This window comes from Delphinapterus leucas, chromosome X (assembly GCF_059928025.1).
Source record: "Delphinapterus leucas isolate spDelLeu-1000000601 "Yukka" chromosome X, BTC_Dleu_Yukka2, whole genome shotgun sequence".
In the NCBI taxonomy this organism is placed as follows: Eukaryota; Metazoa; Chordata; class Mammalia; order Artiodactyla; family Monodontidae; genus Delphinapterus; species Delphinapterus leucas.
The window spans coordinates 9,427,427-9,499,515 of record NC_143150.1 but is presented as its reverse complement, the minus strand read 5'-3'; positions in this window follow the sequence as shown (position 1 = coordinate 9,499,515).

The window sequence follows — 72,089 nt, the reverse complement described above, 5'->3', positions numbered from 1 at the left end:
CTGTTCAGAATCCATTCCCAGTCCAGCCTCTGCACAGTGAATACTCTAGATCTGAGAAGCTGTGGTATGCCACCCAACTCAAATTTGGTAAAAGCAAAGTAAACGGGTTGTATAAGGGAAAAATGGAATCAAAAACATTGGTATTTTGAAGGAGGAATTCACAGCTGGACAAAGCAAGCTGTGAAAATTCTGCTTCCTTGCTAAAAGAGCTGGCACAGCCTTTGGAATGGGCCCTCATGCTAAGGAGCTCAAAGGATGCAAAAGATTTAACAGAGTTCTTTGAAAATTATGCTATTTGAGGGGCACACTACTCTAGTTTGCTCAGTTTTGCTTTTATGCATAGGCTTTACTTTTAATGAATCTATACAATAGCTATTTTCCTTAACGGAGAAGAATTTTAGGAAAGTTCTTTGGATTCTTAGAATCTCCATACAACTTTACACTATTTCTGAATATAAACAATAAGCTGTATTTAGTTTTAAAATATAAGAGATGACGGGGGTATAAGAATTCAAGACCTCTTTGGAATTTAAGATGCGTTCAGTAATTCCAGAGTGGAAGAGTAACACTAAAAAAAAAAAAAAAGATCATTCTCATTCTTGGAAAGAACAATGATTTTAACACAGCTGCTAATACAGAGAGAACAAGGTAAGGAGGAAGACAATTTCAAAAAGAAAAATCTGCATCCAAATGTAATGTCATTTATTTACAGCTCACTAGCTACTCTGTTTCTTATAAGAACATGATTCTAAGTGGTCTAGATATCCTTTCTTGACTAACAAAAATGGATATGGCTACACATGAGTAGGCTTTGAAACTGGCTTCACTATTTGCTACTGCACAAGTTCAAGCTTTCTGAGACTCCAACATGGATTCTTAATATCGTAGGGATTTGGTACCTGTCTATGCATCCGCACATTGTTAAAATCTCCAAAAATGTGGCACAATGCTTTAGTGATAAATAGTAAAGCAAAATAAGTAAAATAACCCTTTTCCAAGGAAGAGGAACAACTGAGGTACTCCAATGCAGTGCTCAAGTGTTTCAGAATAAGTTATGTTTAAACCATTGTTTCCTTCATTTGTAAGTAGTCACTTCTCATTTATACATCATAAGAATGAGCAGTGGCAAAAAGGGAACAGATTGGATTATAAAGCCATGACTCAACAAAGGAGCTCACAAACTACAGACTCAGAAACTATCTAGTCTCCATTTCTTTTTCACTCATGTTTAACTGTATTACATTCAGTGATGTTTACATGTAATGTAAACGCTACATTCAGTTAATACATTAACTGAATCATCAGTTAATTCAAGGGCAGAGAAATGTCAGGTTATTATCACAAGTGTCAAATGCTCATGAATGTGGAAATCATTATGTTTTACTATCAGAGTGAGATTTAAAGAAAAAATTTCAGAGGTAGGTGTACAAACCCACTGGTCTGCAATAAGCCTGATGTGGAAAAAGGACTTCGGAGGAATGCATGACCAGCGCCTTACTCCCAGCTGTTCTTTGGACATTTTTTCCTTGATTTCTCTTCTCACCTTTCTCAAGTTCCTTTATTAATAATGTAGTAAAGACTGCTAGTTACTGACCCAATAGGCTTGTTTTTTCCTTCTTTAGTAATAGAACCCCAAACTTGTCTCTTGTGTCAATATGCTTGGCTAAATGACTGCATTTCTGAATCTCCTTGGCAGAGAAAACAAGTGAGAGAACTAAATTTTGGCCAATGTAATATAAGTGAAAATGTTGTGTGGGACATTCAGGAAGGCTCCTTAAAGGTAACTGACTCCATTGCCTAACCTCCCTCCTTCTTACGAATGCGTAGAACACAGATGCAATGGCTAGAGCTTCAGTAGCCATATTAGACCACATTAGGAGGGTGGAACAGGAAAAGAGAAGGAATTTCAATTCCTGGTGACTTTCTAATCGCACCACCAGCCCTGGATGTCCAGTCCTAGAATTACTTTAGATGAGAGGAAAATAAACTTCTCTATTGCTTGTCAGTACCAATTTAATTTTTGTGTTAGACGATTGAATCAAATTCTAATTGATGTAAAACACTAATAAGAATTGCTCAAAGTTAAAACAATGAAGGAGCTAGGGAAAAGCAGATGCAAGGGTATTTAAAAAAATGAGGTGGAGCACCATTTGTCACAGCAAAATATGTCTCTTTGGCACAAGGATTATTTTAGGCTGTTTGCTTTAAATAAAAAAACAAACAAAAAACAGACATGAGTGAAACTCTGAAAGCCAAGTAGACGTTAGTTACCTTTTTATAAGAGCAATTTATGTTTATAAGGGAAATCTCCATTTGTAGGAGTGTCTTCCTCTCTGTACCAGGAAGAGGAGGAACTACTAAATCTGGAACTCTTATCCATGGAGAAGGCATGGACTTAAATCTGCATAACCACCATACACTTGTTTACTGTGCTTTGTCTGAAAACCTGGCTCCACCCACCCCAACATCTTCATTTGTCTTCATTTATTTATTTTTAAAATTTATTTTATTTATTTATTTTTGGATTCTTAACCACTGCACCACTAGGGAAGCCCTTCATTTGTCTTTAGCTCAAGATGGTTTTTAAGGTGGTGACTTGGGCCATTTCAGGGAGTTATTCAGTTTTCCCAAGTCTCTCCCATGTGTACAGGAGGGATACATATTATTAAACTTCTGTTTGTATGGTTTCTCTGTCAGAGCCTCCAGAAAAGAACCAACACTGCTGACACCTTGATTTCAGGCTTTTGGCCTCCTGAACTATGAGAGAAAAAATTTCTGTTATTTTAAGCACCACATTTGTGATAATTTATTACAGCAGCCCTGGGAAACCAATACAGGGATCTAACATACATTTTCTCATTTAATCTTCACAACAGCACTGTCAGAGGTAAATCATTATACGTGTATTTTTAGATAAAGATTGTGAATCAGAAAGAAAAGCTAACTTACTTCATTCCCCTGACATGTATGCGGTGCCTATTCTATGCTAGACTCTGCGTATATACTGGGAAGCATAGAGGTAAAAAACTGTGCAAGGAGGGCTTCCCTGGTGGCGCAGTGGTTGAGAGTCCGCCTGCCGATGCAGGGGACGTGGGTTCGTGCCCCAGTCCGGGAAGATCCCACATGCCGCGGAGCGGCTGGGCCCGTGAGCCATGGCCGCTGAGCCTGCGCGTCCGGAGCCTGTGCTCCGCAACGGGAGAGGCCACAACAGTGAGAGGCCTGCATACCGCAAAAATAAATAAATAAAAATAAATAAATAAATAAATAAAAAAAGAAAGTGAAAGAATTGTCCAAGGAGGGACTTCCCTGGTGGTCCAATGGTTAGGACTCTGCGCTCTCACTGCTGGGGCCAGGGTTCAATCCCTGGTCGGGGAACTGAGATCCCACAAGCCCTGCGGCACGCCCCTCCCCACCCTCAAAAAATAAAAACCAACGCAAAAAATAAAAAATTGTGCTAGGAAGCAAAAATTACAAAAGGTCAACCCAGAATTTGGATCCACATTGCCTGCCTCCAAAGGCATTATGTCCTCATCACACTGCTCAGCAATGATCCTACAATTCTCCTCAACCGTGTGGTGCTGATTCAGTACTAATGCTGTCTACAAAGTCTTCATATGTGGAAATTATACTTCACTGATGGTCCCATCTGTGTCTCAGTGCTTTTTTCCCAATAAGACCAAGCAGGGCAACAGACCACATGATTTACTTTCTACAAACAAAATGCTAAGGGTGAAATTTCTCTCTTCAGAAAAGGAGCTGAAATAATGGCCTCTCTCCTTTGAAAGGGGAAATGTTGTCTTCTGTAATCCATTGCAAAGAGGGTTTTGTAACATCTGCTCATCACATCTGGGTCAAGGGCAGTATGTCTGAAGATGATTGATTTCACTGAAAACAAAAAAGGGTAAAAAAAAAGAAAAAAAAAAACCCCAAACAAAAAAGGGTTTGTTGGTTCCCAATTCTGAAATCATATGGGGCCAAGCTTGACTTAAGAGCCTTCAGGTACAAGTCTCAGCAGAACCTCATTTTGACTTATTCCCCCAATAGAATAAGGATTGTCCTGCTCTAGGCACAAAGACGCAAAGGGCAGAGTGAACTGTACTGGGTTTGAGGTCAAACAGAACTGGAGTCAAGCCTTGACTACGTTACAGTGACAAAGCTGTAGAATCATAACACGAGAGGATTAGAAAGTCATTCATTTTCACTTCTCTAGTTTACAGATGACGAAATTGAAACCAATAATGGGGAAGGGATTTGGCCACGGTTATGCAGAAAGGCTAGACGGCAGAGTCAGAAATAGCACAATTCACTCCTTTAGGACTAATGCCATTTCCACAAGTCATGTTCATTTTTGAACCTCAAAATCCTTGTCTGTAAATTAAGACTAAAGAGACCAGCTTGGCATACCTAATAGGGTTACTGTGATCATCAAATGAGAGAATCTATATGAAACAACTTGGGTCAAACACTTCCTATCTCTGGGCCTCAAGTTCAACTAACTTTCAAATGAGGAGCTTCCACTAGATGATACCTGTTATAACGTTTGTTGTTCCTATGTGTTTTATCAGTGCAAAGTGGTATATGTATGTATTCTACCTCCATATTTCCATAGTTCCTGAACTGAACAATTTGTCTCTTCTTGATTCAGTTTATTTTAGCAACAGTGAACAAAGTTTTTGAGGTCAGATAGAAACAAAACTGGCATCTCTATACCAAGGATACTATGCATTCCATAAAAGAATATAATTAGAAGGGACCTTCAAGATGGCAGAGGAGTAAGACGTGGAGATCACCTTCCTCCACACAAATACATCAGAAATACATCTACATGAGGAACAACTCCTACAGAACACCTACTGGATGCTGGCAGAAGACCTCAGACTTCCCAAAAGGCAAGAAACTCTCCGTGTACCTGAGTAGGGCAAAAGAAAAAAGAAAAAACAGAGACAGAAGAATAGGGATGGGACCTGCACCTCGGGGAGGGAGCTATGAAGGAGGAAAAGTTTCCACACACTAGGAAGCCCCTTTGCTGGCAGAGATGGGGGGTGGGGGGTGCGGGGGTGGGGGGTGGGGGGGTGGGGGGGGGTGGGCGGTGGTGGTGGTGACGGGGGTGGGGAAGCTCCGGAGCCATAGAGGAGAGTGCAGCATTCTAAAGTTTGCAGTTCCTTTAGCCTGAGCATGAGAGATGCTTGTAGTGTTAGTGTTTTACATGATATGCCTGAATATATATATATATATATATATATATATATTTAGCATTTATGTTAACAATGAAATTGATGAGTCAATGGCTATTTCTATTTCTATTTCATTGCCAGATGGCTAAATATATATTTGAGCCCAGTCATATTAGAATATGGTCAAACCTCATAAAGGAACAAAGAACAAAACCTGGTTAGCAGAAGCTTTCCGGTATTTTGTGACCCTTGTTAATCCATCCTTTCCCTACTTCCCTGTTTATATTTTGGAGTTACTGATATTCCCCTTCTTAAATATGCCAGTATTTCCAAATCTATATTAAAATGGTGCCCAGCCACTCAACTGAATGAAAGTGTATTGGATGTAAACCTCTTCACTTGTTATTCTCTCATTTTCACCTGTCACGTACACCTATGACTTTTTGGCACTGCATCTGATTTTAGCAGGAAAAAAACACCCACATATTAATATTGCTGCACATGTTTTCTCATTTGCGCTATGTTCTTGCAATCTTTACTTTCTAAGCCCTTCTCAGTTGTTTTCCCTTCAGTTACCCTGTATGGTCCCAGGGCACATATTTCAATATCTGGCCAATAAAAATACAAACTTGAACTAAGGCGGGAAAAAAAAATGCTAGGGGTATAACTCCTCTTAGATACTTTAAGGTACATTAGGATATTTGTAGAATAGAACGTTTTCCCCAAATTCCTTTTCTAAGATTTAAGAGTAAGTGAGGCAGATGCTCTAATTCATATTCCTGGGCCCACTTACAGACCTCTTAAGCTGGTATCTCAGTTGGATGGGGCCCAGAATTTGCAACTTAAACAAGTGTCCTAGCAGATTCTGATGCTGGTGGTCTGTGAACAATAGTTGAAGAAACACTGTCTTTCAGGAGTGAGAAAAATATTTCAAATATCTCAAAATGCAGACGAGTTTTAACCCTAGTTTTCCTATTTATTACTTGTATGACCTTGATTCAATTTGTAGAATGAGGATAATAATATTCGACTAGCCTAATTCACAGGATTATTATATTTATTTATTTATTTATTTATTTTGCGGTACGCGGGCCTCTCACTGCTGTGGCCCTTCCCGTTGGGGAGCACAGGCTCCGGACGCGCAGGCTCAGCGGCCATGGCTCACGGGCCCAGCTGCTCAGCGGCATGTGGGATCCTCCCGGATCGGGGCACGAACCCGTGTCCCCTGCATCGGCAGGCGGACTCTCAACCACTGCGCCACCAGGGAAGCCCCACAGGGTTATTATAAAATCAAACAAGAAAATATATATCAGTGGTTCCTAAGTCAGGCTTTGCATCAGAATCACCTAGTGCTTATTAAAAATAAAACGGTGTGGGCCTCACTCCCAATCCACTGGATCATAATTCTGGAGAATGGGTCTTGGTATTCCTTTTACCTCTCTCCTCTGTTGGAGCTTGTTTTCTGGATATTGCATTTCCTATTTTCTTGTTTTACGCCCTTGTTTTAATGGAATACATCAGTCAGCAGGTTCCTGAGAAAGAATGCAGGAGAAGAATTTAAAATATTTGAACCTGAGGTTATTCAAACCAAGGATAATCATTTCTTGGTTTGGCTAAATATATAATATTATGTAGGAAATTATCTCCCTTCAGAAGTTTTAAAGCATAATTCTAATGCCTCTTTCTTTTTTTGTATGCAATTTAGCCTTTTTCCCCAATATTTTTCTCTTTCAAGGTATTTTCGTCTTTATCCATTAGTTAACTATTTCTCATGTTCTATATTCCTTACTGTTGATCTGAGCTTCTACCAGGCATCATTTCCACTCTCTGAAGAAATCATTTAGCATTTCTTTTGAGTGCAGGTCTGCTGGTAACAGAGTCTTTCAGCTTTTGTTTATGCAAAAATGACTTTATTTCACTCTTTTGTGAAGGATACCATCATCTAATATAGAATTCTGGGTTGACTACTTTTCTTTTGGCTCTTTGAAGATGACATTCAATTGTCTTATGGTCTCAATTGTTGCTGAAGGGAAGTCAGCTCATTTGTATCTTTGTTCCTCTGTATTTAATGTCTTCCCCGCCCCCCCCCCCCCGACTAAAGATTTCTCTGTCTTTGGTATTTAGTAGTTTGGCTAGATAAAATTAGGGGTGCATGCATAAGTGTGCACCTGTGTGTTGATTTATCCTGTCCAGGATTCACTGAGCTTTTATATATAATCTTTAAATTGGCTACTTTGATCAAATTTGGGAAAATTTCAGGCATTAATTCTTCAAATGTTGTGCAATTCATTCTCACTCTTCTCCTTCTGGAACTCCAAATAGATGTTTATTGAATTTTCTTATTGTGGCACAAGACTGAAGCTCTATTCATTTTCTTTCAATCTCATACTTCCTTGGTTCTTCAGGTTAGATTGTTACTACTGATCTTTATTTAAATTCACTGAGTCTTTCTTCTTCTTGTTTTTAAAAAATTTTTACTGGAGTATAGTTGATGAGTCTTTCTTCTGCCATCTCCAAACTGCTGTCAAACACATCCAGTGGATTTTACAATACAGTATTGTACTATTCAGTTTTAGTTTATCCATTTGATCCTTTTCATAGATTTCTATTTTCTTCTTCAGAGATCCCCTATTTAAGGCATTTTCCTTCAAATATTCTGACATATTTTTCCTCTGAAACTTTGAAAATACTTAATATATCTACTTTAAAGACTTTGCTAAGTCTACCATCTGGGTCATTTGGAGTTTGGTTTCTATTGATTGCTTTTTTTCATGAACATGGACTGCATTTTCCCATTTCTCTTCATATCTAGTATTATTTTAAATGAACCTTGAAGTGTAAAATTAGATTACTTTTTACAAATATATGCATCCATGCAACCACCATCACAATCAAGATGTAGGACATTTTTATGTCCCACACCATAAAATGTACCTTTATGCTTCTTCCCAGTTAGTCTTCATTCATTCCCCTGTCCTCAGGCAACTACTAATCTATTAATACATTCTGTTTCTACAGAGTAGATTTCATTTTCCTAGAGTTTTACATAAATAAAGCTATACAGTATGTTCTCTTTATATCTGGCTTGTTTTATTCAACGTAATGTCTTTGTGATTCACGCACATTGTGTGTATCCATAGTTCTGTTTTTGTTTTGTTTTGTTTTGTTTTGTTTTGTTACTGAGTAGGGTTCTATTATATGGATATACCACATTTTATTTATCCATTCACCTACTGATGGAAATTTAAGTTATTTCCAGTTTTTGGTTATCATGACAAAAGTGTGCTATAAACATTTGTGCACAAGTCTTGATGTACACAAGAATTTTTATTCTTCTTGTGTAAATACCTAGAGGTGGGCTGGCTAAGTCATTTTGTAAGTGTATATTTAATTTTATAAGAATGCTTACCAAAGATGTTGAATGATTTGACATTCTTACCTGCAATGTATGAGAGATCTAGATATTCCATATCCTCGATGGCACTTCGTATTGACTTCTTTTTAATATTAGCCAATTTAGATTGTTATGGAAGTGATGATGTGGTCTTTCTGGCCTGGCTGGGCTGGAGCTCTAATGTCCCCTAGCACTATTGAACCTTTAGTATCTCTGTTCTGGTTTTAACCCCATTGAAGCTGCTCTTTGGTAAATTATGGATAGCCTCATTCTGCATATGTTAAACCCAAACCTCAGCAACTAACTCACGGGGGACCCCCTAACAGACTTCTAGAGCCACTTCTCTGCTCAGGTTTCTCCTCTCTGTTGTCTACTACCCCTGGGTCCTGACCACTTCAGCTGCTATGCCTGGTGGATCTCGCCTCATCAGCTCAGGGTGACTGTCTTGGCCTCCAGCATGCTGCACTGTGGTCTGCAATGTATCCATAGGCACAGAGCTATAGTAATCATGCGCTCACCTCAGGAATTTTGCCTCCCTCAGAGATTGCAGTTTGTGTTGCCTGTTGTCAAAAGCCTGAAAGCAGTAGCCTCATATAATTTGTCCACTTTTATTACTGTTACGGTGAGAGAGCTACTCTCAGACGTTTTACCGTCATAGCCAGAAGTAGCTCGGGAAGCTTTTCATTTTTCTCTTCATCCCTGGTGTTAAAAGTTTCATGATATCATGAGCTTCTTTTCATTCCTCATTGTGCTGGGCCCTTTCAATCTGGAAAATCACGCTCTTTAGTTTTATGAATTTATTTACTTCAAAAATTCCCTCTATCTTTTCTTTATTATTTCTCTTTGGAACTCTCGTTATTCAGATGTTAGACGTACTAAAATGATCTTCTACGTTTTTTCTTAAAAAAATCCTTTCCTATCTTATATTTCTTCTCTTTTTGTTTTAATTTCTGGGAAATTTCCTCAATTTTATATCCCACATTATGTATTGATTTTTTAAAATTTTATGCTCTCATATATTTAATTTCTAATATTTATTTATTATTCTCTGAATATTCCCTTTTTACAGAAAACTTTTATTTTAGTTGGTATGGACAGTATATCTTTTCTTATCTCTGAATATATAAAGGGTATTTTTGCATTAAGTGAACGTTTTCTAGTGTAACATTTTAATTCCTTAAATGATTCTTTTTCACATGTTTACTATTTTCCTAGTGATTGCTCCGGTTTACTACATTCATTTTAACTTATAATCTACTTCAAATTTATGCTAACTTAATGCTAGTGAAAAGTGTTAAAACTGTATAACTCTAATCTCTATAGATTATAAAGGTCTATTCTATTCCCCACTTTTTGTGCTATTATGATAGCTATTAATAGATCTATACATGTTACAAACCTAAGAATATATTATTTTAATTATTACTTTAAAAAATTTTATGTAATATAAAAAAGCTTAGAGAAGAAAAGAAAAAAAGTATACTTATATTTATAGGTCATATTATTAACCTTATTTACCATTTCTGGTTTTCTCATTTTTGCTACGGATCTGAGGTCTCATCTGGTCTCAATTCCTTACTCCAATACAACTTTGCACCTCCTGCCTCCTTTGTGCTGTTGTTGGCAAATATATTACACTTATATATGTTATAGGACCAATAATACACTTATATACATATTATTTTATGCAATCAAAACATCACTTAACAGAAGAAGAGGAAATATGCATTTATGATGTCTTTTACAATTATACAATGACCTTCACCAGTGCTCTCTGATATTTTGTGTGATTCAAATTTCTGTCTGGTGTCACCTGCTTTCAACCTTGAAGAAATTCCTTTAATATTTTTTGTAAGCTAGATCTGCTGGCAAAATCTTCCCTCAGTTTTTGTTTGTAAATGTTATTTCTCCCCCTCATTTTTGAAAGGTCTTTTTTCCCCGATATAAGATACTTGGTTGAAAGTATCTCTTGGCCTCTGCTGTAGCATGGGTCCTATGGAGCAGCAGCAAGCCACACAGGGTTTTTTGGTCTCAGAGGGCCCCGGGCATCGGGAGCACGCCAGTTCTCATCAGTACTTGAGACAGGTGACACAGGCGCGTCAGAAACCAGTCCCTCAGGAAGGCTCCCAGAAAAGCTGCAATGTCGGATGCGTGCTCCACTCCTTCCCCCCTGAAGGAGGGGCTGCCAAGCTGTATCAGCCTCTGTCAGCGGCAGCACAGGTCCTTTGGAGCAGCAGCACACTGCCTTGCTCTTTTTTGTTCTCAGTGGCCGCCAGGCATCTAGAGGATGCCATACCCCATCAGCATGCTGAGACAGGAGACACAGAAGCCAGTCCCTCAGGCAGCTCCCCTGAGAAGTCAGAATATTGGACTATGGTCTAATCTTTTTTCCTCCCCGGAGAGAATCTGGAAGCTGGGAGTTCCCTCCCAATGGTGTGGCAAAGTCCAGAGGGAGGGACTATGAAGAGAGGGTGCCAGTAATTTTCCGACTGGCTCTAATGTGGCTGATTTTACACTTACCTTGGGTGCAAGGGCCTCTTAAATGGTTTCTGGATTTCTCACAAAGGGAATTGGTCCATATATTGTTGTTAAATCGGTGTCTCCATGGGAAGACGGAGAGTCTCGGGCTTCCTATTCTGCCATCTTGCTGTTGGTGCACCAGGATCTCTCTGGCTTCTGTGTGGAAAATAGTTGAGGCAGGGAAGCAGCAGTTAGGTCAGTTAGGAGGCTATTTTCAGGTGTGATGTGATAGTGATTTGGACCAACATGGTAGCACTGGAGGGTGAGGTACGGTGGGATTCTAGAATTGTGAAGAAGATGTGACAATAATGACCCAATGATTTTGTTCTGAGCAACTGAATGGTTGGAATTGTTTTTATTTAAAATGGGGGGAGATTTCCAATGGAACAGGCTGGGTAGGTGGGGAGGGGAAAGATCAAGAGCTTGTTTTGGAGATGTTAATTTAGAGTTGCCTAAATGCAGTCAATTGGAGATGTCAAGCAGGTAGTTAAACATGAGTCAGGAGTTCAGGAGAGAGGGACTACTTGGGTTTTTACTTAAACAAAAACAAAAACAAAAAACAAACGAACGAAAAACTCCACCAGAATGAAAGCATCATGATGGTAAGTACTTTTGCCTGTTTGTTCAATTCTGTTTTGTTCTCTTTCTAGAATAATCCCTGGTTCATATAATAACTATAAATATTTATTAAATAGTATTTCATAGTTTCTATAAGGCTAAATAGATGAAAGAAACATGTTCAGTCAACCATTGGATGACCCATTGGCTGAATCAGAAGTTCATAGTGACAAGTCTCTATCTTCAATTGTGTATTTGGCTTCCAGGGAGTAAAACAGATATTTCAGCCACGTATGTTGAAAAGGGGTGATTATATTGTCTTAGGTTCAATTTATTATGAGGTTATAGAGTCCACTGGGTAATTTTATTATCATTGAAACTTGGCTATAAAAAACCTCCAGAAATGTCACTCTGATTATGTTTATTTATTTATTTTTACTCTATTGCCTTCTTTATTGTTTAGATATTTGACAGTGAATGTGGATTGCTATATTTAATTAAAATGAGCAATAATACATAAGAACAAAGAAAGACCTCCAGAGTGTAACTGCCATAAAGAGTACTGACTGCACTGAGAGGCTGTGTCCATACTCCAATCAGTCTGTTCAGAGTGTTTGCATTCTCCTGGGAACGGCATTCAGTGGCAGCTAACAGCATAAGAAATTTGTTCTTATTCTTGTCTTCATCCTTTTTTTTTTTTAGTTGGAGTATAATTGCTCCACAATGCTGTGTTAGTTTCTGCTGTACAACGAAGGGAATCAGCTATATGTATACCTATATCCCCTTCCTCTTGGATCTCCCCCACTGCATCCCCACTCCCACCCATCTAGGTTGTCACAGAGCACCGACTGCACTTCCTGTGTGCATGTTCCCACTAGCTATCTATTTTACACATGGTAGTGTATATATGTCAATCCTAATCTTCCAGTTCTTCCCACCCTCCCCTTCCCCCTCTGTGTTCACATGTCCATTCTCTACGTCTACATCTCTATTCCTGCCCTGCAAATAGGTTCATCTGTACCATTTTTCTAGATTCTACGTATATGCATTAATATATGATATTTGTTTTTCTCTTTCTGGCTTACTTCCCTCTGCATGACAGACACTAGGTCCATCCACATCTCTACAAATGACCCAATTTCATTCCTTTTTATGGCTGAGTAATATTCCATTGTATATATGTGCCACATCTTCTTTATCCATTCATCCGATGATGGACACTTAGGTTGTTTCCATCTCTGGGCTATTGTAAATAGAGCTGCAATGAACATTTTGGTACATGACTCTTTTTGAATTATGGTTTTCTCAGGGTATATGCCCAGTAGTGGGATTGCTGGGTCATATGGTAGTTCTATTTGTAGTTTTTTAAGGAACCTCCATAATGTTCTCCACAGTGGCTGTATCAATTTACATTCCCACCAACAGTGTAGGAGTGTTCCCTTTTCTCCACACCCTCTCCAGCATTTACTGTTTGTAGATTTTTTGATGATGGCCATGCTGACTGGTGTGAGGTGATACCTCATCGTAGTTTTGATTTGCATTTCTCTAATGATTAGTGATGTTGAGCATTCTTTCATGTGTTTGTTGGCAGTCTGTGTATCTTCTTTGGAGAAATGTCTATTTAGGTCTTCTCATTTTTAGACTGGGTTGTTAGTTTTTTGATATTGAGCTGCAGGAGATTTTGAATCTATATTCCTATGACAGATGATTGGTTTATAATATTTTTCTCTTTTTAGAATTTATCAAGTTTTCCTGTTGAGGTTATGACTGCATCATCAAAAGGACAGCATCCTTAGTATAGTTATAAGGCATCAAAGGTTACCAGTTTTAAAAGGCTCCTGAAACATACAACTGTTAGTAAGATATTTTTGAATGAGACTCTGCTCATTTAGAAACTATTCATTATATTATTTATAATTATTTTAAATAATTAGAGAGAAAGAGAGAGATAGATTGGCATATATATATGCTTGTGAATGCATAATTAGTATATCAATTAATTTATTTCATGTATTAGCTAATTGGTTAGTATTAACCTAATTAGTTAAATTAGTTAGTTAACAATTGAAGTTACTGAACCAATCCAGGGCTGGTCCCTCATATTGAAAACACTAAGATCAAAAGCTCCACTACAATCCTTCAACCTTTTTCATATCAAATCTGTAATAGAGGGGGTGCTAATCAGCATAATGAATTTTAGACATGAGTTTTCTTCAGTGAAGTGAATAACATTCCAGATATATGAAATGCCTGGAAATATTTTATAGGCCTCACTGCCTTTGCATAAATAGGGTAAAATAAAAAAGCAGGCCCAGTAGTTTATGTTCTTTGCAGTGGCTCCATCAGCCGAAGACTCCATCCCATTTTCATGAGATTCTGTTGCCTGATGCCACTAGAAGTATAGTTGAATTCTATACTACTTTGTGCTACATCTGGTCTGAAGCTGGTTTGAATGAACCTCTAATGTAAGATGCTTGTGGAGTATCCAAAGGGACACAGAGCTGGGGTTTCATCCAGCTTACAGAACAGGTTGAATGACTGTTGGGGCAATTGGCTCCTAAAAATGTATATGGTAAAATGCAGACGAAATTTTGCTTGCATTGTAACATACTACTCTGTAGTAAGGTTGTGGGGGAGGAGACCTATGACCCTTGCTTGGCAAAAGAACCTACTTGTAGTGAAAATCCAATTTGGTTTAGGTCTATTTGCAACTCTCTGTTTTTCGCACTGAGTTCTCATGGCACTTATTCATCTCCTGTGACAAGTTTGAAAAATTTAATTGTCTACTCTGCACCAGCCTGTGAACTCCTTAGGGGCAGGGAGAGTGTTTTATTTGTTCATTTTTATGCTGCCCTAGCCTTAGCCCCTGCCTCACACATAATAAACACTCGGTGAATCCTGATTGGGCAAAGTGAACTTGTGAGACTATTAGCCACGCTAAACTGAATTTGACTCTACACCTTGAATCTAAGAAAAGTAAATTCATAACTGTGATTAAAGCTGTCTGTATAATCTGTTCAAGAAAAATAAGCACCTTTGTCTTTAAAAGGTCTTACCTTTTCATTTTTAACATCTTTGTCACATTAATGAAAAATAAAAACTCACTTTTAAATAGTACCAATTTGCATCTAAATAATTAAAGAAGAACCCTAAGGAAAAAGTAACCTAAGATTCAATTGGCATTATGTGTATTGTAAAGTCTTATGAGATAATTTATTCCAAAGTGGTACATAATTCATAATTTTCAATGGTTTTAAAACTAATCTTCTCCTATACTTTCTATTAGCTTCACTGGATCCCATGTTATTTCTTTCTGAATGTTTAGAACATGAACAAGGCATCTGTTGAACCTTGCCCAGTATCTCATATATTTTATCACACCATCCTATGTATTGGGTTGGCCAAAAAGTTCGTTCTATTTTATGTAAAACTAAAAGATACACTTTTCATTTTCACCAAAAACTTTATTGAACAATGTATTCACTAACCAAATGAACTCCGAACGAACTTTTTGGCCAACCCAATATATATTTTTAATTTGGATACATATTTATTTTCTAGAAATCAAAACAAAAAGATAAGTTTTCCACTACAAAGTCAAAACAGTCCCTGTAAACAGTGGATCTAAACAGATACAGGTATAACAGACAGCTGTAGCACTCTTTTTTTGGCAGTAGAAACCTCAAATTAAGAATACTAGATGAGCATATATTTATGGGAGGCTTTGTAATTTGCTTTTGCAAATGCACTTCAGACTAAAATTGTTACTTATATTGCTCCTTAGGAAAGCAAACAAACAATACTATACAACACCTTAGATAATTTTCTCTTTGAAATGTAAAATCAGTATCTCCAAATTTTATATCCTATACAGCTTATTTCAAGCAATATTTTCCTTCCTTCTAAAGGAAACATCTATAGGTAATGTTTTTCTGCATTTTTATTTTATAATGTGTACATGACAAACAAAATTTGACTGGTTTAACAAAGCCATAAAATGAATCTTATCCATAGTTTTTATCAAGTATGTTCTTGCCAACCCAGTGATGTAGAAGCACCTACACATGAAAAACTGGGTCCAGAGCCAGACGGAAGTTTCTATACTATCCCAAAATGCCATGAGTTGGCTGTGAGAAAGGTCAGCTGGGTAATCCTATGTAATCTTTGCAGGCTGCTTACTGAGAAGAGAAGAATAGTTCTGAAAGCTAAAATGATGTTTAAGTGGGAACTTTCAGTGGTATTTTCATACAGCCTAGGCAAAGCATAGTTCAAAAGACATAATAGAGTGATCAGAGAGAGTCCATAGCTATCCACAAAAGAATGAGCTAGATTAAAGAAATGGAAATAGGATAAATTAGGCTAGAAATATTAAAAAAATTTTTTTCAAGCATTCATTAATTCATTCAAAAATTAGTGTTCACTTCCTCACAGCCATTAGGATGACTACTCTCAAAAAAAGAAAAGAAAAGAAAAGAAGAAGTGGTTGGTGAGGATGTGGAGACATTAGAACCCTTGTACACTGCTGATGGGGTGTAAGATGGTGTACCCATTGTGGAAAACAGTATTGTGGTTCCTCAAAAAATGGAAAATATGATTACCAAATAATCCAGCAATCTACTTCTGGGTATATACCCAAAATAATTGAAAGGAGGGTCTTAAAAATCTATTTGTACACCCATGTTCATAGCAGCTATTATTCACAGTAGGTAAAAGGTAGAAGCCACCCAAGTGTCTATCCATGGATGAATGTATAAACAAAATGTGGTATATACATAAAATGGACTATTACTCAGCTTTAAAAAGGAAGGTATCTAAAACAGTCAAGAAAGCAGAAAGTAGAAGAGTGTTTTCCAGGGGCTGGGGGGCTGGTGGTGGTGGAGGGAGAAATGGGCTGTTGCTATTAAGTTTCAGTTATGCATGATGAATAAGTTCTAGAGGTGCACTGGGCAACATCATGCCTAAAGTTAACCATACTGTACTGTACACTTAAAGACTTATTAAGATGGTAGATCTCATGTTAATTTTTTTTTTAAAGGAAGGAAATTCTGACATGCTGCATGTGTCATGAACCTTTGTCTTGAACCTTGAGGACAGTATGAAATAAGCCAGTCATAAGAAGAAACACTGGATGATTCCACTTATATAAGGTACCTAGAGTGGTCAAATCCATAGAGACATAAAGTAGAATGGTGGCTGTCAAGGGCTGAGTGAAGAGCAAATGGGGAGCTGTTTAATGAATAAGGAGTTTTAGTTTTGCAAGATGAAAAGACTTCTGGAAATCTGTTGCAGGATAATGTGAATATATTAGTTAGCACTACTTAACTGTACACTTAAAAATAGTTAAGATAGCAAATTTTATGTTATGTGCATTTTACCACAATAAAAAATTTAAAATAATTTAGAAAATTATTGTTGAGTGTCCAATGTGAAAACGCATTAGATGTTGGGAATATTAAGACACAAAGATAATGATTCCTTCCCTCAAGATGTTTACAGAGTAGACAGGGAAAGAAACATTAATATTTGTGTATGCATGTGGAAAGTTCACAGGGGAAGGAACACCTAAATCTACATGGGTCAGTTACTGAGCTTCTGCATAAATAAGACTGGAGAATAACGAAGAAATACCATCATACTTGAGAATTTTTTCAACACTTGTTGTGTGAACATAAGTAAACTTCTTAGCCTCTCTGAGTCTCAATTTCCTCATCAGTAAACATAGGAATGACCAATGTCAGAGTGTAATTGTAAGGATTAAATGAAATAATATATGTAAAGTTCCTAGCACAGTTTCTGGCACACAGCAAGTATCACACAGTAAGTTGTATCTATTACTATTAGTACTGTTGTTGAAACTCTGCAGGACCCCGTGGGGCCCTCCCAAGTACAAAGGCCTCTCTGTGTCCCCATTTCCTGTTTGTAGGAAAAACGTTTTAGCTTCCTAGACCTTCTCTGAGTTCCAAAGAACAGATTCAAGCAGTAATTAGAGGAGTGAAGGAATGCAGAGAGAAACACTAGTGTGGGGATGGGGCTGGGTTCTGGTTCCTCCTGGGGGACATATGTAACAATCTGATTATGGTCTCTGAGTTCTTCTACAGGAACTAGGGCCCGCACCCAGTGGAGGATGGTAACTTCAGGCTGAGCAAAAGCACATGGACCCCAGACTGGTTGGAACCAGAAGGCTGATGATTCGGATTCCTGGAACATCACCCTGTTACCTCACCACCAACCAATCAGAGGAGGGTTACACACACTGCAGCCCACCTCCCAAATTTTGTCTATACAAACTTCTTCTCTGAAACCCATTGGGGAGTTTGAGTCTTCTGAGCACGAGCCACCTGTTCTCTTTGCTTGGTCTTTGCAATAAATCTTTATCTGCTCTAAACTCCAACTTTTAGGTTTGTTTGGCCTCATTGCGCGTCGGGCACACAAACTTGTGTTTGACAACACTGTTTCACTATTTTTACTATTGTTGCTTTATTCCAGCATCAACTTTTCCTCTTGTATTGTTAAATATTGCTGCTTTCAACTTGGCTTCTTCTTTGGTATCTACTCCTTTCTTACCCCACTCCTTCTAGCCAGTGCCTCATCATTTCTCACCTGGGCAATCACAATGGAATTCTCCCTATTCTTATTGTTACCTTCCAAACCATCCTTTAAATTGTAGCTAGAGTTGTTTGGGTATGTGGTTTCCAAAAGAGCAGTTCAGATCATGTGACCCTGTTCTTTAAGAATCTTTAAAGCTTCCTTTGCTCACAAAACAACATCCAAATCCTTTGACATGCTGTTCTGAGTTCTCCTAAGTTGACCTCCCCGCCCCCATCTTTTCAATTTTTTCTGTCACTATAGCATGTGATGCTCTCCTTTACCCAGCCATAGTGGACTGCTCTCCATTTCGCAAATATGTAGTGCATTTTAACCATTTGTGCTTTTATACATGGCATTTCCTTTGGTTGAAATGCCATGCTTCACCTTTCAAATTTTTACTTCTTATCCTAGTTCAAATATCACCTCCTGCATTCATTGTTGAATAGCAATTTGTCAGTGTTATTGTTTATTGTCCTTAGTATTGACTTCTCCTTGCCCAAAAGAATATAATCTAAATTCCTGAACTTCATATTCTGAATCACCCATGATCTGATTCCTTCCAAGTCTGCCTCTAACTGTTCCCTTACAAATATCACCGGCTCAAACAAGCTGCCAAGTCTCTCCATCCTCCTATTTAAAGCCATTTATGTATTCAAGGCCTACCATGAACCCTCAATAAGACTTCTCCTAAAATCCTGAACCCCGAGACCACCCCCAATGTGAAATTCTGTAATATCCTCTGTTGATATCCCTCACTACACCTTGGACTCTGTGCTCTGTGTATTAACATTTGACTTGTACTAAACTTCTAACTAAGTTGCTTCTCAGGAACAGAAAGAATCTTAAGTTTCTTTGTATTCTCAGCATCTTCCACTATCCCCTAGATAACAGGTGCTTGTTCAGAGGCTTGGTTTTAGAGAAGGAAGGGCTGAAAGGGATCTTAGGATTCATCTAAACTTGTCTCCTGATTTTACAGAGGAAGAAGGAAATTGGAGCACAGAACAGGGTAAGGTGTTATCTATTTGGGGCTGCTTCTGATGCTATTTTAAATTTTATGAGATAGATTTTGGAATATTTGTTGAAAGTTTTTTTTTTTGGCCACACAGCTTGCGGGATCTTAGTTCCCCGACCAGGGACTGAACCCACAACCTCGGCAGTGAAAGCATGGAGTCCTAACCACTGGACCGTCAGGGAATTCCCTGTTGAAAGTATTTTTTCAAAATATTCCTTGCTTTGTTTAGAAGCCAATTTAGTTTTGGATCAAAAAGTTTATTATATACAACGTGATAACATTTATGCAGAAGTACAAAAGAATCTGCACTAATTTTTAAATAAAAAAAGCAATTTTAAAATAAATAAGCATGGACTTTAAAAAAGGGGGGACAAAGGGCTACAGGTTGCACAACATCATGAATGTGAATAATGCCCCTGAATTATACACTTTAAAATAGTTAAAATGTCAAATTTTATGTTATATATTTTTACCATAATTTAGGAAAAACGAATGTTGTAATATAACAAACCCACTGAATGGTACACTTTAAATGGGTGAATTGTATGATATGTGAATTATAACTCAATAAAGCTGGGTTTTTTTTAAGGAAAAAGAGAGATTTTCAGACTTAGTATTACTGCTATTATTGAAAATAAATGAGAAATTCTGGTGTTATTCTATAGTTTTCAACCAACTAGCTATATTTGCTACATTTTCCTCTGTAGAAAAAAAGTCTGTTTTGTGTTTATGCCATCAAAAGAGGATATACTCTTACATTTAACCTCTTGAATATTTTGATTTGAAGATACAGTGCTACCTATTGACCTATGACAATATGGCTGGTCCACAATTATCATGTTCTTTAGGTAAGTATCTTAGCTTCCCACAGTAAGAGGGAGGTAAGGGCTATGCTTCCTCTACCCCATGATCTTGCTAAAAGTAAGACGTTACTGTGTTAAAATAAAACAAGGTAGATCAATTTTTGTCAAACCTATATTAATGAAAAAAACTGATACAAAACCAGTTATACAGTGAATCTTTGTAGCTCAGGGGAATCTCACCCTCTGTCCTCAGACAGTCCCAGGAGACCTCTGAGGCGGAAGCAGTGATATTCTGGTGGTTGTACTAGCCTGTCTTCTTCTGGGGTCAGAGGTCAGAGACCTTCTAAAACGCAACACACCAATCACACAGATACAACACACAGAAGTACTTTAGAGTGACTCATTTTAGCAATCAAATCTTGTTCACAATTTAGGTGATTTAGTGGTATGTGGCAGACTAGTTAAAAATAACTACATAGCTTGCCCTTGATCTTAAAGCTAAGAAGTAACACTGCTAATAATAGACTATCATTTAGTGAGTACCTACTATGGGTCAGGTACAATCTTGATCTGGATTTCCACTAAAGTAGGCATGAGATGAGACTTTGGTAGCTTATTCCAGGAAGCAGAAGTATAGCAGTGAGTGGGGACAATGAGACAGGGAAAACAAAAAGAGAAAAAAGGGTGCATTAGGAGGAACTGTGTAGCAAAGCAGTTCTCAAAACAGTAGGTCTCAGGGACCCTTGTACATTTAAAACTTTGAGAGGCCAAAAGGTTTTGTTTGTGTGGGTTATATCTATCCAGGTGGCACTGGAATTGAGTCTTGTAGGGTGAGTAGGGCTTGAAATGAAGAATTCTTAAAAGAGACATGCCTAGATGGGGCATAAAATGTCTAAAGTCATGTCAGAGTACGATCTACTTAGGAGACATCAAGAGGAACAAAAACCATGTTTGCAATTGTGCAAAAGATGAGAGACGCACTAAATGTGCACAAATGAGAAAATGGTTAAGCAACAACAGTGCCCTCATGTTTTGCAATAATATGCAATGATTAAAAGCAATATTCTAGATCAGAAATTTTCAAACGTTTTGGCCTTAGGACCCCTTTGCATTTTTAATAATTATTAAAGGCCCCAAAGACTCTAAAGAGTTTTTGTTTAAGAGTTTTTTCAATTGCTATTCTCTACATTAGAAATTAAACTGAAACAATTATAAAATAGTTATCTATTAATTCACTTAAATATAACAATAATAACCCATTACCTGTTAACATATATAATTCACTTTACACAAAAAAGCCCTATAGTTTTCAAAATGAAATATAATATAGCACAAAAAGTATCATTGTTTTACATTTTTACAAACCTCTTTAATATCTAATGTAATAGAGGACAACGGGATTGTCAAATCTGTGTTTCCATTTAATCTGTAATGATATGCTGTTTTGGTTGAAGCATATGAAGAATATTCAGCCTTACTTAAATAGCTAGTTGGAAAAGGAAGAACTTCTTAAAGATAATTGCAATGCGAAATCTGAAACCATATCAAGGACCACTTTGCGTGCTGAATGAACTTTCACATGGATGACTTTGTAATGTCTGCATGGCCATCTGAAAAGTACTACTTCACATTTCTTAGTATCACCACGTGTCTCATCAGAAAAGTCTTTCAGTATTGGGAAGCTATGAAACTCATGGTGGTCGATACAAAATTTCCAAAAGTCTAATTTTCATCTGAATTGTCAAATATTATCATTGGAAAAACTACTGTCATCTGTTTCCTTTGAAGTATAGGCTCATTTCATTTATTTTTGAAGAAATGTCTGCAAAATAACGAAGTCTGAATAATCACAGTTTTTTTCTCTCAGTCGTTCTTTCATGTAAAAAACAGTGTTCCATGAAATACGGCAGCTAGTTGAAGACAACAATCTGACTTCAGTATGTGCTTTCAGAAGTGCTTTATGTGTACTTCCCATTTTGTCACGCAGCATATTAAAAACACATTTGTTCAAGGGTGTGTAGGGGAGCAAGATTTGCCCCCCCAAAATATGTCTCTTAGGCATGAGGATTAATTTAGGCTGATTATTTTTATGAAACAGAAGACTCAGGAAGTCTTTCTTTTTACCGCCCCCTGAGCTGCCTAAAGAATTTAGATAAAGGGTCTCTTCCAGAATAGAGCTATCTCCAGAGATATCTGCAAAGAATATGGGCTACATGTGGTGGGGAGAACAGGGCCTAGAGATCAGAGTCCACCCTGTGTCCCACTGTCTCTGCCTGGCCTAGCCAACATTTGCTTACCAAACATTTGCTTTTCCATCTCCCTGTCAATTGCCTTCTTCCCCTTTGAGGTCCCAATACCTACCCTCAACATCCTCTACTGTCTTTAGGTGAAGATGATTTTTAAGGTGAAGATTTCGGCCATTTTGGCAAGTTACTCAGTTCTCCTGGGTCTCTCCCATGTACACATATTATTAAATTTTGTTTGATTTTTCTCCTGTTAATCTGTCTCATGTCAATTTAATTCTTAGACCAGCCAGACGAACCTAAAGGGGTAGAAGAACAGGTAGAGGATTAATTAAATTAATATCGTTACTGTTTAATCAAGAACTTTCCTAAGTGAAACTGGATTTTTTTAACTGATAGTGCATAGCAGTGAAATATACAACGACCACTTGTACAATTTGATGGCACTTCCTTGATTTGTGCTAAGGCACCAGCAGTTTACCCACTATTGACTTTACACCATTAGTACAAGTGTCAACACAGTACAAAAAGTAGTTTTTTACCTCACAGACCCTCTGAAAGTCTCATGGAGAACCCTATGTGTCTATGGATCACACTTGGGGCACCACTGATGTATATATTTCAAAACTGTCCCTCTAAAATATGGGAAGATAAGAGTCTTGTTCTTCTTACTTCAACCCCATTTTTTTACAAGCTGCACTTGAGGTTGTTCACGTGCCTACATTTACAATCTTCCCTGCCACATTAGTTTGGTGTACTGAGAACCAAGTCCTAAGACAAAATTAGATATGTAAAAGCATTATTTGGTGAGGGAGGAGGAGGTGAGGAGAGCCTTTAAACTATGATTCTGATCTGACACCTCTGGAAGGAGAGAGCGAAGGAGGCTTGAAAGAGGGTAGAAAGAGGCTTAGATTTCTACCAAGTACAAGGGTGATTTGGCCAGCTCCATGGAGGGACCTCAAACCAAGGTCTCCCACTGTACGACTTCTGTGTCCCGCCACAATGGGTCTGCCTTAGTACCTCCACCATGCTCAGCCATGGGTGAAGCCCACGGGCAGTAGGACTTTGGCAGGTGTGTAGTGGTAGATCCAGAAGGGCAATGGCTGAAGCCATCAATCTATCATTCTCCCTGAAGCATAAGATCTGAGTGGCACATTTTCATAACACCAACCCCCCAACCGGTCCACCCTTTGCACCAAACAGATGCACTTCTCCAAGCAAGTTTTGGGAGCATTCTCCATGATTTCTGTGGTTCTTTCTTCCTTAGGGGAAACTGAGAAGCAAGAGTTCAGTGAACAAACTATAATCATTGTCAGAGTAGTTGATTTTGGGGCTGCAACTGGTATTCATCTTCTCCCCTCTTCTCCGCTATTCATTCTAGATTCCCCTCACCCTCAGCTATCATTGTGGTAGAAAAGTAAAGAGAGCCAGCAGCTGCAAAAAAATTCACAAGTGGATGAGGTGATATGGAGATACGGATCAGGACATGTTATTTGCTATATCCATCATGTTAGGTGATATACATGAAAAATAATTTTCCCTCTACCCTTCTAGGTTCTTGGCTGAGACACCCCCTGTAATAAAAGATAGGTTAACAGGAGAAAAACAAACAGAAGCTTAATAACATGTATCCCTCCTGTATACATGGGAGAGACACAGGAAAACTGAGTAACTCCCTGAAATGGCCCAAGTCACCACCTTAAATACTACCTCCATTTAAAGACAAAAGAAGAAGCTGGGGGGTAGGGGAGCCAGCTATGGGAGGTTATCAGGCAAAACACAGTGAACAAGGGTAAGGTTGTTATGCAGATTTAGGTCACTGCCTTCTCCATTGATAAGAGTTTCTAGAATTTCAGAGTCACCCTTCTCTTCCTGGTACAGAGAGGGACACACCCTTACAAATGGAGATTTCCCTTATAAATGTAAATCTCTCTTACAAAAGGGTAACTTCTACTCAGTTTTTAGAGCTTTTCCTATGTCTGCTGTTTCTTAAAAATAATAAGCCTAAAATAATCCTTATGCCAAAAAGACATATTTTGGAGTGGCAAATTCTGCTCCCCTTCAGTATACATATATATAAAAATTTCATGAGTATGGTAGGTTAATGTTATTTTCATTTTACAAATAAGGATATTAAAGCTCAGTGAAATTAAAATTTCTTGTTCGAGTTTATACAGCTGGTAATTGGGGTAGCTAATATTTGCATCCAATTTTTTTTTTTTTTAAATGCCTGAGCCACTTGAGTTTAGAAAAAGATCTTCTTTGGGCAACCTGATACTTGCTTATTCTACATATCACTCTGCAAGGTTTCTCCATGGAGATAAAATAAAAGAAGCAAGAGGTACTGGCACCAAGCAGTTAAAATCTCTGGATGTGGTTCTTGCTCTTCCGGTATAATACTGTGAGGCATTTCTATACACTTTGATAATAGTAGAGCTGATACCTTCTGTTAGGTAATTCCATAGGCATGGTACCTTATTAAGCCGTAACCTTTCCTTTACAAAGAAATATGAAAACTTAACAGCTAAGGCCTCATTAATAACAGTTGTTAGCTGGCATTTGGTATATGCGAAATGATTCCTGCTGTTTCCTGAGAAGTAAATATAATCCTACAGCACTTAATTTTCTTCTGAGCCTATCATCAGGCCTCATCTACACATCCTCAAGGATATTTAGCTCTTAACTACTTCCTTTGGTTTTCTTTTCAGTACCTTTATTTTATAAAAGAATCATTGCTTCCTTTAAAAATTTGCTCCTCAAAAGTAGCAGCACTCTCCTAACTACTGGGGAAAAATACAGCTGAATCATTTTTAACAAGAGGTTGAGAATATCACCTAGTCCAGTCCCCCTCCCCGTTTTTTTACAAATCAGGAAATCCAGACCAAGCAAGAAAAATATGAGAGATTTTCAAAGTAATAAAGCAATCTAATGGCAGAGTTGATAGTAAATGGGTTTACCCTCAAAGAACTTTCAGGTAGACAAGAAAAACATATAATTTGGGACACAAAAAGTAGTGTTATCTGGCAAGGCAAGAACTAAAGGAGAAAGTTGGCAGTCACAGACAATGACAGCATTTGTAGAATCAGTGTAAATTTCCCTCTAATTTGATTTGACTTTAACAAGTCAAAAAATTCTAAGTAATCTTATCTCTTGGGAGTACAGATATCTCTAGGAGACCCTGATCTCAATTCCTCTGGATATATACCCAGAAGTGGGATTGCTGGATTCTATGGTAGTTCTATTTTTTGAGGAACTTCCACACTGTTTCCCATAGTGGCTGCACCAATTCCTGCACTTCCATCTTTCATCTGGGGCTGGAGCTGTGGGTCGTGAGGTAGGGAACTACAGAGTTGGAAAACTGAGAGTGAAAAATGTTATTTGTACCAGATGTATAAAAAATGTTCATTATTTCAATTCTTCTTAGGGTCTGCTAACTCATCTCCTATATGTTAGACCCAAGCTTGTGCAAGTCAGTAATGGTATTTGGAATTCAATATGGTCATATCCATCAAAATAGGTGAGGTTATGCTGCACTAACAAACAACCCTCATATTCCAGTGACTTAAAATAAGTTTATTTCTTACTCAGATAACACATCCATCACTGTTCCACAAGGGGGCTCTGTTATTGCAATTACTCATTCTGCCAAGTTGTCAAGAACAGCCATTATCTTGTAACATTGCTTGTCACTGTGCCAGAGGGAAGAAAGGACTCTGTAAAGGTCTTGCATTATTAACTGAATGATCCACTGAGGAACTGACACAGTCACCTTTCCTCACACTCATCAGACAGAACTAGTCATGCAGCCTACACAATCACAAATCTACCACGCGCTTAGAAGAAAAACTCAACATATAAGGCAAACAGAATTAATGGCTATCACAATAGCACAAAAAGTTTTCTTTTGTTCCCTTGGCTAATAACTCTCAAGAATATATTAAAGCATAATCATCCTAGGTTCTTAGTGTTATACATGTGACTCTTATGATCACCTAACTTCACTCAAGATGGGAATATCCTCTGAATTATCCTGGCAGTAAGTCTGTCTTCTGCCTGGGCTCTTTCAATGGTAGTGACATTGCTACCTAACTAGGCAGTATATCCTATATTGACACACCTATCATTGATATTCAAGAATATTCATGCTGGGGGGACCTTCAAGATGGTGGAAGAGTAAGACGCGGAGATCACCCTCCTCCCCACAAATACATCAGAAATACACCTACATGTGGAACAACTCCTACAGAACACCTACTGAATGCTGGCAGAAGAACTCAGACTTCTCAAAAGGCAAGAAACTCCCCATGTACCTGGGTAAGGGAAAAGAAAAAAGAAAAAACAGAGACAAAAGAATAGGGACGGGACCTGCCCCTCTGGGAGGGAGCTGTGAAGGAGGAAAAGTTTCCACACACTAGGAAGCGGCTCACTGGCAGGGATTGTGGGGAGTTTCAGAGCCTCAGAGAAAAGGGCAGCAATAGGAGTGTGGAGGGAAAGCAGAGAGATTCCCACACAGAGGATTGGTGCCAAACAGCACTCACCAGCCTGAGATGCTTCTCTGCTCACCCACTGGGGCAGGCAGGTCTGGGAGCTGAAGTTCAGGCTTTGGAGGTCAGGCGCCAGGGAGAGGACTGTGGTTGGCTGCGTGAAGACAGCCTGAGGGGGCTAGTGCACCGCAGCTAGCCAGGAGGGAGTCCAGGAAAAAAACTGGGCCTGCTGGAGAGGCAAGAGACCATTGTCTCAAGGTGCACGAGGAGGGGGGCGGCCGCACCATAGGAGCTTCTAGCTCTCTGCGCCCACAGACAGAAGGGCACCACCTACGCAAGCTCCAGAGGCAGAAATCTCATTCAGATTCGAAAGAGAAATTAAAACCTTTACAGACAAGCAAAAGCTAAGAGAATTCAATACCACCAAGCCAGCTTTACAACAAATGCTAAAGGAACTTCTCTAGGCAAGAAACACAAGAGAAGGAAAAGACCTACAATAACGGGCCCAAAACAATTAAGAAAATGGTAATAGGAACATACATATCGATAACTACCTTAAATGAAAATGGATTAAATGCTCCAACCAAAAGACATAGACTGGCTGAATGGATACAAAAACAAGACCCATATATATGCCATCTACAAGAGACACACTTCAGACCTAGGGACACATACAGACTAAAGTGAGGGGATGAAAAAAGATATTCCATGCAAATGGGAATCAAAAGAAAGCTGGAGTAGCAATTTTCATATCAGAAAAAATAGACTTTAAAATAAAGACTATTACAAGAGACAAACAAGGACACTACATAATGATCAAGGGATCAATCCAAGAAGAAGATATAACAATTGTAAATATTTATGCACCCAACATAGGAGCACCTCAATACATAAGGCAAATGCTAAAAGCCATAAAAGGGGAAATCGACAGTAACACAATCATAGTAGGGGACTTTAACACCCCACTTTCACCAATGGACAGATCATCCAAAATGAAAATAAATAAGGAAACACAAGCTTTAGATGATACATTAAACAAGATGGACTTAATTGATTTTTTTTTTTTGTGGTGCGCGGGCCTCTCACTGTTGTGGCCTCTCCCGTTGCGGAGCACAGGCTCCGGACGCGCAGGCTCAGCGGCCATGGCTCACGGGCCTAGCTGCTCTGCGGCACGTGGGATCTTCCTGGACCGGGGCATGAACCCATGTCCCCTGCATTGGCAGGTGGACTCTCAACCACTGTGCCACCAGGCAAGCCCCTTAATTGATATTTATAGGACATTCCATCCAAAAGCAACAGAATACACTTTCTTTTCAAGTGTTCATGGAACATTCTCCAGGATAGATCATATCTTGGGTCACAAACCAATCCTTAATAAATTTAAGAAAATTGAAATCATATCAATCTTTTCTGACCATAACATTATGAGACTAGATATCAATTACAGGAAAAAATCCGTAAAAAATACAAACACATGGAGGCTAAACAATACACTACTAAGTAACCAAGAGATCACTAAGAAATCAAAGAAGAAATAAAATAGTACCTAGAAACAAATGACAATGAAAACACGATGACCCAAAACCTATGGGATGCAGCAAAAGCAGTTCTAAGAGGGAAGTTTATAGCAATACAATCCTACATCAAGAAACAAGAAACATCTCAAATAAACAACCTAACCTTACACCTAAAGCAATTAGAGAAAGAAGAACAAAAGAACCCCAAAGTTAGCAGAAGGAAAGAAATCATAAAGATCACATCAGAAACAAATGAAAAAGAAATGAAGGAAACGATAGCAAAGATCAATAAAACTAAAAGCTGGTTTTCTGAGAAGATAAATAAAATTGATAAACCATTAGCCAGACACATCAAGAAAAAAAGGGAGAAGACTGAAATCAACAGAATTAGAAGTGAAAAAGAAGTAACAGCTGACACTGCAGAAATACAAAGGATCATGAGAGATTACTACAAGTAACTCTATGCCAATAAAGTGGACAACCTGGAAGAAATGGACAAATTCTTAGAAAAGCACAACCTTCTGAGACTGAACCAGGAAGAAATAGAAAATATAAACAGACCAGTCACAAGCACTGAAATTGAAACTGTGATTAAAAATCTTCCAATGAACAAAAGCCCAGGAACAGATGACTCCACAGGCAAATTCTATCAAACATTTAGAGAAGAGCTAACACCTATCCTTCTCAAACTCTTCTAGAATATAGCAGAGGGAGGAACACGCCCAAATTCATTCTATGAGGCCACCATCAACGTGAAACCAAAACCAAAGATGTCACAAAAAAGAAAACTAAAAAAAAACCAAAACAAAACTAAATGAACCATGGATAAGGCAGCTAAATTTCTGAAAGAAAGCCAGAATAAGTAGGCAGCCCCTGTAAGCTCTGAATCATTAATGAGGTAGCTGTTCCTCATCGAACAATCACAGAATCTTGAGGGGGAGGGAGGTATTTCGGTCTCAAGTTAGAAAAGGTGGGGCCATGCACACGTTGCCTTTGACAGGAACAGTGCCTGTCCTGTAAGCAATTTCAGTGGGTCTTGGGATGTCACTCCCTTCCCCACCACACTCCATATAGCTCACTCTGACTCTGACAATGTTTCTGTAAAACTTTTGTAGAGGAATTTAGCCATGAAATAGAGCTAACCACCCTCCATTGCAAGTTTTACAAAGTGAAGAGGGGTTCATGTTTCTCATGATTGGTACTTAGCACAATGGTAAGAGACAGTTAATACTGTTTATACATTGGTTTTTCCATTAAGCATTTCTAGAGAAGACGAAAGCTTAAACTTGCGGTGTGGCTAAGTTAGATTGTGTCTGAGAAGAAGTGCAATATGAAGCCATGCAATAAAGGCCATGTTGGTGAAATGACTCGCTGGAAGGGTGGACAGTTTGGGTGAACTTCCTGCATCGACTGCCTGCGGGGTGGTCTGCCCTTGGGCCGGGAATGCAGAGTCTCTAAAGAAACCCATTGCTCTTACGAGGTAATTTACATATTTGCTTTCTGTTGAACTAACGGAAAATGTTAAATCTAACAGCTGTTCATGTCTTGTATAGAGAGTGTCATATGTATTTAAGCTGTGTGTTTTTATAAAGTAAAGGCAAATGCCAAAAAAAAATAAATTTTTTTTTTTATGGATGTCTGGAATGATCCCAACATGAAGTATGAGCTGCAGCTGGCAAACCCCAAAGAGTTCTATCACGAGGTGCACAGACCCTCCCATTCCTCAACTTTGCTCTCCTGCAGGAGGGCAAGGCCTACTCTGCAGACTGAGAGGACCTCTATGCCTAGTTGTCTCCTCACCTCCTGCTTTAGACTCCCCAGAGACCAGAGCCTTTTACCCCCACAGACAAGCTGGTGACATTCAGCAGCTTGGCCCCTTTTTCCTCTTTTGTGCTTATGTTGTTGACCTTTTGGTGATTTGTAATCCTGAACAAAGTATAATAATAAATTGTGTATAAATACGAAAAAAAAATATCACTGATGAACACAGAGGCAAAAATCCTCAACAAAGTACTAGCAAACAGAATCCAACAGCACATTAAAAGGATCATACACTATGATCAAGTGGGGTTTATCCCAGGAATGTAAGGATTCTACATTATATGCAAATCAACCAATGTGATAAACCATATTAACAAACTGAAGGATAAAAACCATGTGATCATCTTAATAAATGCAGGAAAAGCTTTCCACAAAATTCAACACCCATTTATGAAAAAAACCCTCCAGAAAGTACGCATAGAGAGAACTTACCTCAACATAATAAAGGCCAAATATGACAACCCCCCCAGCCAACATTGTTCTCAATGGTGAAAAAATGAAACCATTTCCAGTAAGATCAGGAACAAGACAAGGTTGCCCACTCTCACCACTATTATTCAACATAGTTGTGGAAGTTTTAGCCACGGCAATGAGAGGAGAAAAAGAAATAAAAGGAATCCAAATCGGAAAAGAAGACGTAAAGCTGTCACTCTTTGCAGATGACATGATAATACATGGGATTATTTTAGGATACATAGAGAATCTATGAGAATCTATGTATTTAGGATACATAGAGAATCCTAAAGATGCTACCAGAAAACTAGTAGAGCTAATCAATGAATTTGGTAAAGTAGCCGGATACAAAATTAATGCACAGAAATCTCTTGCATTCCTATACACTAATGATGAACAATCTGAAAGAGAAATTAAGGAAACACTCCCATTTACCATTGCAACAAAAAGAATAAAAAACCTAAGAGTAAACCTACCTAAGGAGACAAAAGATCTGTATGCAGAAAACTATAAGACATTGATGAAAGAAATTAAAGATGATACCAACAGATGGAGAGATATACCATGTTCTTGGATTGGAAGAATCAACATTGTGAAAATGACTATACTACCCAAAACAATCTACAGATTCAATGCAATCCCTATCTACCACTGGCATTTTTCACAGAACTAGAACAAAAATTGCACAATTTGTATGGAAACACAAAAGACCCCGAATAGCCAAAGCTATTTGAGAAGGAAAAACGGAGCTGGAGGAATCAGGCTCCCTGACTTCAGACTATATACTCCAAAGCTACAGTAATCAAGATAGTATGGTACTGGCATAAAAACAGAAATATAGATCAATGGAACAGGATAGAAACCCCAGAGATAAACCCACACACATATGGTCACCTTATCTTTGATAAAGGAGGTAAGAATATTCAATGAAGAAAAGACAGCCTCTTCAATAAGTGGTGCTGGGAAAACTGGACAGCTACATGTGAAAGAATGCAATTAGAACACTCCCTACCACCATACACAAAAATAAACTCAAAATGGATTAAAGACCTAAATGTAAGGCCAAACACTATAAAACTCGTTGAGGGAAACATAGGCAGAACACTCTTTGACATAAATCAGAGCAAGATCCTTTTTGACCCACCTCCTAGAGAAATGGAAATAAAAACAAAAATAAACAAATGGGACCTAATGAAACTTAAAAGCTTTTGCACAGCAAAGGAAACCATAAACAAGATGAAAAGACAATCCTCAGAATGGGAGAAAATATTTGCAAACAAAGCAACTGACAAAGGATTAATCTACAAAATGTACAAGCAGTTCATGCAGCTCAGTATCAAAAAAACAAACAACTGAATCTAAAAATGGGCAGAAGACCTAAACAGACATTTCTCCAAAGAAGCTATACAGACTGCCAACAAACACATGAAGGAATGCTCAACATCACTAATCATTAGAGAAATGCAAATCAAAACTACAATGAGGTATCACCTCACACCAGTCAGAATGGCCATCTTCAAAAAATCTAGAAACAATAAATGCTGGAGAGGGTGTGGAGAAAAGGGAACACTCTTGCACTGTTGGTGGGAATGTAAATTGATACAGCCACTATGAAGAACAGTACGGAGGTTCCTTAAAAAGCTAAAAATAGAATTTCCATATGACCCAGCAATCCCACTACTGGGCATATACTCTGAGAAAACCATAATTCAAAAAGAGTCATGTACCACAATGTTCACTGCAGCACTATTTACAATATCCAGGACATGGAAGCAACCTAAGTGTCCATCGACAGATGAATGGATAAAGAAGATGTGGCACATATATACAATGGAACATTACTCAGCCATAAAAAGAATATAATTGAGTTATTTGTAGTGAGGTGGATGGACCTAGAGGCTGTCATACAGAGTGAAGTAAGTCAGAAAGAGAAAAACAAATACCATATGCTAACACATGTATACGGAATCCAAAAAAAAAATGAAGGTTCTGAAGCACGTAGGGGCAGGACAGGAATAAAGACACAGATGGAGAGAATGGAATTGAGGACATGGGGAAGGGGAAGGGGAAGGGTAAGCTGGGATGAAGTGAGAGAGTGGCATGGACATATATACACTACCAAATGTAAAATAGATAGCTAATGGGAAGCAGCCGCATAGCACAGGGAGATCAGCTCGTTGCTTTGCGTCCATCTAGAGAGATGGGATTGGGAGGGTAGAAGGGAGATGCATTAAGGAGGAGATATGGGGATATCTGTATACATATAGCTGATTCACTTTGTTATACAGCAGAAACTAACACACCTTGTAAAGCAATTATACTCCAATAAAGATGCTAAAAAAAAAGAATATTCATAGTCATAATTGGCTGATATTTGATTTGTTCTAACATTACTGGTCCAGGTTCTGTCCTCTAGAAAAATAAGAATATACTAATAATAGTAGAAACAATAATATGCATATATAAATATACTTATTTAATCATCAAAAGAACTCTTTTCATCAGGCAGTGTTATTATCATCCCCATTTAAAACAATGACTGATTTTTCACTCTTTCACATAACAACCTTTTAAATATATGAAAATTAGTATTGACTAATGATCTCCACTTTCTCCACTTGCTTCTCAGGTTTCTAGATACTTCATCATCTTTTTCGTTGTATTCCGTATGTCCTCTAGTTTGTTGATATCCTTGTAATGTTGTGGTTTTTAGAAATATCCGTAGTAGTTCAGATGTAGTTGGAACAGCACATAGTTCAATAAAATTAAACGTATTTTCAGTTGGTATATTATATTCCTGGTGGCACAGACAATGAGTTGTTTTATTTGTCTCTTTGTTTTGGAGGTTAGGACTCAATCACTTATCCTGTTCCAAATCTGATTTGATAACCTCAGCCCAGGATTTGGACTGTATAATTAACTCTTAATATTCAATGGCAGATTAAACCCAAGATGGATGTTACTTAATCTAAGTATAATATTTTATATCTTTGTACATGGTGAGAAGATATTTTATATTAATTGCCTTCACTTTGAGAAGAAGGCATCCTCCTAATCAGAAAGTCGAATACCATCAGATGCAGTATTCTCAATATGAAACATACATATGCACACACGGCCTCGCTTACTTCTGTCTTACTGTTAAAATAAAGAAGCTGTTCCTCTCAACTGAAACTAATCTTTCTGCCAGTATTTGGGTCTCTTTCCTGAGAGCTTTGCTTCATTCAATCTCCCTTTCACATTTTATGTATTTATTTTCTTCCTCTCAACTGAATATTTCCATCTCTACCACTGATGTACAAGTCCAAGTTGTCATCCTCTCTCACTCTGACTGTAGCCATAGCCTCCTAACTGGTGTATCCTCATTCTCTCTAGTCTTGTTCCAATCTAGTAAATTTCCCCAGATAGAAACTAAAATCATGTTTTAAGATCATATATCAAATAATGTGATTTTCCTACTTAAATTTCTCCAATTACTTCACATCATACTTAAAATCCAAACACCTTACTATGACCTATAAAACCATACATGACGTAGTTTGTGCTTTCCTCTCTGACTGCAACTCTTGGCTCATGGACCTCTGCTTCCATCATCACCTCTCTTCTTCAGTCTCACCCGCTGACCCTCTTGCTTCCCTCTTATAAGGACTATTGTGATTGATTACTTTGCACTACTTGGATAATCCATGATAATCTTATCATCTCAAGATTCTTAACTTAATCATATCTACAAAGTCCCTTTTGCCAGGTAAGGTAACATATTTGCAGGTTCTGGGGATTAGGACGTGTACCTCTTTCTGAAGCCAATATTTTGCTTGCTACAGTCTCCTAAAACTAAGCCCCATTCTCATTAAGCTTTGGAATACTAACTATATCCTTTAGGGTTCTAAATTAGAAGCGACAGAGGCTTATACTGAATAATTAATGAGAAAAGGAGCTTACTAAAATGAATTCTTAAAAAAAACTTGCTGAGAGTGTTAGAGAACGAAGCTCCAGGCTATGTTTCCAGAAACAACAGTCAAAAATCATCTTCAGAAATGATCTCATGGGCTTCCTTGGTGGCACAGTGGTTAAGAATCCGCCTGCCAATGCAGGGGACACGGGTTCAAGCCCTGGTCCAGGAAGATCCCACATGCCGCGGAGCAACTAAGCCTGTGCGCCACAACTACTGAGCCTGAGCTCTAGAGCCTGCGAGCCACAACTACTCAGCCCACGTGCCACAACTACTGAAGCCTGTGCGCCTAGAGCCTGTGCTCCTCAACAAGAGAAGCCACTGCAATGAGAAGCCTGCACACCGCAACCAAGAGTAGTCCCCGCTCGCCACAACTAGAGAAAGCCCGCACACAGCAATGAAGACCCAATGCAGCCAAAAATAAATAAAATAAATAAATTTATAAAAAAGAAATGATCTCATGAGGTAACTTCCACCATCTAGCTCTGGAGCACTAGGTGTGCACCACTCCACTGCTGGGCCAGGCCCATAACTTTGCAGAGCCATGATGACCACCAAAGAGGAAAAGACCCCCTACCTCTTCCTCTTGTGACTCTAACTCCTGAGTCAAAATTTCATACAGTTGTGTCTGATTGGTGAAGCCTGGGTCACATTCCTATACCTTATACGCAAGGAAGGCCAGAAAGGCAAATACTTGGTATTTAATCTCTTGAAGAAAGATGCACACTTTGTGTCCTACTGAAATGGAGCAGGACCCTATGGTCCTTGTGCCCACCCCGCCCCATGTCCTCAGCCTGCCTTTTGTCTGTGGAAAAACTTCAGCCAAAGAATAAGTTTAATCAGAGACAGAAATGAGAAAATGCAGAAACAGAGGAAAACAGTCAAAGGAGACCAAATAATAATAGTTTAGTCATTAAGCAACGTCAAGGACCTTTAGTTCCTCCTTAAGGGCCATAGATAATATTCTGAGCCACATCCTGTGAGCTGCCTTGTAGATACTGACACCCCCACCAGGTGGAAGAAGTTAACTACATGGCAAGCAGGCTGTAGCCACGACATAAGCTGCCACAAAAATTCCGAGAATTGGCCTCAAAGAAATGGAAACAAACTGACCCTGGAACTGAAGATTAAGTGTACCTAAAACAATCAAGATGACACTGATCAGACCACCGCATGACCAATTTCAAGATGACTGTCACAGCTGACTGTGCTGTTTCTGCATGTAGCCCCTTCTCTCTGTCTATAAAAGCTCTTGCCCCCTGATTGTCAGGGGGAGGAATCAGCCTTTGGACAGCTGTCCACCCTCCCCCCACCCCCTGCTCCGGTTGCTGGCATCCGAAATAAAGCAAACTTTCCTTTCCACCAAGCTGGCCTCTTTATTGGCTTTTGAGTGGCGAGCAGCTGGACCCCACTTTCAGTTACAGATTTTGGCGCCCACCGTGGGGCTAGTGGGGCTGCTGGGGCTATGGCAGCTACTGTGTTCTCATGACACCTGGCTCCCCTGTGTTTTCCCAGGTAGAGCCACGGCCATGACAACATACTGGGATGGTTGCAATGAGCCTGCTGCTCGTGGCTAGTTAGCCCCGAGAAGGGAATTTGGGGGACGTTCCTAGCAGCTGCCAAAACCATTTGTTTCGAGGATCCTCCCTGTTTCTCCCCTCCTTGGCACTGGCTGCCAACTTATGCTTTTCCTTGGTGGAATGGAGAGATGCATCTGGACGAGCTGATGAGCTCCAAGACTGGGTAAGTCCACCCGTGTGCACCCAGGCAACATTCCCATTTACGAGCGCTAAGTGCTATTTTGGGCATTCTTGCCAATTGGTTCTGACATTGAGGACCGTTTGTGAGCACTGACTGCTATTTGGGCATTTTGCCAATTGGTTTTGATGTGTGACTGACGTTGAGAACTGTTTGTGAGCACGAAGTGCTATTTGGGCATTTTGCCAATTGGTTCTGATGTCTGTCTGCCATTGAGGACCGTTTGTGACCATGAAGTGCTATTTGGGCATTTTTGCCAATTAGTTATGACATCTGTCTACCATTGAGAATCGTTTGTGCTGGGGAAGTGTTTGTTTGGGACTCTATACCAGTCATCCTCTGAAGAGGATTTGTGACAGATCTGTCTTTTGGTGTGTGAGTGTGTATTCCATCTATGTGATTGGTATCTTTGTTGTCTTATGTAAAATGGGAAATTCAGGTTGAACTCATCAAAAAAAATTTTTAGCCATGAAATTATAACAAAGAAAAATGATTTTTTTTTTTTTTTAACCAATGTATGGCAACAGTATTCTTTAGACTCCGGAGAAAATTGGTTAGGATGAAACTCTTTTGAAATTCCAAAATTGATTCTTTTTGCATATGCAGTTAGAGAAAGCTAGCTTGATAAAATACTGTTTTCAGAATTCTGACCCTGAGAGAACAAAAGTATGCCTAGGAGAAAACTTAAAGTTAACTCTTATCATGTCCTTGAAATACAAACAGCCCACTTTGCCTGAGACTTCAGCCTTGGGTTAATTAGTAAAACGTCAAGCCAAAAAAAAAAAAGGAGGGAAAAAAAAAAGAAGCCTTTTAAAATTGAGTGTAAAATTTGACTATTTGACTGTTACTCATAAACTGATAAGTTTAATTGCAATGCCTAATTCATGAAATGTAAAAAGAGGAAACAATGAGATCTCTGTCTGTCTGTCTGTATGTATGTCTCAATATGTGTCTTTGTCTTTGGTTAATTTGTAAAGAGCTCTATTTAATTGAATTAAAAAAAAATGTAAGCACTTACAAATCAAACAAACCTAAATTTACCTACTTTTCTGTCTTCTTGCAAGACCAAGAGGGAAACTTAAGGATGTCTGGGTTTCTTAAACACACATCTTGTACCAGATTAAAGAGAAATTGTGCTATGAAAAAATGTATGTTTTTAGAGGTTATGGAATATGTTCTTAAGTTTGCCAATTAGAAAATACTGATATAACAAATAGTTCAATTACTTGTTTCTTGGTTTTGTTAAGGTTTTCAAGGGTTAAAAATTGTAATATGTAAAAATGATAAGGGAAACATTATCACTGTGTAAAGCAAGCAGGATATGTTTGTCAGTGAAGAGAAAGTATAAAGAATGGAGATATTTTTGTTGAGGAAAAATGATGATAATAATTTTGTCCTACAGTTGGTTGGATGGGAAAAAAAGGACAGATTTGTATGGATCCAGAAAGTGATAAAATGTTTGTGGAAAAGTAACTTTGAGAAAAGCATTTTGTATGTTGTCAGGATTAAGATTAGACTGAATTTTTAATTTTTTTTAACATCTTTATTGGAGTATAATTGCTTTACAATGGTGTGTTAGTTTCTGCTGTATAACAAAGTGAATCAGCTATACATATACATATATCCCCATATCTCCTCCGTCTTGCGGATTAGACTGAATTTAATTAACTAAATGAATTTTATTATTAACAGTAAACTGATACAAGACTAAGTTTGGTTTTCTCTCTCTGTTAACAGAAAAATTTTTTTCTAAACTAATTTGGATTATTTGGTATGTTAAATTATATGGAAAATAGTTGATAACTTTCAGGTCATACTGTTTAACTGAGTAAGAAATTTTAAAAATTCTGATGGAAAGCTATTGTTCTGTTTCTAACTGTACTTTTGACCCCGATGCTCAGGATTGAAAAAATTGTCCAGTGAAGTTGTCACAGAGTATAACTACTCATGATGTGTATCACTGTTGGCTCTAAGTTTACTGCTTAAAGCACATGTACAATGTTTGTGTGAGAATTGGGTATAAATGATAAAATGTATGGCCTATAAAGTGTTTCCCAATTAACATACCGCTGGGCCTGTTCATGATATCTGATTAGTTTTCCCCCACTGTGAACAGCTAGGCAAACATATAAACAAAAAGAGGCCTAGGGCTTCCCTGGTGGCGCAGTGGTTGAAAGTCTGCCTGCCGATGCAGGGGACACGGGTTCGTGCCCCAGTCCGGGAGGATCCCACGTGCCGCGGAGTGGCTGGGCCCGTGGGCCATGGCCGCTGAGCCTGTGCGTCCGGAGCCTGTGCTCCGCAATGGGAGAGGCCACAACAGTGAGAGGCCCACATACCGCAAAAAAAAAAAAAAAAAAAAAAAAAAGAGGCCTAGCACTGAGGGACATGAATGGACCCAGAGCAGTCGACTGAGCCACTCTGGCAACGTTGGAAAAATATATTGAGTATCAATGCTTTCTATTGAAAGAGTTACAATTAAAAGGGGAAAATAATGGAGGAAATATTCACATATTGAGGTATGGGGAAGTCATTCTGGCTTATGTATGATTTAATTTGAACTTTAGGCTAACCAAAACAGCCTGTTTATGGCCTATTAAACATACATTGTACATCTGGTTTAACCATTAAGCAACAATACATTCAGAGAATAATACGAAGATGTTATTTTGATTATTATCTTCATTGTAAAATGTCTACTAATTTTCAAATGCTTGTCCAGGTACTATGAAAAGGAATCAAGGAGAGAGGTAATGTTCTCATAATACAAAATATTGATGCTAAGCATGGAGCTTGAGATTATTTCCAATTCTGTGTCCATTCCCCAAATTAGGCAGAACTATACCCCACTTCAGCAAGAAGTAGCCAAGAGTGGTCATCACCCCATTCCCTCAAACAGTTGGGAAAAACTGAAACTAAACCCGAGCTCCTCTGCCAAGTTGATGACTAACCCCTCTACGCAAAACCTTCTTCCCCTTCTTCTTCTGTACTCATCCCTCCTGAAGATTGAGGAGTATCAAAGAAAAGCAGGCATTGGAAAGGAGCAGGACCTTATGGTCCTTGCCGCCCCATGTCCTCGGCCTGCCTTTTGTCTGTGGAAAAACCTTAGCCAAAGAATAAGTTTAATCAGAGAAGTGAGAAAATGCAGAAACAGAGGAAAACAGTCAAAGGAGACCAAATAATAATAGTTTAGTCATTAAGCAACGTCAAGGACCTTTAGTTCCTCCTTAAGGGCTATAGATAATATTCTGAGCCGTACCCTGTGAGCTGCCTTATAGATACTGAAACCCCCGCCAGGTGGAAGAAGTTAACTACATGATGACCAGGCTGTAGCCACGACATAAACTGCCACAATTCCAAGAATTGGCCTCAAGGAAATGGGAACAAACCGAACGTGGAACTGAAGACTAACTGTACCTAAAACAATCAAGGTGACTGGTCAGACCACCGACGACCAATTTCAAGATGACTGTCAGAGCTGACTGTGCTGTTTCTGTATGTAGCCCCCTCCCTCTGTCTATAAAAGCTCTTGCCCCCTGATTGCCAGGGGGAGGAATCAGCCTTTGGACAGGTGTCTGCCCCCCACCCCACCCCCAGTTGCCGGCATCCAAAATAAAGCAAACTTTCCTTTCCACCCACCTGGCCTCTTTATTGGCTTTTGAGTGGCGAGCAGCTGGAGCCCACCTTCGGTTACACTCTAAGTCTAATGAAAAGGAGACTTCTCAAAACAAAGAAAAATGTTCAAGATACTGTGCTGTCAGAACAAATTGCAAATGTCTACATCACCTTAGTTTTCTTTCTAGATCATGCTGTCTGTTCCTGTGTCAAGGCCTTTGTACTTGTGATTAGTTCCTTTTTCTGGAACATCCTTCTTCATGTCTTCACATGACTAACTCCTTCGTGTTATTCAAATCTCAGCCTAAATCTCCTCAAAGAGGTACATCTGAACAGTTTATCTAATATTCTTCCCCAGTTACTTCACTAACTTGTTCTATTTCCTTCATTCCTCATATCACTATTTAAATTGATTATACTTTTTTACTTGTTGACTTGTTATCGTTATGCATTACCATTAGATTATAAGTTCCATGAGAGTAGTGACCACGTCAATTTTATACATCACTATATCCCCTGCCACTAGCAGTGTACCTGGTGCATACTAGGTTCTCAATACATAACGTGTTGAACTGAACAACAAATGTGGTACAGTACAAAATACACATGCTTTGGAACGAAACACACTTGAGTGTGAACTCTTGCTCTACCAATTAAAACTACATGACCCTGATTAAATGGTTTAACCTCTTTGACTTATCAAGTTTCTCCTTTTTAAGTGATAATGATGCTTGTCATGTAGGGATGTTATAAGGACTAAAGCAGCAAATGAATGGAGATCGTGTGACAGACAGCTGTTCCTCTTAGTTGCATGCCATCTGAAAATGTGATAAGCCAGTCTTGTATGACTTTATCAGTGTTCTGAATATCATGTTGCAAAGGAAATATGTTGATTATGTCCTAGAGCATTTCACTGGAGAAGTTCCTAAAAGTCATCACTGATTCAGTAATGAATACTGAAAAGAGTACATGAGAGAAATATATATCTTTTAATTTTAAGAAGAATGGATATGAGCAGGAGGACAAAAAGGATGGAAATAAAAAGTAGTCATAGAGCAAAATAGCCGACACTGGGCATGGTGCATGGCACTGGGTATTTTCATGTACCACATATGGCCAGGATAAGTGAGACAACCCTTGTGGGAAGTGATTTGTCAATGTCTGACTGAAGTAAAAATGAGCATAATGTTTGGGCCAGCAATTCTTCTAGGAATTTATCCTAGGGAAATAAGAAAGATACATGCAAGGCTTTAACTATAGCAATGCTCATTGAAACACTAATTATAATATCAAAGCAAAACAACTTAAATATTCAACCTTATGGAAGTAGTTAAGTAAATGCTATTAATCTATACACAAGGGACATTAGGAAGCCATTAAATTGTTTTAAATAACATCAGATATATGAAAAGATGTCCTTATACATTATTTTTAACAGCCTTATTGAAATATAATTCTTATACCTCCCAATTTACCCATTTAAAATCTACAGTTCAGTGGTTTTTAGTATATTCACAGTTGTGCAATCATCACCATGATCAATTTTAGGATATTTTTATCACCCCCCAAAAAAACCTTATACCCGTTAGCAGTCACTCCCCATTCCCACCTCCTTCCAAACTCTGGCAACCATTAATCTATTTTTGGTCACTATGGATGTGCCTATTCTGGAAATTTCATGTAACTGGATAATATAGCATGTGAACCTGTTGAGTCTGTTTCCAAGGTTCATCCATGTTATATCATTCCTTGCTTTTTATTCCTTTTTATTGCCAAATGATATTTCATTGAATTAGTATACCGCTTTTTCTTACCATTCATCAGTTGATAGGCATTTGAATTATTTCCACTTTTTTTGGATACTATGAATAATGTTACTGTGAACATTCTTGTACAAGTTTTTATTTGAACATAGGTTTTCAACACTTTGGGTATATAGCCAGGAGTGGAACTTTTGTATCATATGACGATTCTATATTTAACTGACGGAGGAACTTCCCACCAACTGTTTTCCAAAGCAGCTTCACCATATTACACCCCGACAAGCAGTATATGTGGGTTCCCATTTGTCCACATCCTCACCGACACTTGTTATCTTTTTGCACATCTCCATCCAATAGATGTGAAGTGTTATCTCATTTTGCATTTCCCTAATGACTAAGGATGTTGAGCATCTTTTCATGTACTTGTTACACATTTGTATTTTTCTTCTGGAGAAATAGCTGTTTAGATTCTTTGCCAATTCTTAAGCAGATTATTAATCTTCTTATTATTGAGTTCTAATAGTTAGTCATATATTCTGGATAAAAAATCCCTTATCAGATATAGGATTTGCAAATATTTTCCACAGTTCTTCTCACTTTCTTGATGATGTCCTTTGAAGCAAAGTTTTTCGTTTTAATGAAATCCGATTTCTTTTTTCCATTTATCCCTTGTCCTTTTGATGTGATATTTAAGAAATCTTTGCGTAACAGAAGGTCATGAAAATGTACACCTATGTTTTCTTCCAAGAGTTTCATAGTTTTAGTTTTTACGTGTAGGTGTTTCATACATTTTGAGTTGATATTTGTATATGGTGTGAACACTGTGTCCATATTCATTCTTTTGTATGTAGATATCCAGTTGTTCCAGCACCACCTGTTGAGGAGACATTTCCCTACTGAATGGTCTTGGAACCCTTGTTAAAAACCAACTGACTGTAAATGTGAGGGTTTACTTCTGTACTCCCAATTCTGTTCCATTGATCTATATGTCTACTATGATTCCAGTATGGCATTATTTTTATTACTGTAGCTTTCTGGTAGTTTTTGAAAGTGAGAAGTATGAATCCTCTAACTATGTTATTCTTTTTCAAGATTACTTTATTACTAATGATATGATTCTTTTTGATGCCTTTTAAAATGTAATTCTTTTCTTCATTTCCTTTTGCATGTTTGTAGGAATAACACTGATTTTTGTATTTTGACCTTATATCTTGCAACGTTGTTGAACTTACTTATTACCTCTAATAGTGTGTGTATGTGTGTTACTTAGGGTTTTCTATGTATAATATCATCTCATCTTTAAATAGAATAGTTTTACTTCTTCCTTTCCAAACTGGATACCTTTTATTTCATTTTATTGCCTAATTTTCCTGGCTAAAGCCTTCAGTTACAATGTAGAACCAAAGAAGTAAGAGTACACATCCTTGTCTTATTCCTGAACTTAGAGGAAAAACTTTTAGTCTTTCAGCATTAAGTATAATGTTAGCCCTGGGATTCATAATAAAAATACTCAACTAAGTAGGGAACTTCCTCAACCTGATATCTTTTCAGTATCCATCACATTGATATTATTTTTCATCTGTTATTGATGTTATGAATCATATGAATGGTTTTACAAATATTGAACAATTCTCATAATCTGAACAAGTATTCCAAGGCCAATATATATTATTTTCAGTATATTGCTAAATCCAAGGGCCAGTATTTTATATTGTATTCAGGCATCTCTATTTTGCATGATAATAAATAAAATCCAGTTATAATTTAAATGATCTTTTCTATGTTTTTTATTTTATCAGGATTATACTAGCTCCATAGAATGCACTAAGGACAATTTTCTTCTTTATGCTCTGAAGCAGATTAAATATCATAGGAAAGTATTTCTTGAAGAAATAAAATGACTCATAGGTGAATCTTTCTTAAGCCCAGAGTCTTTTAGAAAGAAATTTACTTTTACACTTAAAATATTTCTTTCATGTTTTTGGTCTTTTCAGATTTTCTATCTTTACCTAAGTCAATTTTATAATTTATATTTTCCTAGAAAATGATCAGTTTTGTAGATATTTTCTAAGCTTTTTGTTCACTTACAATTTTTAATCCTCAGACTTTTGAGACGTCTAGGTTTTTTTCTTCATTTTCCTTTTTTGTTTGTATTTGGTTATTGGATTTATTTATGCTAGATTAATTTCTCTGTATGTTATGGTCTTCAATTCATCAGTCTATATATCACAATCTTTTCTTTGAAATAAAAGTAATTTTGATCCTATTTAATATTATGAACTTTTTACTGGAATAATATTCTAATCCCTCTTTGTTAATCAGGTCAATATGAAAACAACCTGAGTTTTCAAAACTTGAAAATATAACTAAAGCATAACTGCCTGATAACAGTGCACTGTAATTTCAGACACAGTATCCAAAAGCAAATAACCAGCTTTTTGTTTGTTCAATGCCCAAATCTGGGTATTAAAATGGAAGTGGCTATCAACATTATCCTTCCCAATATTGAAAATAACCATCTGTTTTCTGTAATGTCCATGTTTTTAAAAGGTTTTCTTATATTTGACTGCAGATACATACAATTTTAACTTATTAATCTCCTTACATGTAGATGAATATAATTGCTCCTTCTCAGGAGAAAGAGTTTCTACTAAAAATCTATTGAGCATAATATGGGATATATATTTTATTCCATTTCCATTCACTAACATTAGGGCCATGTGATTTTTTTTTGTAAGTACAAAAGTAGTAAAACCCACATATACACAACTTGGAAATTAACTTTACTCATATACAAATGAAACTGACATTAGTTCAACTGGATACTCACTTTAGTAGACGGATCTTACATTCTCAACTAAATCATTACTCTAAAATCTCTGTTGCTGCAGACCTTGTTACTTGATTTTTTAGGTTTCCTAAAGTCTCAGATTACTTAAGCTTGGAAGAAAATCCATGTGTGACTTGACCTTCTTTGAAGGGGGATTTAGTCTCATTATTTTAAATAATTCTGGAAGCACAGCAGAGGCTAATATTCAAACATATGAATTACTATTGACCATCTGGATTTGATTTCCCCAACATATGTTTATGACAAGGCATTTCTTTGTGACTTATTTGTGAATTGCAGACCCACATTAGTCATTCTGAAAAACTGAAACTTACTTTGTTTTAAAAATCCTGGACTTCCCTGGTGGCGCAGTGGTTAAGAATCTGCCTGCCAATACAGGGGACACGGGTTCGAGCCCTGATCTAGGAAGATCCCACATGCCACGGAGCAACTAAGCCCGTGTGTCACAACTACTGAGCCTACGCTCTAGAGCCCTGAGCCACAACTACTGAGCTCACGTGCCACAACTACTGAAGCCCACGTGCCTAGAGCCTGCGCTCTGCAACAAGAGAAGCCACCACAATGAGAAGTCTGCACACCACAAGAAGAGTAGCCCCACTTGCCTCAACTAGAGAAAAGCCTTCGTGCAGCAACAAAGACCTAACGCAGCTAAAAATAAATAAATAAAAAGTAAAATAAAGTTTCTGAGAACAGGGACTATGTTCTAAAAAAAAAAAAGGTATGCTGTTAGTGGCAGCGTACATTGAAAAAAAAAAATCCTGGTGGAGGGTGGGGTGGGATTTTATATACACTATTTAAAATGATAGAACAGGGTTTAAATGCGATAAAGTTTATCATATATGACACATAACTTGAAACAAAAGATCGTAAGAAAAATGGACATACATGCTAAACTACAGAAATATCAAATTAAAACTTCATTTTTTAAATCAGTGTTTCCTGAACTGTTGTGCAGAAAACCTCTGCATCAGAATTACTTGGGTGTTTGCTAAAAATGCAGATTCCTTGGACCTATTTTAGACTTAAGAAATTAGAATATGTAGGGATGAGGTTAGGGAATCTGCATTTTAACAAGTTTACTAGTTGATTCTTTTTAACTGTAAAGTTTGAGAATCATTGTCTCCCATTCCTTCTTGAATCATCTTTTAAGCTTGCTTAGCCTTTCCCCCAGTTTATAACCTCCAAACAGTTGTCAATTCCTGATGGTATTATTCAAGAAACAAAATTATACTGAACCAGTCACAGTGTTAGGCACTAGGGATAAAAGATAATTAAGACATAAATCCTGTCCTTAAGGAGTATAGCCTTGTTACAAAGCTATTCATGAAAACAGACAATATTAATATAATAAAGTTTTTATTATGACAAGATGTGCTCCAGGGACTATGGGAGGGTAAGGAGTGTTCCCTAAACCATTCTGAGGGAGAAATGTATGGCATTTACCCAAAGGAGGTTATTGTACCTTATTCCTAAAGGAAGAGAAGGAGTGAACTAGACTAAAAGGTAAGGCAATGGCATTCCAAGTAGAGGAAATACACAGTAAAATCACAAAAAAGGCTTGTGCTTGGGGAAATATAAAAACCACTTCTGTTAAAGTGTGCAGTGAGAGATATATAAGCAAGAAACAAATCTGGAGACATAGTACAGGGCAAGATCATAGAAACTGTTTAATACACAGTGAGGAATTTGGACTTTATCTGGAGGGACATAAATATCCACTTAAAGATTTTAAGCAAAGGATAAAGATGATCATAGTTGCAATTTAGAAATAGAATACTGTCTACTGCGTGGAAAATGGATTTTATAGGGCAAGCTTGGAGCTAGTGAGTCCAGATAGGTGACAGTTGCAATAATTCAGATGCGAAAGGAAACTAGGGAAGAGTTAGAAGGGATACAGAGGTGGTGCAAATCTAGGAAATACTTGAGTTTAAATTGTCAGGATAAGATGACTGATTGAATGTGGAACATGAGGATAACTCCTAGGTTCCTAGAATGGGTGACTGAGAAGGATGAGGTGTCACAATCTCAGATAAAATATATAAAATGATGAGCTGATTTGGGGAGTTGAGATGCTAAGTTCCATAAATGACATGTTTAGTTATACGTGCTTATTGGAAATTTGGAAAGAAATATTAGGTAGGAAGTTGGCAATATAAGCACGAAACTCAGAAAAAATATCTATTCTGTAAATAACAGGTTTTGGAGTTATCCATATATAAATTAGAGTTAAATCCGTGAGAGTAGATGAGATCATGCAGAGAAGAGTGTGTAGAGTATGAACATCTGAACTGGAAACAGAACTCTGGAAAACACTAATATTTTCCCAAAGCCACTCACGTATTTTAAGTGTGTGTAATATCATCATCCTATTTCCAGTTACCAAAATCTGTATTAGTTACCTATTGCTATGTAATGAATTACCCAAAAATTAGCAGTTGAAGGACAACAAACATTTATCATATCATACAGTATGTGAGTGTCAATAATCCTGAAGCAGCTTAGCTAGGAGATTCTGGCTCTGGTCTCTCACAAGGTTGGAGTCAAGAAGTCCAATTCGGCCACAGTCATCTGAAGGCTTGATTAAGCCTGGAGAATTCACTTCTAAATCTATGGACATGAATGTTGGCAAGATTCTTGGGTTCTTCAAGACATAGACCTTTCCATTCAATTGTTTACTACAAGGCATAACTTCCCCCCAAATGAGTAATGAAAGTCAGGGACAGAAAGAGACGGAGAGAGAGGGAAGCTACAGTGTCTTTTATAAAAATCTCAAAAGTGACATGCCAGGGGCTTCCCTGGTGGCGCAGTGGTTGAGAGTCCGCCTGCCGATGCAGGGGACGCGGGTTCGTGCCCCGGTCTGGGAAGATCCCACATGCCGCGGAACGGCTGAGCCCGTGAGCCATGGCCGCTGAGCCTGCACGTCCGGAGCCTGTGCTCAGCAACGGGAGAGGCTACAACAGTGAGAGGCCCGCGTACCGCAAAAAAAAAAAAAAAAAAAGTGACATGCCATCACTTCTGCCATATTACATTGGTCACACAGACCAATCCTGGGAGAGTGCCCAAGGGTAGACAAGGATTTGAATACCAAGAGGCAGGGATCGCTGGGAGTCATTTTGTTGCCTGGAGAAGATGGATAGTTTCCAATTCCTCTTACATGATTGCTATTATTATTATCATCATCATTATCTATAAATCAAGTCATTTCACAAGTGCTTGCTATATTTTCAACCTTATTTCCTGTTATAATCTTCACGCAGTGTAACTATTAGTGCAGTGAATTGAAATGAGGTCAGATTCTTCAAATAAATAAATCTATGTTAAAAATCTGGCTTCAACTAAAATTAGCTTTGTATCATAAGCATGTTATTTAAATTTTCCAGCTTTATTGAGGTATAAATGAGTAAAAATTTGTATATATTTAAGGTGTACAATGTGAAGATTTAATATATGCATACATTGTGAAATGATTACCACCATGAAGTTAATTAACATATCCATCACTTCACAGAGTTACCATGCTTTTTGTCTGCAGAGAGATAACTGAAGATTTGCTCACTTAGCAAACTTCTAGTATACAACACAATACTATTAACAATATTATTAACAGTCACCATGCTGTATATTAGGTCCTTAGAACTTATTGATCTCATAATTGAAAGTCTGTACCCTTTGACCAACATTCAACAGTCATTTGACCTACCCCCTAGCCCCTGGTAACCACCAATTTACTCTAGGTTCTATGAGTTTCACTTTTTTAGATTCCACATATAACTGAGATCATTATTTATCTTTCTGTGTCTGGCTTATTAGCATACTGTCCTCCAGATTCACCCATGTTGCCACAAATGACAGGATCTCCTTTTTTAAGGCTGAATAGTATTCCACTGTAAATACTTAGATCTTATCTTCTTTATCCATTCATCCATCAACAGACACTTAGGTTTTGCCATATCTTGGCTATTGTGAATAATGCCATAATGAACATGGCAGTACAGATATCTCTTTCTGAGATACTAATTTCATTTCCTTTGGATATATGTCCAGAAATGGGAATACTGGATCATATGGTATTTCTATTTTGAATTTTTTGAGGAACCTCCATACTGTTTTCCATAATGGCTGTAACAATTTACATTTCCACAGTGCACAAGGGTTCCCTTTTCTCCACAGCCTCACCAACATTTGTTATCTCTTGTCTTTTTGATAATAGCCATTCTGGCAGGTGTGAGGTAATATTGCATTATGACTTTGATTTGCATTTCCCTGATGATTAGTGACCTTTTCACATCACATAGTAATGTTGGCCATTTGTATGTCTTCAATGGGAAAATGTGTATTCAAGTCCTTTGCCCATTTTTCAATTGCATAACTTGTTTTTGCTATTAAGTTGTCAGAGTTCCTTATGTATTTTGGATATTAACACCTTATTGGATATGTAGTTTGCAAATATTCTCCATATGTTTGCTTTTCATTCTGTTGTTTCCTTTGCTACACAGAAGCTTTTTGGTTTGATGAATTCCCACTTGTTTAATTTTGCTTTTGTTGCCTGTGCCTTTGGTGTTGTATCCAAAATATCATTGCCAAGAACAACGTCACGGAGTTTTTTTCCCTATGTTTTCTTCTACGAGTTTTATGATTTCAGGTAAGTCTCTAATCCATTTTGAGTTAAATTTTGTGTATGGTGTAAGACAGGGGACCAACTTCATTGTCTTGTATGTGGATATCCAGTTTTCCCAGCACCACTTTTTTTTTTTTTTGTGGTACACGGGCCTCTCACTGTTGTGGCCTCTCCCGTTGTGGAGCACAGGCTCCGGATGCACAGGCTCAGCGGCCATGGCTCACGGGCCCAGCTGCTCCATGGCATGTAGGATCTTCCTGGACCGGGGCATGAACCCATGTCCCCTGCATCGGCAGGCAGACTCTCAACCACTGCGCCACCAGGAAAGCCCTCCCAGCACCACTTATTGAAGACACTATCCTTTCCACATTGTGTATTCTTGGTGTCCTTTTCAAAGATTAGTTAACTGTGTACATGTAGGTTTATTTCTGAGCTCTTTATTCAATTCGTCTATATGTCTGTTTTTATGACAGTATGATACTGTTTTGATGACTATAGCTTTGTAATACAGTTTTCAGTCAGGAAGTGTGATACCTCCAGCTTTGATCTTCTTTCTCAAGATTGCTTTGGTTATTAAGAGTCTTTTGTGGTTCCATATGAAATTTAGAATTGTTATTCTATTTCTGTGAAAAAATTGTACCAGCATTTTGATAGAGATTGCATTGAATCTGTAGATCACTTTGGGTAGTATAGGAATTTTAATAGTATGAATTTTTCTAATCCATAAACATGGAATATCTTTCCATTTTTTTGTGACTTCTTTAATTTCTTTCATCAGTGTCTTATAGTTCCCAATGCTTCCTTGGTTAAATTTATTCCTAAGTAGATCAATGGAACAGGATAAAAAGCCCAGAGATAAACCCATGCACATATGGTCACCTTATCTTTGATAAAGGAGGCAAGAATATACAATGGAGAAAAGACAGTCTCTTCAATAAGTGGTGCTGGGAAAATTGGACAGCTACATGTGAAAGAATGAAATTAGAACACTCCCTAACACCATACACAAAAATAAACTCAAAATGGATTAAAGACCTAAATGTAAGGCCAGACACTATAAAACACTTAGAGGAAAACATAGGCAGAACACTCCATGACATAAATCACAGCGATATCCTGTTTGACCCACCTCCTAGAGAAAGGGAAATAAAAACAAAAATAAACAAATGGAACCTAATGAAACTTCAAAGCTTTTGCACAGCAAAGGAATCCATAAACAAGACCAAAGGACAACCCTCAGAATGGGAGAAAATATTTGCTAATGAAGCAACTGACAAAGGATTAATTTCCAAAATTTACAAGAAGCCCATGCAGCTCAATAACAAAAAAACAAACAACCGAATCCAAATACGGGCAGAAGATCTAAATAGACATTTCTCCAAAGAAGACATACACATTGCCAACAAACACATGAAAGAATGTTCAACATCATTAATCATTAGAGAAATGCAAATCAAAACTATGATGAGATATCATCTCACACCCGTCAGAATGGCCATCATCAAAAAATCTAAAAACAATAAATGCTGGAGAGGGTGTGGAGAAAAGGGAACACCCTTGCACTGCTGGTGAGAATGTGAATTGGTACAGCCACTATGGAGAACAGTATGGAGGTTCCTTATAAAACTACAAATAGAACTACCATATGACCCAGCAATCCCACTACTGGGCATATACCCTGAGAAAACCAAAATTCAAAAAGAGTCATGTACCACAATGTTCATTGAAACATTATTTACAATAGCCAAGACATGGAAACAACCTAAATGTCCATTGACAGATGAATGGATAAAGAAGATGTGCCACATATATACAATGGAATATTACTCAGCCATAAAAAGAAATGAAATTGAGTTACTTGTAGTGAGGTGGATGGACTTAGAGTTTGTCATACAGACTGAAGTAAGTCAGAAAGAGAAAAACAAATACCGTATGCTAACACATATATATGGAATCTAAAAAAAAAAAAAAAGGTTCAGAAGACCCTAGGGGCAGGATAGGAATAAAGATGCAGACATAGAGAATGGACTTGAGGACATGGGGAGGGGGAAGGGTAAGCTGGAACAAAGTGAGAGAGTGGCATGGACATATATACACTACCAAATGTAAAATAGATAGCTAGTGGGAAGCAGCTACATCACACAGGGAGATTAGCTTGGTGCTTTTTGACCACCTAGAGAGGTGGGATAGGGAGGGTGGGAGGGAGATGCATGAGGGAGGGGATATGGGGATATATGTATACATAGAGCTGACTCACTTTGTTATACAGCAGAAACTAACACAACATAGTAAAGCAATTATACTCCAATAAACATGTTAAAAAAATTTATTCCTAAGTATTTAATTCTTTTTGATGCTATTATAAGTGGGATGGTTTTCTTAATTTCTTTTTGGATAGCTCATTGTCAGTGCATAGAAACATAACAGATTTTTGTATGTTGATTTTTTATCCTGTACCTTACTGAATTCATCTGTTAGTTCCAGTGGTTTTTGGTGGTGTCTTTAGTATTTTCTATATATAATACCATGTCAACTGCAAACAGAGACAATTTTACTTTTCTTTCCTATTTGAATGCCCTTCCTTCCTTCCTCCCTTCCTCTTTTTCCTTCCTTCCTCCCTCCCTTCCTCTCTTTCCTTCCTTCCTCCCTCCCTTCCTCTTTTTCCTTCCTTCCTTCCTTCCTCTTTCTCCCTTCCTTCCTTCCTTCCTTCCTTTCTTTCTCTTTCTTTCTTTCTTTCTTTCGTTCTTTCCCTTTCCCTCTCTCTCTCTCTCCTTCTCTCTTTCTTCTTCTGGCTTCGATTTCCAGTACTCTGTTGACTAGAACTGCTGAGAGTGGGTACTTCTGTCTTGTTCCTGATCTTAGAGGAAAAGCTTTCAATTTTTTCCCACTGAATATGATGTTAGCTGTGGGATTGGCATATGTGGCCTTTATTATGCTAAGGTGCATTCCTTCTGTACCTAATTTGTGGAGTGTTTTTAGCATGAAAAAATGTTAAATTTTATCAAATGCTTTTTCTGCATCTACTGAGATGATTATGTGATTTTTATCTTTTATTCTGTTAATGTGATGCCTCACATTTTTTGATTTGCCTATGTTGAACCATCCTTGCATCCCAGGGATAAATCCCACTTGATCATGGTGTCTGTTCCTTTTAATGTGCTGATAATACGATTTGCTAGTATTTGGTTGAGTATTTTTGCATCTATATTCATCAGAGATATTGACCTATAGGTTTTGTTTTGTTTTTCTTCCTTGTAGTGTCCTTTGGCTTTGGCAGCAAGGTAATGCTGGTCTTATAAAATGAGTTTGGAAGTGTTTCTTTCTTTTCAATTTTTTGAAGAGTTTGAGAAACGTTGGCATTAATTCTTTAAGTATTTGGTAGAGTTAATCAAGAAGCCACCTGGTCCTGAGATTTTCTTTGTTGGGATGTTTTTGATTACTTCTTCAATCTCCTTACTTATTGTTCTATTTGAATTTTCTGTTCTTCATGATTCAGTCTTGGTAGGTTGTATGTTTCTAGGAATTTACTTCTTCTTGGTTATCCAATTTGTTGGTGTATAACTGTTCATTGTAATCTCTTATGATCCTTTGTACTTCTGTGGTATCAGTTGTAATGCCTCCTCTTTCATTTATAATTTTGAGTCTTCTCCTTTTCTCTTTGTTTAGTTAAACGTTTGTCAATTTTGTTCATCTTTTTAAAAGAACAAATTTTAGTTTCACTGATATTTTCTATTGTCTTTCTAGTCTCTATTTCATTCATTTCTGCTTTAATCTTTATTATTTCCTTCCTTCTGCTAACTTTGAGCTTAGTTTCTTCTTTTTCTATTTTTTTGAGGTGTAAAGTTAGGATTCTTATTTGAGCTCCTTCTTTAGCCCCTCACAGCCACAGTCAGGGAGGAGTCCCACCTGCCCAGAGACCCATCCACAGACAAGGTCTTCAATGCCCCTAAAGGCAGGCCAGTCAAACTCAGTCTGATTGCAGAGCCTGAAACAGCAAGTGGCTCAAGCCCCACTCAGCCCAGGTCCAGGGGTAGTCCTGCCTGACCAAGAACCCAGCAGGTGGCATGCCCATCCATGACCCTGGAGGCAGGCCTTCAGACCTTGGTCCCAGCTGTGGACCCTGATGCAGCTCTGTGATTTGGTTCTAATCCCTTTCAGCCATGGTATAGGGCAAGTCCTGACATTCCAGGGTCCCACCCAGTGACCCAGCTGGAGCCATCCCAGGGACCTGGTGGGGACCACACATGTCCATCTGGTAACAGACCTCCAACCACAGACTCCACTGTGGACCCAATAGCAGCCACATGACCCAGCTCGAACTGAGCCCCACTGCAATCCTGGGGGTAATACCATCTACCTAGGAACTGACAGGAGAAGATTTTTATCCACCAATGTCATTCTATAAAGACTTGAAAACTCCTTTGCTACTTTAAATGCACAGACACCTATGCAAAGCTACATGGATCATGAAGAATCAGGTGAATGTAACATCTCTAAAGGAAACTAATAAAGCTCCAGTGATGGTACCCAAAGAAATATGAATTGCCTGGCAAGGAATTAAAAATAATCATCTTAAAGAAGAATGTTAAGTTTTGGTATTTAGTTTAAATTTCTTAATCTTTAAAAAGCAATAATAATACTTCTGCCTCATCATGTTTTGTGAGGATTAAATGTATATAAAAGATCAGGCAGAGTGCCAGCTACATAAATGCTCAGTTAATGTGAGCTATTTTGATGAGTCTCCAGTCAAATATTCCTGCTCACATTTTTCCTCTATATGCCATGCTTTGTGGACTCCATGCTTTTTCCAGAGGTTACTCAGGCAGGAATATACTTTGTCCCCTTATGTATATTCACATTATACCCAGTCTTCAAGGTCAAGTTTGACTTCTCTTCTTCCTAAATCCCAGGAGGTTACTTCTCCTTCCTCTGAATTCTCATGGCACATCAACTGTACATTTATTATGGCACATACAGAATTTTCTACTACATATTATGGCTCCTTGTGTACATATCTAATTCCCCCACTAACCTGTAAACTCTGGGAGACAGAATTATTTGTCTTATGCATCTCCTTCTATTACAGTACAATGTATTTATTAGAAACTCCTTGAATAAAGGCAAATGTCAAAAACCAAACCTAAGTTCTTTAGGTTGATCTCTACTACCTTTTTTAGATTATCCCTTTGGTAAAGTCAAGATATATGAAGATAAAAAAATATTGACTTCTTTTGACCCCTTTCCTGCTATCTTATTAGGTCTGTAAATTTGAACATTTGCAAATATTTGGACGTGTGTCAGGACACCATACACTAAACCACACTTTTCTCAAGGAGAATGTGGATTAGATAATTTCTCATTCTTAAACTTCCATCTCCTTTTCTAACCATGATAGTTTATATCTCCAGCACTGCATAAATGGATTTTCTTGGGTTATTTTAATAAGATTCTGATGGCTTTGTACCATTGTGTAGCACCTTCTCTGTACATATTTAGGTATAGTTAATTCTCAGGTAAAGGCTGGTAAATAATTTCATTTTAAGAGCTGACACCTGCATTTTCTACTTTATTTCTTGCTTAGCAAAATTTTTTCTTAATAGTTAACAGAACTTGTTTTAATTGACTACTTTGTTGACAACTCACACTATTTATTCTTTGGTTATGTGCAATGGGGAAATGCTTCAAAGAGCAAACACTCAAACAAGTCTCCACTCAAGGAAATGTTTAAGAAGGTACAGGTGAGCTTAGGGTGAAGCTGAAAGAAAGAGCTTTAACCAACATGGAACAAAGACAAAATGCATAGAGGTCAGTTTTGGGAAACCAGAGGAACCTTTCAGCCTTTCCTAAATCAGGTCACTCTATAAAGTCATTGCTTTAAGTAATTTAAATTCCAAGGCATGCAATAATGGAAGAAATATTAATGTGACCAATTTGTTTTGCAATAGTTAATAATTTGAAAGAGGAGAAGGGGGAAAAGATAGTAACTTTATTAAGGCACACCATTTAAGGGATTTAAATTAAGCAACTTTAAAGCAATGTTTTCTGTTTCTTGGATGCTGCTGAAATTTTCATGTGCACATATGTTAATAAAGATATCACATAATCATATGCATAGTTAAAAGAAGTGGTGATGATATTCTCTAGTGTATACAAACTAATTAAAACTTTCAAAAAACACGTATTTGTTTCATATACTATTAGGACTGGAAACTTAAAAGTCATTTAGACTGTCATTTAGAAAAGCCCAGAACCAAAGAGAAGTAACTTTCCAGTGAACAGCCAGTTGGTGACTGAGCTAGTTCACAAAACTTTTTCCTGTCTATAAAACTGTGCCTAGTGGTCTATGTTTACCTCTTTAACTGCTTTCTATTGGATTAAATGAAATTTTTTCTTTATTCTTTTTTATCCTCTCATAAAGTTATGAGAAGTTATGTTCTATTTCTATTTGTAACATATATACTTACATTTTTAGCATGCCTAATTAATCTAAAGTCTGAAAGTAGCCAACACTTCTCTCTTCTCCTCTGGAACAGTATAAGGGCCTTAGAATGCTTATAGGCAGGCAACTTTGGTTGCCTAAACAACAGGCATTCTCTTCTCTTCTTCCTTGATAACAGAACTACAGTTTTGTTCAAGTACTGAGATAAAAATAAGTTCAAAGATGTTGAGGCTATCACAAGGTGATAAATCATGATCGATTTAAGTCGAACAGGAAAGTCACATTCCCCTCTGCCAGTGATTGGTTGTAGCCAATGGAATATGTGTGCCAGTTGTGGCCGACGGACTATAAGGAGAAGTCTGCTCTCAAGATAATAGAAAAGATGTCCTAACCTGATAAAAAGATAGAAATAGAAGATATTTTTCACTGCCTTTTTCCTTTGTGCTTGTGAATGTATTTGTATGAGAACACTGTACTTGAGCTGTTCTGGCCATCTTGTAACCATGAGGGGAACCAGCAGAGACTCAAAAGAAAGAGCAGAATGAGAGCTTATGTCCTCAACTGCATAACTGAGCTGCTGCACCAACTTGTGGACTGTTGACCTCTGGGCTCCTTGATATGCAAAATAATAATGATTTCCAATTGTTTAAGGCTCTTTTAGTTAAGTAATTGGTTATTTCCAACCAAAACCAACTTAAATCATTTGAATCTCTAAGTTACTGTTATGTCTGATGTATTACTTTCATATAATATTTTAGACATTTTCAGTATTAATGCTTTTTAAGTCAATGCTTATTTAGATGAACAAAATTGATAACTTCCTATGTTAAATATTCCTTCTTGTGTTTCATTGCTTTCAGGCTTCAATTTTCTCCCTCATGAAGTTCATCTTTTAGTATTTCAGTGAAAGTCTGTTAATAGAAAATTCTCTCAGTCCTTCCCTGAAATAGTATTTATTTTGCTCCCATTCATGATCAAGTGATTTATATATGTATAAAATCCCAGATCAACAGTTATTTTCTCCCAACATTTTAAAGATACTATTTCACTGTCATCTGACTAGAATTGTTGACATTGAAAGTCAACTATTAGTCTAATTTCCATTCCTCAGTAAGAGTTTGCGTTTTAAGATTATCTCTTAGATTTTTATATTCTGTAATTTCATTTCAGCGTATCTAGATGTGGATTTATTTTTATTTAATACTACATGGAACTTGATGTATTTCCTGAATCTGAGATGAATGTTTTTCAATTGTGGAAAATTCTCAAATATGATATCCTCAAATATTCACTTTTTTTTTTTTTTTTTGGCTGCACCACGTGGCTTGCAGGATCTCAGTTCCCTGACCAGGGATTGAACCCAGGTCACGAAAGTGAAAGCCCAGAATCCTAACCACTAGGTCACCAGGGAACTCCCAAATATTCACAATATTTGAAGTCCTAGTAAACATATGTCAGACATGATTATTCTTTTTTCAGAATCTTTGAATCTCTATTCCATAACTGGAATCTCATTAACCTTCTGTATATTATTCTGGAGAATTTCTTCAGAACTATCTCCCATTGAAAAAAAAAGTTTTCTCCTCATCTTTTGTTGATCTGCTACTTTGAGCTTTTTTTAATATTTTTAAAATTAATTTATTTTATTTATTTGTTTTTTTTGGCTGTGTTGGGTCTTCATTGCTGCGCATGGGCTTTCTCTAGTTGAGGTGAGCGGGGCTACTCTTCTTGCGGTGCACAGATTTATTGCGGTGGCTTCTCTTGTTGCGGAGCACAGGCTCTAGGCACGTGGGCTTCAGTAGTTGTGGCACATGGGCTCAGTAGTTGTGGCACACGGGCTTAGTTGCTCCGTGGCATGTGGGATCTTCCTGGACCAGGGCTCGAACCCATGTCTCCTGAGTTGGCAGGCAGATTCTTAACCACTGTGCTACCAGGGAAGCCCAAAAGTCTACTGAGCTTTTTAAATGTCTATACATATAATTGCGAAAATTGTTTTTAGAAGTGCTGCTATTGGTATCTTTTCATATCAATATGAAAAATGATCTCTCCCTCTCTCTTTCTCTCTCATACACATTATTTTGAAACGTACTGATAATTTCTTTCATGTCTGTCATTCTAAACATGCTTATGATACCACTTCTGTCTGATAAATGTATTATTTGAAGTTTTTGTGAGTTTAATTTTTCTCTTTGTTGTGACTGCTGAGTCTTCCCCAGTGGTGGATTATTTCCTCACATGCATTGCGATTTAGGTTGTAACCTCTCTTTAGCCGATAAATCCTGTGAACATGAATGTGTGTCCCTCCAGAGAAGTTTTCCTTTTGCTTCTGCCTGGAAGCATAACTGGACTTGGGCAAGTTTTTAATGTTAATTTATCAACTTGGTAGTTCCCAGATAAAATGGGTAGTAAAAATTCCAACTCAAAGTCAGTATGTGGGCAGGTCCCTGTTTACAAATTCATAGGGGAAAGTTTTCCTGCTCGTAGTCCAGGCTGAGATATACAAACGTCCTTCCCATCTCCCTTTGAATATAAATAGAGTTTTATTTTTCACAATTTCACTGAGCTTGTAACTCTTTGAGGATTATAACTTTGTGTTACATTCTCAGAGATCCAATTCCTTTCCTCACAAAATTCAATGTTATCATTTTCTTATAATTGCTGGACCTTTGCAATACAAATGTTGAAAAGAAAAAAAGCAAGCTGTCAGATAGGATTATATATACAGTTGGCCCTCTGCATCCATGGATTTTGCATCCACAGATGTGGAGGGCTGATTGTATTCATTGTACTATTCCATTTTATATAAGTAACTTGAATGTCCACAGATTTTGGTAACTGCTATGGCTACTGGAACCAATCCCCTCCATATAACAAGGGATGACTGTATAGAAAACTGAAAAGAATATTCAAAGAAATTAACTGCATCATGGTAGATGGCTATATTATTAAATGAAAAAAAGTCCCTTGTGTTTCTATACATTAAAACTACATTTTAAGTGATATAATGATTTTTCAAAATATACCATTAACAATATCAACAAAACCCATATATTACGGGTTAAATAAACTATAGTGCATTCATATAATGGAATATTATACAGCTCTAAAAAAGAATGAGCAATATGCATATAGAGGGCTATGGATGGTTTTCTGGTATATACTGTTAACTGAAAAAAGCAAGGTAGAAAAAGTGTGCATAGTATAAGTTAACTAATAAAACAGGGATATGAATATGCACAGCTATATTATTGTAATACATTCTTTATATAAGAATAAACAAAAAAAAAGTTAACTACCTATAATGGGAGAGAGGAAATAGGGTGGAGAGATCATGAATGGAAGGTACACTTTTCTCATTGTATCTTATTTTGCATATTTGACTTTAGAAGTGTGTACCTGTTTCAACAGTTATGAAAAAATATTATATCAAGATGAGGAAGTGAAAAGAATAATTATCAAAAACAAAGAGAATCATAAAAAAAGAACACAAGTCCGTATTGGACAGTGACTTAACCACAAAATAATTTGACTTTACACCCCTAGTAGGATATACCTTAAGAACAAAAAGACTGTCAACTAATTTTTATGTGTTTGTAATAATAACATTTTTAGTAATGATACTGGTATTGGTATTGATATTGACAAATGATATATGTACATATATATGTATATATACACACATACATATATGCACACACATATAAAAACAAAATTATATTAAGAAAAATATTTTTCAGTATAAAAAGACGGAATTCCCTGACAGTCCAGTGGTTAAGACTCCACCCTCTCATTGTCAAGGGCCCAGGTTCGATTCCTGGTTGGGGAACTAAGATCCTGCATGCCATGCAGCACAGCCAAAGACAAAACAAACAAACAAAAGACATAAAATTATAAATCAAAGAAGTTAAGTAAAAACCCTATAACCCTAAATTTGAATTTGAAATATTAGTATGAACTCAAAATGTATTATTTCTTCAAAATAATATATACCCTAATGACATAAAGAAATAAAAATGTTTTAAGTGCTTTAAAATTATATTTTTGGTGTTATTGTCAGTTTTGTCATTCAAAGACCATTTTGTGAATATTGTGGGATAAAAACATGAGTCATTCATTTTCATCTTTGAGAACCAGTGCTTTGTCATGGAAGAAAGATATGGAGGTGAGATTGATCAGGTAACATCAAAAAGCTGTGGTCCTGTTTTTGATTTGGAAATATCAGTATGAAATCCTGAAGTACTGTATTTTTTAAAATATGTATTTCCTAGAACTTTCTACTGAAGAGGTCTAGAAAAAAGATGAAACACAGTATAAATGACCACACCTAGCACCCACATAATAGTCTCTAAATAATATTTCAACAAAAAGGGAAGCACAGATACTTGAATAAATAACTGATTCAAGGTAAGGGACAGGAAATGTATTAGATGAGCCTTGCACATCTTATACCAGTAATCAAGGAAGCTAGCAAAGACTAGTAGGATAATATGAGAAGACTCCAGAAGCAACTTGAATGGGAGTCCACCAGCCTAAGATTGAACAATTTGAGCATTAATAAGAACAATAACTGCAATTGACTTGAACACATCGAATATGTTTAATATGTTGGTATTTACAATTATACTAAATAATTGGTAAATCACTTCTAAGCTTGGCCTGTGAAAATGTCTCACATATTGTCTCCCTTTCTACAATATACTTTTTGTAGCTAAAAAGCAGAGCCAGAGAGACTGGTTCAAGATGGCAAAGTAGAAAGAAGTGCGCTCACTCCCTCTTGCGAGAGCACCGGAATCACAACTAACTGCTGAACAGCCATCAACAGAAAGACACTGTAACTCACCAAAAAAGATACCCCACATCCAAAGACAAAGGAGAAGCCACAATGAGATGGTAGGAGGGGCGCAATCACAGTAAAATCAAATCCCATAACTGCTGGGTGGGTGACTCACAGACTGGAGAACACTTATGCCACAGAAGTCCACCCACTGGAGTGAAGGTTCGGAGCCCCATGTCAGGCTTCCCAAACTGGGGGGCCGGCAACGGGAGGAGGAATTCCCAAAGAATCAGACTTTGAAGGCTATCTATATGCACCAACATAGGAGCACCTCAATACATAAGGCAACTGTTAACTGCTATAAAAGAGGAAATCGACAGTAACACAGTAATAGTGGGGGACTTTAACACCTCACTTACACCAACGGACAGATCATCTAGACAGAAAATTAATAAAGAAACACAAGCTTTAAATGACCCAATAGACCAGATAGATTTAATTGATATTTATAGGACATTCCATCTTTAAACAGCAGATTATACTTCTCAAGTGCAAACAGATTATTCTCCAGGAGAGATCACATCCTGGGTCACAAATAAAGCCCTGGTAAATTTAAGAAAATTAAAATCATATCAAGCATCTTTTCCGACCCCAATGCTATGAGATTAGAATTAAATTACAGGAAAAAAAAAACCCATAAAAAACACAAAGACATGGACACTAAACAATATGCTCCTAAATAACCAAGAGATCACTGAAGAAATCAAAGAAAAAATCAAAAAATACCTAGAGACAAATGACAATGAAAACATGACAACTGAAAACCTATGGGATGCAGCAAAAGCAGTTCTAAGAGGGAAGTTTATAGCAATACAATCCTGCCTCAAGAAACAAGAAAAAACTCAAATAAACAATCTAACTTTACACCTAAAGGAACTCGAGAAAGAAGAACAAACAAAACCCAAAGTTAGTAGAAGAAAAGAAATCATAAAGGTCAGAGCAGAAATAAATGAAATAGAAACAAAGAAAACAATAGCAAAGATCAATAAAACCAAAAGCTGGTTCTTTGAGAAGATAAACAAAATTGGAAAACCTTTAGCCAGACTCATCAAGCAAAAGATGGAGAGGAATCAAATCAATAAAGTAGAAATGAAAAAGGAGAAGTTACAACAGACACTGCAGAAATACAAAGCATCATAAGAGGCTACTACAAGCAACTCTATGCCAATAAAATGGACAACCTGGAAGAAATGGACAAATTCTTAGAAAGGTATAACCTTCCAAGACTGAACCAGGAACAAATAGAAAATATGAATAGACCAATCACAAGTAATGAAATTGGAAGTGTGATTAAAACTCTTCCAACAAACAAAAGTCCAGGACCAGATGGCTTCACATATTTTAATCTCCAAAATGTACAAGCAGCTCATGCAGCTCAATACTAGAAAAACAAACACCCAATCAAAAAATGGGCAGAAGACCTAAACAGACGTTTCTCCAAAGAAGACATACAGATGGCCAAGAGACACATGAAAAGCTGCTCAACATCACTAATTATTAGAGAAATGCAAATCAAAACTACAATGAGGTATCACCTCACGCCGGTCAGAATGCACATCAGCAGAAAATCTACAAACAATAAGTGCTGGAGAGGGTGTGGAGAAAAGGGAACCCTCTTGCAGTGTTGGTGGGAATGTAAATCGATAGAGCCACTATGGAGAACAGTATGGAGGTTCCTTAAAAAGCTAAAAATAGAATTTCCATATGACCCAGCAATCCCACTACTGGGCATATACCCAGAGAAAACCATAATTCAAAAAGACACATGCACCCCAATGTTCACTGCAGCACTATTTACAATAGGCACGTCATGGAAGCAACCTAAATGTCCATCGACAGATGAATGGATAAAGAAGATGTGGTACGTATGTACAATGGAATATTACTCAACCATAAAAAGGAATGAAATTGTGTCATTTGTAGAGATGCTGATGGACTTAGAGACTGTCAAACAAAGTGAAGTAAGTCAGAAACAGAAGAAGAAATATCATATATTAACGCATATATGTGGAATCTAGAAAAATGGTACAAATGAACCGGTTTGCAAGGCAGAAATAGTGACACAGATGTAGAGAACAAATGTATGGACACCAAGGGGGGAAAGCGGGAGTTGGGGTTGGGAGGTGGGATGAATTGGGAGATTGGGATTGATATATATACAGTAGTATGTAAAAAATAGATAACTAATAAGAACCCACTGTATAGCACAGGGAACTGTATTTCACTTCGCTGTACAGTAGAAACTAACACAACATTGTAAAAAACTATACCCCAGTTAAACAAAAAAAAGAATATGTTTAATATGTTGATATTTACAATTATACTAAATTTCATCATTGATTACATTTGGAAAATACTAGGGAAGCAAGACATTATTCTGAAAACCGGAAAATAAAAGGAAATATTCAAGCATTTTCTCTACTTTCCCTCTATTTATTATACTTCAGGGTCTTAGGAAAACTGCTCCATGACAGCACCCTAATGCCCTTGCATATATCCACATAGACCATGCAGACAAGCCTTAACTTCTGTTTACCTAATTCTTGGGAGCATACACCATGATACTTATGGAACATGGGATAACAGGTAATTTATAATTAGCTGCATGAGGCTATTTCTTACCCACCACTCTATCTTTAGGGAGGCTGTCACGAGGCAGTTTCAATTACCTCCCAAGTTCTGCCTCACTCCTCTCCCCATTAGGGTAGAGTTTCAGGCTATAAAACTCATTCACTACAGCATGAAACTGATTCCTCAGCAACCGGGTGTCCTACTACTTGTGTTGTCATCTGGCCCCTTTGTTTCAAAAGTGTTATCCCATGGCATATGGGATGTGGGGAGCTGACACCATTACTGACCTTGCTTTTGCTGTCCAAGTAATAGAGTGTCTGAATCCATAAAGGGATCATTATTTCTTCACTGGCCAAACTGTCACTTGCTTGACAAGCAGATGACGAGGGAAAGTTTCTTTTTAAAAATTTCATCCAGGGGCTTCCCTGGTGGCGCAGTGGCTGAGAATCTGCCTGCTAATGCAGGGGACACGGGTTCGAGCCCTGGTCTGGGAAGATCCCACATGCCGCGGAGCAACTAGGCCCGTGAGCCACAACTACTGAGCCTGCGCGTCTGGAGCCTGTGCTCCGCAACAAGAGAGGCCGCAATAGTGAGAGGCCCGCGCACCGCGATGAAGAGTGGCCCCTGCTTGCCACAACTAGAGAAAGCCCTCGCACAGAAACGAAGACCCAACACAGCCCAAAATAAATAAATAAATTAAAAAATTTCATCCAGTTCATAAATGTAGAAAAAAATTAAATATTAGCATTGCACAACCCTTAAAAAAGTCATGAATCTAGGCAGCTATCATCGATGCCTGCTAACCTCACAAAAAACCAGAAAATCAAAGATTATGTGCCTCTGGATGGAATTACAAAACACTTCCTATAAAACAATTTTGCCAAAAACAGTAATTAGAATGTTTCAATCCATTGAAATTCTTCTTCATGATGCTCAATTATCTGAGATTTGCTTCAAAATAATACAGTTGGAAGAAGGAAGGTGGAAGGATACAAATGAAAAAACAAGCCCTTGAGTTGATATTTACTGAAGCATGGGTGTCATGCTATTATTTCTACTTTTGTATGTGTTTGAAGTGTTTCATAATAATAATAATGTTTTATTACAATGGAGAAAGAAATGAAGATATCAAGGGATATATCTAAATATGTACAAAACCTAAAAACAAAATATATAACTCTATTGGAAGATATTAAAGCATGCCAAATTTAATGAAGAGAGATACCATGTTCATAGACTGGAAGACTCAGTATTTTAAGGATGTTGCTTCTCCCTAAATTAATCTATAATTTCAATTAATTCAAATCAAAAGTCTAGCTGGGTTTTTAATGGAACTTGACAAAAGCTAACTAAACTTTATATGGAATTTGAAAGGGAAAAGCATAACTGTGACAACTGTGAAGAAAAAAAATTGGGAGGATTAAAGGTATAGTAATCAAGGTAATTCAAATAATTAAAGGTATAGTAATTAAGAGAGTGTGGTATTCTCCAAGTATACAGGGTTGGTTTGGTGATTATAAGATATCAGGACCTTGGGTCAGCCTCTCAAGAATCTCTTAGCCTTCCCCTCAAGGTTGCAAGATAGCTTACACTGCTCCTAATACAACATTCTCACTGGAAAGTATGAAGAGGAAAAAAGTTTCAAAAGGAAAATGATACTAGCAGGCATTGCCCTGGTGCCAGGGATGTGCAACATTTTGTAACACTGGGGGAAGAACCACACAAGAAAGAATTACTCCGCTCAAGATGCCAGTAATGTCCCCATTGAGGAACACTAGCTTAGGCTAATCATGATTCATCCTCTGGGGCTGGGCACGTGGCAGCTAAACTGGAGTTCTGTTAGCAAGGAAGAAGACAGATGGCTGGTGAATAAATACCAGTGACTACAGTAGGCAGGACCAACTCTTTATTGAGCAACTAAAATATGTCAAATACTCTGCTAAGCAATCTATGGGCAGTTAAGTCTTTTTTTTTATCACAGCAAACTGGCAGGAAAGTTTATTGTTATCCTCTTTTTATAGGTGAGGAGACAGCCTCAAGCTGAGAGAAGTAAATCATTTCCCCAAGCTCATATAGCTAACAAGTGGCATCATCCAGTTTCAAACTCAGGGTTCATAGAAACTTCATGTAGCCATCAGGAAAAAAACAAACTTGGTTCCTGTGCTTAAGAAGCACACACAGTGTAAAACATCTCTCTCTGAATTTCCTTCTTCAAGTTGATAAATGACCAACATAGAGAAATCCTTGATATCGCAGGGAATTTAGTTCCTCGGTGATCCTTTCATAAGTGATGAGTATTAAATTCCTAGGGCCATCCTAAACCCCTTATAACTGGCTTCAGAATGAATTCTGACACCCAGCCCAGCTTTAAATAACCCACATTTTCAATATCTAGCATAAACAGAGTACTGTTACTGCTGATATTTGAAAAACACTTACAAAAGCCTCAGAATATGAAATATGCTGTAATACTGTATAGATTGGTAAATTATATTTCCAGTTTGTCCTCAATTTCAAGAAAATCCTCAGCCAAATAAACTAGCAAGCAAATAAATCACTTTAATTATAATAAATGGCAGTTTCTCTAAATATATTTCTGGCAGCAAATAGCTTCTATTATTGACTTTTGCAAGACTAATTTAAGGGAAAACTATTCTCAGTAAAGTTGAAGATGCCTGGCTGTGGACTGCTATTCCTCATCTATGTATATTATACTCCATTTTGATTCCTCTACCGTGGAAAAACTAATTTCCAATGTTAAGGCACTTAAGCTGATATATTTATTATGAAATTATCCATCTTGTAAATTATCTTCTTCATAGTGCCTCATTGGCTAAATTTAAGATTGCAGTTTTCTATAGTGTAGATAGAATAATCATGGCTCAGGTCAGAAAAAAAAATTACTGCCTTTCTAGAGTTACAATAATATATCATGATATTAAAATGAGAGAAACTTTTTAAAACAAAAGTTTTTCAAATGGCAAGAAATTTTTTCCCCATTAGTAACATTTTATACATAGTGTTAATTGATTAAGCATGGTAGATTTCTTGTGTGGTGAATAGAGCATGGGATTCAAAATCAAGATGACCTGGCTTTAAATCCCAGCTTTGATATACTAGCTGTATGACTTTTGGCAAATTGTTTAACATTTCAAGGCTTGAGTTCATTCTTCTTCAAAAGAGAGATACCATTCAACTTAACGAGTTGTTTATGAGTTTGTAAAGTACCTAGTGCAATATCTAGCACATCATGAGTATTTAATAAATAGTAGTCATTAATAACTGAATTTTAATTTCATCATATTATTATCATATACTCATTTAAATTCTAGAGCCGTTTATCTATGTACCTTGGTGGAATGCATAATCTCAATCAATCATTAATAGATCCCTGCTGGACCTGGTAGTCAGCCAATTTGCCTAAGGCAAAGGTACATGAGGATTAGCAGGAAGTGGAGATGGTGTGGTAAAGATGGATTTAAAAGCATAAGTAGAATCCATAGGATTTAATGATTTACTGAAAATTAATGAGGAAGAAAAATTAGAGAGCTCTACCAAGGAAGCTAAGGAAGGAAAGAGTTCACCAGCATGGTTTCACCGGTATAAACGTAGTCAAATTTATCAAATTATGCATTTTAAGTGTGTTCAGTTCACTGTATGTCAATTCTACCTTAATAAAATAGCTAAAAAGTGAGTTGACTTGCAAGAACAAATAGCACAAAAATGCCAAAATAAGAATTAAAGAATGTTCATTGTGTAAAGGCAACTAAGGCACATTTATAAACATTTGGGAAAAGTATAGCCAGGAAACATGGGGTGGAAAGCAAAATGCCCTTTCTAATAAATCTATAAGACAACATGATACAAAAGGGACACCTGTAAGGCTATGGATGTTGTGGTTTACTTAGGGTTCTTCTTGCGGATCACAGGCAAATTGGCAAAGTTCTCTGATACAGCAGATCTCAGAATTCACTAAGTACCTGTTTTGATTATCATTGATACAATTTTACCCTTGAGCCTCTTTCTTCCTCCCCAAGATTCTGCAGTAGAAGCCATCCGGTTATGACCATATATTATAGCAACTTTTAAAATCTGAATTAGGTCTGCGACATCATGTATGTTTGTTAGGGGAACCACTGACCGAAACTGCTCACCCTGGCCAGGCATGATAGTAACCACTTGCATGAGTTATCTTAAAACAGGATGTCCTGGTAAGTAACGTGGAACTAACAAGCTACTACCAACCGGAAGAATTTGGGAAAGGTCAAAAGGAGAGAGAAGACTCCAGTCCATATGTCCTACCAACCTCTGAGAATCCTTCTTGCTGGAATCCATCTTGGCTGAGTGATGCAGGCACCACCAGGAAGGACCCTGAGTCAGAATGACTGGCCAGAGACAACCCAGAAACTAACCCCATTACCATAAAATCCGAGACTATGAGCCACATGGCAGAGCAGTTCTCCTGGGTTCCCTTATCCTGCTGCTCTCCACCTGGGCGCCCCTTCCCAACAAAGTCTCTTGCTTTGTCAGCACATGTGTCTCCTCAGACAATTCATTTCCGAGTGTTAGACAAGAGCCCACTCTCGGGTGCCTGGAAGGGGTCCTCCTTCCAGCAACATGTTGATCACAGTATGAAATAGGTCTCTGTTATTTTCACTTCACTAACACCTAGAACCAGCAATGCTGTGCTGTGCCTTCACATTGATATGACCTGCAGAGCTGATAAAAATACCAATGCCAAGGCCCCACTTGAGACCATATAGACACAAATATCTATTGGCAATATCTAGACATCTAAGCTGCATTTTTTAAAGTTTCACAGGTGACTCCAAATGTATAGTGAGAGTTGAGAAGTATTGGTTCTCAGGCCTTGGACCATGAAGTTACTGGCAGAAATCCAAAAATCTATGAGGGCTCTAAGAAGTGGGTATGTAAATTGAATGAATCATGTGTCTCACACACACAAAACTGATACTGCTATGTTTAAAATGGACATAGATATTTTGGGGGAAATATAAATAAATTTAACCATATTATTTGAGTCATAATATCTTTCTGTTAAGTATTTTCTTAATCAACTGATATTAGAATATAATTAAAATCACTGAAGGCTAAGATACCACGAGACTCTAGTTGGGACCCATTTGCTACACATGGTGGCATTTCCTAAGTAGTTTGGTACTGTAGGGGAGCAAAATTTGCCACCCTAAAATATCTCTTTGGCATGCAGATTACTTGAGCTGAAAATAATCAAGGCCCAAAAGACTCAGGAAGAACCTTCGACCTTCCCCCTAACTGCCTAAAGAATGTAGATAAAGGACCTGATCCTGGAAGGGAGCCAGCACCATAGATAACTATAGTATAAACTAGGTGTGTAGACGGGGAGGAGTCTAGTGAAGTCCGCTTGTTAAAGTTCCTCTCTGTGTCCTATTGTCTCTGCCTGGCCCAGCAAACGTTTATTTACCAAACATTTGCTTTTCCATCTCCATGTCAGTTGCCTTTCCTCCCCTTTGAAATCCCAAACCACTAACTACATCAACATCCTCCTTTGTCTTTAGCTGAAGATGGTATTTAAGGTGAGGGCTTGGACCATTTTGTCGTTACTCAGTTATCCTGGGTCTCTCCCATGTATACATGTTATTAAACTTTTGTGTGACTTTTCTCCTGTTAATCTGTCTTGTCGCTTTAATTCGTAGACCAGCCAGAAGAACCTAGAAGGGTAGAGGAAAATTAATTCCTCCCTGAGAGTTCCAAATACATTTGGAAACACTGCATATAACATCCTTTTTAAAACTTTACCATGCACAATAATACATTAAAAGCTCTAAGAATCCCTGATTTTAAAAAAGAAATCTTAATTTTGTTTCCTCAGCATTCTCAAACTTATTGTGCACAGAAACTTTTCTCCATTCCCAAGAACACATATTAAGGTCCCAAGAGACACCATTTTCCTAAGATATTTCCAATCCCCAACTGGGATCACTGCAGAAGGGAAGGAATAATGAAACCCCAGACGTACACTTTCATAATGAGAGAACTGTTGCAAGTGGTGCAATTATCTTTACAATGAAGAACTATACACTTTCAAATGTGGTGTTCAAGGTCAAAAGGATTGAATCTTTGCTTTTTACTTAAAAAATAGATACTGATAATAATAACAATAATGATAGCTAAACTTATATAATGCCCCCAACATTATTCTAAGGACTATATATATATTAACCTGCAAACTTAGAAAGTAGTTAGTTATTATTAACCTTATTTTAAAAATGAGAAACTAAGCCAAGGAGGGTTTATAAAACTTGTCCAAGTTCACAAAGCTAGTAAGTGACAAAGCTGGGTTTTTAACTCGAGTCGGTAACTTCAAACCCCACTCTCTGAACTATTTACACTCTACATATATGAAATATATAAAAATGAGCTCAGGTACACACATAGATTAGGAAACCAGATTTCAAATTTCTAACAAATTAAGATCTAGATTTTACAATTTAAGAATACAAGTTCAAATCTGGTGTAACATGCAAAGAGATGAAAACTGCTATTTATTAATAGCAATTGATGTCTAGGTAAAATGATTTAAGGAAGCATTTTTCTAGCTTGTAGTGGATCTGTATTTACATTAAAACCTAATGTAATGTTATATCCAGAATTAATTTCTGTAGGAAAATCAACAGTAGTGATATACTATTAGTAGCCAAATTCAAATATTTTTTAAAACCTGTATTGTACTTTTGATATATCAATACTACCTTCTACTATTATTTTCAATAGTCTTCTTATTTTGTAGAAGAAAAAGCTGAAATTGTCAATTGTTCTAGTGCTCATTAGCTCTTCTTATAAAGGGTCATGAGGAGCTTGGAAACGGTGAACAAAAGAATGATGAGGAAACTGAGTCCTAAAGCAGTGAAATGACTTGCCAAAGGTTACACATTGAGTTTCTCAATGATCTATCCTCAAATTGACAACTATTGACTCCTGCTTCTGTACTCTTATGTCATCTGTACTTTTCCACATCCACTTCATGTATGGAAAGCACATCCCATTAGTAAAATAGTTGGCAATTAGAACATATTAAATTTGAATGAGGCACCAATTTTAAAAGGAAAATTTGGCAATATTTCTTCTAGATTGTATACTATGTTATCTCTCCAATTAACCTAGAATGCGAACACAGGAGTTGAGGAATCCTAGTCACAATTATAACTAATCTGGTCTAAATGTAAATTTCTGTGGTCATCTAATATGGCTTCTGTATCAACTTGTGATGGGGTGTCTTCCTCATTTGTTCAGATTTTCCTGGCATTGTCTGAAGATGGTTAAATAAACACGTTTTGGGGGTTATATTGATTGTAGACAGTGAATTAATGATTACCCAAGAAAATGCCAAAATAAGGCATTTAACTCATCAACTTCCTCTCAGATCTAAACAGAAGGACAAATTTAAGTCAGTAGTGGAAGCGTGAAGGCATGTTTCTGGTGGGAGTATAAATAGGTACTATTTGGAAGGAAAGCTGGCAATTCACTTTGTCTAAAAGCCCTAAAAACATTAATACACATATCAATTGTGCTCCTAATAATTTATACAAAAAATAATCCAACAAGTTAAAAAATAAACATTCCAATCACAGCTTTTGTCTTATAGAGCTGGGGCTGCCCTAACAAAATACTTAAACAACAGAAATTTATTTCTCACAGATCTGGAGGCTGGAAACCCAAGATCAAGGTGCCAGCTTATCTGTTTCCTGATGAGAACTATTTCCTATCTTGTAGAAGGCCACTTTCTCACCATGTGCTTACATGGCCTTTCGGATGTGTATATGGAGAGAGAGAGAGAGAGAGAGAGAGAGAGAGAGAGAGAGAGAGAGAGAGGGGGGGGGGAGGGAGGGAGGGAGGGAGGGAGGGAGGGAGGGAGGGAGGGAGAGGGGGAGAGAGAGAGAGAGAGAGAGAGAGAGAGAGAGAGGGGTAGAGAGAGAGAGAGAGAGAGAGATGGCTCTCTGGTGGCTCTTCACCTTTTTCCTAAGAGCACTAATCCCATCATGAGGCCCCACCCTCAGGACCTCATCTTACCCTAATTATCTCCCAAGGCCCACCTCCAAATGCCATCACATTGGAGGTAAGGGCTTCAACATGTATGTGAATTTTGGAAGGACACAATTCAGTCAACAGCAGTTTTATAATAATAATAAAAAGAAAACTTGGAAATACTAAATGTTCAAATGTTTAGCTAATTCATATTCTATTTTAGAAGTGCAATTACTATTGACAAGGAAAAATGTTTACAATATTTTGGCTTTTTTCCCCATAAGTATGTTCATTTTTGTATATTAGTTTAATATATACATAGTTTATATTGTAATAATCGGAGTTCAAATGTATATTTTATTATATTTTACCAATATTTTTTAAACTTTTACTCTGCCAAAATTTCCAAAGTCGGGGCTTCCCTGGTGGCGCAGTGGTTGAGAGTCCACCTGCCGATGCAGGGGACACGGGTTCGTGCCCCGGTCCGGGAAGATCCCACGTGCCGCGGAGCGGCTGGGCCCGTGAGCCATGGCCGCTGAGCCTGCGCGTTCAGAGCCTGTGCTCCGCAACGGGAGAGGCCACAACAGTGAGAGGCCCACGTACCGCAAAAAAAAAAAAAAAAAATTTCCAAAGTCAGTCATATGGTATGGAATAAGGCAAGTATAATCTCATTTTGTAATATGTCTGTGCATATGTGTGTTAGGTTAAAAAAATCAAGATATAAACCAGAATTTACTATATAAATCAATCTGTAAAATATTTTATGTACATTCATGTGTGTATATTCACAGACATTTCTGGAAGTGTATAAAAAATATTGCTGCAGGTAGATTGGGGAATAGGATTGGAGTGTTGCATTGCAAAGGAAACTCTGTTCTTAAGAATTCCTTGAATTGTTTAAAATTTTTACCATAGGAACATATATTTCCAACTAAAAATAACTGTGTAAACAAACATATACAATCAAAACAAAGACTGTAGGGACTCTTCCTCATAAAGTCTCATAGCTTCCTCCCTGACCTCCGTCCGGTTTTTACCTAATGTCACCTTCTCCATAAGTTCCTCTTTGAGAACTCTATATATTTATTTATTTATTTTA